Here is a 72,089-nt window from a genome sequence, read left to right on the forward strand (position 1 = left end):
TTTTGATCGTTTCACTGTGTGTTGAGAGTAAAAGTAAAAGTTCTGTGTTATTGTGTGTCCAAAGACGAGATCCACGCAACCCGTTTGTCATCGAATCCTTTCTTTTTTTATACCCTTTCTGTTCTTTACAGTCGCTTGTTGTTCAACAACTACAATAAAAAAACATTTAATTATATTCATGCATAGCACAGACGAGTCCTGTCTCATTAACATGCGCTCATTTACAGAACTGCCGGTTTTGTTAAAGAGACGGTATCGGTTTTAGCACGTGTTCAACCTGGAGTTAAGTGCCTTGTTCAAGGACACAATGGTGGTGACTGTGGGGATCGAACCAGCAACCTTCTGATTACCAGATATGTGCTTTAGCCCACTACGCCACCACCACTCCACTAGTTAAACAATAAACATGTAATAAAAATGATATAAACAAAAACTAAAAATAAGTTGAATGAATATTTTTCCTAATGTACCCCTAGTTAAAAGGTCTCCTGTATAATTAACAGCATTATCCGGGAGATCATTTCTTTCATATGTAAACAAAAGGGATATTACAATTTGAAATGTACCCATATGAATCGATATCGAATATCTGAACAATACCCAGCGTTAAAGTAACTTATGTCTTAACATCACGAACACGCGCATGAGATGAAGACTTCATGTCAGGAGTGGGATTTAACATGTTTAGATCACATGACCAGCTGAAAACTAGACTCTCTCTTATTTGACTCATTTACTTGCACTATAAATCATGACTGACACTCAAATAATGTGCTTGTTTAGTTTGTCTTCTGTATCAAAGTGTTTTGTGTTCCTCTGTCAGGCTCACGAGTCGAGCGTGAAACACTCCTCGGAGGCCATGAAAGCTGAGAAATGGCAGTTTGAGTACAAGAACCTCAACGACAAATATGAGACGCTTCTGCAAGAGAGAGAGGTACAGTACGATCACACACACATGAAGTGACTCACATTTGTTCGGCTGTAAACCCAGTAAAGGCTCATGGTATGGTTCTAACTTGTGCATGTTGCAGAAACTGATATCGGAGCGGGACACGTTGAGAGAGACGACCAATGAACTGAGATGCGCTCAAGTCCAGCAGCAGTGTTTCACAGGCGTGTAGTTGCTGCAAATTCACTCTCGGTTCTCTCTGAATCTGCTCATAGTTGAGTCGTTGATCTGACTGTGTGACGATTGTGTCTCTTGTAGATTCTGTGGCTGGTGAATCTGGGGCAGTTGGCAGCCTGGCATCAGAAATCATGCCAACAGAGTTCAGGTCAGTCACACACAAGCACACACACAAACAAACACACGAGAGGTTAATATGACCAGCTGTGCATATAAACGTGTTTTCTGTGTGTGTCAGAGATACAGTTGTGCGCCTGCAGCAGGAGAATAAGATGTTGTGTGTTCAGGAGGAATCGTACAGGCACAGACTTGAAGAACTGCAGAACCTGCTGGAGGAATCGCAACGCTCCCAGATTGCTCTGGAGACACACAACAGGTGTGTAACGCGTCACAGAACTCCTCAAACATCAGCTTTATATCAGACGCTAATATAAAGGTCTGTTTCTCTGTCAGGTTGAGTCAGCAGCAGATATCAGACTTGCGTTCTCAGGTTGAAGAACTGCAGAGAGCTTTACAAGAACAGGACAGCAAAACTGAAGACGTCAGTATTCACACACACACACACGCAAGCATCCACAATCAAACCTCTGCAACTGATTTGCCTAAACTGATGTTATGGACCGTTAAAATCAGCCAAATGAAGAATAACAGGTTTGCTGCCTGAAGGATCTGCCTTAAGTTGCAGAAGATAAATGCATTGCAAATGTTGTTTCATGTTGCGTTTAAAGTGTATTTTGAAATGCGACAGCACTGATTGAGTGATTTTGTGTTTGTTTGTCATTTTGATGATTTCATAATATCACCTAATGAATGTGTGGAATCATTAACTGCTGAAATTAACGCCGGCTCGTCTGTTTGTTTCCGCCCACCTCACCTAATCGACCAATCATCTGCCTCATCAGGTCATTGTAAGTACGGCCCATCAGCCCGTCTGGTTTCTGATTGGACAGTGATTTTACTGTGTGTTTAATAACTGATGCCGTGTGATTCCAACTTTCACTGTATGTGATGAACACAAAATATTCAGCATCAGGGGTTGAATTTCCATCATTTGTCTCTCAACAGTCGTCGCTGTTAAAGAAAAAACTCGAGGAACATCTGTGAGTTTCGTGAGCTTTCATTCATTCATTTTCACTTGCAATTAAACAGCCTCTTTTTGCTACTGGACCTCTAATACTTGTATATGTAGAATACTGTAGGTGTTTTTGTAAAAGTGGGCGGTCATATGATAATGAGCTCTTAGTTGTGATGTCATAATCATGATCATTTCTGGACGATTTGCTTTTGCCGTTTTTATTTGAAAGTTTCAGTCCTGTTTCCATGAAATGACATTGTTTCGTTCGTCATTACGAGTGTGAGTGTGTTTCTCTGCAGGGAGAAGCTTCATGAAGCTCATTCAGATCTGCAGAAGAAGAGAGAGGTGATTGATGATCTAGAGCCACCTGTGGACAGTAACAGTAAGTCGCACGGGCCGCCGCAGGTCAAAGGTCATTCTGAAGTCACCTGCACCAATCAGCTCACATACGTACATTTTACACCGCATTGAAGCTATTTCAAAACTGTTGTTTTTACACGCTACAAGCTTAAACTGGCGCTAACCTTTCAAATAAGTATTTAACTACATGTTCATTCATTTATTCATTGATTTATTTATTTTTATATCTATTTCATATGCCAAATATGGTCTGGGTCCTATCACACCTGGAGTCGTGATTTCGAATCCAGGGCGTGCTGAGTGACTCCAGGCAGGTCTCCTTAGCAACCAAAATGGCCCAGTTGCTAGGGAGGGTAGAGTCACATGGGGTAACCTCCTCGTGGTCGCTATAATGTGGTTCTTGTTCCCGGTGTGGTGAGTTGTGCGTGGATGCCGCGGATAATAGTATGAGCCTCCACATGCGCTATGTCTCCGCGGTAACTACGAGTCACTACGCCACCACGAGGACTTGGAGCGCTTTGGGAATTGGACATGCCAAATTTGAGGAGAAAATCAAAAGAAAAAAGATACAGTCTGTGTCAGTATTTGCCTCAAAAACAATAAGGATCTCAATCAAACTGTACACATTTGAACTAAATGTATGTAAAAAAAAAAGACTACAGCGCCTGTTTCCCGGGATATTTTGGCTTAATTTTTGTACAGTGGGAGGAAGTGGAGACGCGTCATCCATCTTTACATACAGTCTATGGCTACAAACACAGAGCTCATGACTAGAGATGCTGAAAACTAGTGAAACGTCCTAAAGCTGTGTAGGGGACTCTGCGAACAGAGTGATCACTCAAATTGAAATAAGTCGTATGAATGTATGGATTCGCTGTCAGTTGGTCAATGGACATTTGATTTATTATGCATGTGTCTGTCTGTCTCAGTGGTGAAGAAGATTGATGAACTTCAGGAGATCTTAAAGAAGAAAGATGAAGACATGAGACGCATGGAGGAGAGATACAAGAGATATGTGGAGAAAGCTTGCACGGTCAGATCACACTTACAGATTTAGCACAACATACAGTTACATACAGTTTGAATTTTATTTCTCCATGAAAGCAACTACGTGTCGTGCATCATGAATGCTTGTGTAAATGATCTTTTACTGTGTGTGTGTGTGTTTCAGGTGATAAAGACTCTCGACCCGAAGCAGAAGTCACACACTGTTCCTGCTGAAGTTCAGGCGCTGAAGAACCAGCTGACCGGAGAGGGAGCGAAAGATTCAACATCTAGAGGTCAGACACACTCCAGCTGTGTGTGCAGTTATACGCCTTATGTTTCAGTGATCCTGTTTTATTTGACTTCTGTGTAACTGTGGTAATAATCAACTTTGACGTGTGTGTGTGTGTGTGTAGCATGACTTTGAGAAGACTCGCTCCAGACACGATCAGGAGGAGAAGCTCATCATCTCTGCCTGGTACAACATGGTGAGTGAAAACACACTTTATTTATTTAAAGACATTTTCTATGTTAGTCATTTGTGACCTACTTCGACTCGTCCATCAGTGTGTTTATCAGAAACGCGTTTACAATTGATGTCTATGGGGGTACTGGAAGCTTTAAAAGCAGAAATGTAAAGCTTATGTTCAACACAAGTTCAATTGACGCGATTTGCATGTTGCATGACATCATGTTGATTGCAACAAAACATAACTTCAGAAAAATCACGATTACAGTAAGACACTTACAATGGAAGTGAATGGGGGCCAGTCGATAATCATTAAAATACTCACTGTTTCAAAAGTATAGACACAAGACATAAACAATAAACATGTAAACATGATATTAGTGTGATATAATCACTTATTAGGTTTACTGGCGTTACGTCGTCATGGCAACACAATTGTAATATTGGATAAAACTGTACTCCGATAAGGTTATTAAGTGATTTCGGTTAGTAAATGACTTTTTCTCTGTGTGTCAGGGAATGGCTCTTCATCAGAAGGTTGCTGGTGAGCGGTCTAGTTCCAGTTCTGGTCCTGCTCAGTCTTTCCTGGCCCAACAGAGACAGTCAACACAAGCCCGGAGAGGACTCGCCCGACACAAGCCCAGATAAACACAGACAGGACGTCACTGGAAAACCCTCATGTTTGATTCATCAGACGGGTTTAAAAAGGTCCATCCTGGAGGAACTCATGTATTAGTGGCCTAATCGGGAAACGGGGAATTCGATGTTTATTTCTCTTAAGCCCTTTCTGTCCATCCTGCTGAGAATGTAGAATACAGTGATTTATTGAACATGTATCTCAATATACTAAATGTATTTTATTGTCTTTTAGATGGAGGTTTATTTGATTTTTCTTGTTTGTTTTTTTTTAGTTGACCACGTCAGCATGTCGTGGGGTTTTATTTAGTGTTATTTACTGTCTGAGGGTCTTAATTGGGCTGTAGGAATGAGATGAAGCAGATAGACCTTTGGTTCACCTTTAATCATTAAATGTAAAGGACATTGTGCATGTTTGTCAGGGTGCGGTGCATGTGAATGCACTTTAAACACACTGTGCCTTTCTGAACACTTCAAAAATGACAGCTGTCAATCATCTGTATGACATGTCTCAGTGCATTTGTATGTCACATGAAACTACTGAATGCTGATGGGAACCCTTTAATGCAACGAACAAATGAAGTGCTGATGTTTTAAATATTATTTTAAGTTGAATTATGTCCGCTACACGCTTCATTATGTGTGTAATTAAACATGAGCTGCTGTGTTTTTAGATATGAATGAATTGGTTCTGGAAACAACACTAATCATGGATGAATTACTGGAGGTTAGTTTATACTTGGACGTGCTGTTAAACTCTTGCTGCTTTACCATTTTTATAATGGCTGTTTTTGATGTGACATCACCAGTCAGCTGCTGAAGGATGAATTCTGGGATATTTTAATTGTTTGTGAATCTTAAATGGTCGACGCTACACTGGCCCCAACACTACTGTACGTTCATAAACGCTCGCTTTATTCTTGACCCGTGTCAGTCCAAACTTTAAGGGTAGTTCGGTTCAGAAGTGTTAGTTTTTCCACTGTTTATGGTTTTATGGTGTTGTTTTATTCAGTGAATGTTTTTGTCACGTTACGTTGATGTTCATGAGTTCTGAGAGGTGGATTTGTGTTATTGTTTGTGTGTTTTTCACAAGCGGTTCTCATTGTTTAAATCACATGTTGTTTATGGACTGACACTGATTGGTACTGGATTCATTCATTGTATTGTCACTGTCCTGATCTTTGCACTACAATAAAAACTTAATTGGTACGAAAAATGTGTTTTGTTCAAGGCATTTTTTCCCCAACAATTTTTTTTGTTTTTTAATTCCAAGAAGACGCCACAGAACAACACACACAGAAAAAGCCCAAACTCCAGTCTATTATAATAATACACACATAACACAACTATTGCATCTTGAACTAGTAAATCTGTTACTTTTCAGTACTTTACTCGAGTACTTTTTTAAAAGCGAGCAATAAATATACAAATAATAAAGTTTGCTGACCAATATCGATAAATAGGAGTTATTTAATTACTTAGTAAAGTAAGGGATTACTCTTAATTATTCAGTAATTACAGTTAATTCTGATGTAATTGAGTTTAATACTGTATAGACTATAGAACAATTCTATATAAAACAAATTTAATGTCTAATGTTAAAAATGTATGTTTTCTAATCTAATGCCGCCCCTTTAAATTCTTTGGCTTGTTCATGAATAATTTATTAGAATTTATATGATTTATTTGAAAGAATTAAAAGAACAGTTTCATCTTTCATCTGGTCGAGATTGATCAGGGTTTCAGAAAGTAATTAGATTACTGTACTAATTAATCTGAAAAGTAATTGCATTACTTATTACTAAGTACACTGTTGAATATGTAATCAGTAGTTTGTAACTAATTACATTTTAGAGTAACTTTCCAACACTGATCTAATTACACTGTAGATGTAATCAGTAGTTTGTAACTAATTACATTTTAGAGTAACTTTCCAACACTGATCTAATTACACTGTAGATGTAATCAGTAGTTTGTAACTAATTACATTTTAGAGTAACTTTCTAACACTGATCCAATTACACTGTAGATGCAATCAGTAGTTTGTAACTAATTACATTTTAGAGTAACTTTCTAACACTGATCCAATTACACTGTAGATGCAATCAGTAGTTTGTAACTAATTACATTTTAGAGTAACTTTCTAACACTGATCCAATTACACTGTAGATGCAATCAGTAGTTTGTAACTAATTACATTTTAGAGTAACTTTCTAACACTGATCCAATTACACTGTAGATGCAATCAGTAGTTTGTAACTAATTACATTTTAGAGTAACTTTCTAACACTGATCTAATTACACTGTAGATGTAATCAGCAGTTAGTAACTAATTACATTGTAGAATAACTTTCCATCAGTAATTAGTAATTAATTACTTTTTTAGAGTAACTTCCCAACACTGATCTAATTACACTGTAGATGTAATCAGTAGTTAGTAATTAATTACTTTTTTTAGAGTAATTAACCAAACACCGATAAATATTCAGAGTAAGGACCATTGTGCGGCAAATATGATGATAATAATTGTTCAATTGGACTTAAACTTTTCTATTATTTCTCGGCGGCTGAAAGATTTGAATCGTCCGTTGAGCCACATTCAAATCTCAAAGACACTTTTTGGTCTTAATGGAGGCATTTCAGCACTGAAAACATAATCTTTTAAATCTTTGAATCCCTATGATTACTACATACAAAACACACGGACATCCGCCCCTTTCAGTCTCTATACAATTAGTTTCTAAATGCCTCATCCAGTAACCACAAACGACTGTGATTGGTGTATCATGACCAGCGCTGAGAAAAGTGACAGATATCACGTGACAGCGCCTTCTATGCTTTCACAGCGGTCTGGACGATAAACTACACCCGAATAATCACACTGACAAATTTTAATAGACATTAACCCTTGTGTGTCAATTTAAAAAAGTTACTCAGAGGTCCTTAAGGACAAAAATGTTTGCATTAAAAACTGCCATAATAGTATTAAATGTTTATATTATTTTCCACTTATAATTAGTTTTTTAACTAGCGTCAGATCTGATCATAACTACCAAATATTTGGCAAAATGTATGGCGCTGGCATTAACACAGCCAAAATGATGTCCTGACGGTCGCACAAGGGATAAACGAACCATACACAATAAAGACTAAAATTCGAGATGTTTTATTTATGAAGCCCGGTCCATTTTGTAACACTTTTGCAGTTCTACTCAATTATTTCTATTTTAAAGCCGCTGCAGTTCTTCCTCCGGCCAGCAGGCGGCAGCGGCGCGTCACTCCAACACACGAACTCTCACTGCAGATGAAATTCAACATGGCCTGAGCGTCGTTAAAACAAAACAAACCTTGGCGGAACAAACTCGCAATTGACGAAGATTTTCGGCTGATTTAATCCACAATCCGCCTGATTTGACATTATATTCAAATACGGACTTGCGGCCCGATTAACCGCACTGTCTGTGTGTGTATTCGTGGCAGAGTTTTTGTTTCATCGAGAGACGCCGCGACACTTCATGACGATTATACAACAAAAAACTTTATTTTCATAAATATTCGTTTACATTTATTTAAAATCTCTCTTAAACGTGCTAAAAGACTATTGTCGTTGTACTGCAAAATCTGATTGAATTGCCTCGAATTGATTTGAAAGCATTTATTTAATATTTAATAAAGAATAAAACTCCAAAGATAAAATGGATAAAAAGCAGCATAAATCCGGCAAACAACAGCAGCAGCATCGTCGTCGTCGTCATCATCACCAAACCTCCAGCAGCAGCAGCGGGGAGTCCGGCGGCAGCAGCCCGGCCCACGGTGCGCCCAAGGCGGCCAACGCCTTCGCTAACGACGGCAGCTTCATGGAGATGTTCAAGAAGAAGATGGAGGAGGAGGAGCGGAGGAAGAGAGAGACTGAGGAAGAGGAGAAGTGTCCTGAACAGGCAGGACAGGCGCCTCAGGACAAGAAGCCCTTTAACGTGACCAGCCTTGTAAGAATGGCAGTTGTGGGCCAGTGACAGATCATTAACATTAGTGTAACACTAACACACATACACACAAACACATGAATACACAACAGTAGAAATGTGTGCAGAGGGTCTGTTCGGGTCCTGGCCGCTTCTCAAAGCCCGTGTAACGCTGTGAGTGTGTTCCCTTAACTCAGGTGGGCAAGAGGAGAGGTGGTGCCCGGTTGGCTCTCAAGACCGGAATGGTGGCCAAGAAACAGATACTGGACTCGGAGGTGAGACACCTGTTTATTTACATGTAATCACATAGTAACAAAGTACAAATACGTCATTTGAATACATGTAATCCGACATTACTCAAGTAAATATTTCGACAGCAAGGCTGTGAGGGATAGACTCCAGACAACATGTGATCAAATGAATGAATTGGTCAAATAGATAAATAAATAATAAAAAAATTGGCAGAATGATGCATTTCACGAATCACTAATCTGAACCGAAATCACAAGGGAAGCTCTCCGTGAGCGCGTTTATATGCCGATTACTCCCAAATATCAGCTTATTTATAAAATCAGTCTATGTGCGCGTTTCTGTGCACGTTCATATGATTTTTTATAAGCCGACAACGCATGTGATCATATGAACGCAATAAACGACTCTCCTTTATCAGTGCAAGGTCATAAGTGGCGTAAGAATAAACCGGATGCCTTTTGCCCATTACGCCGATTTCACATTGCATGTCAACACCTTAAACGGTGTTCGTGCCAGTTTATCCATACGTGACAATGCGCATGCCTCTTCACGGTTTGACGTCAAAAACAGAAAATAGCGCGATCATTTCAAATGTCACATAAACGCGATTTCTTGCTTTGTCAGATATTTATTAATACGCTGGTTTAGAGCATAATCAGCACATTGGTGTGCGTGTAAACACGCTCAATGCAAGAAATCAGCATTTACGTGACATTTGAAATTGTTATTCTCTGCTTTTTATGTCAAACCACGAAGAGGCACGCGCTCGACATGTGCGCGCATTGGATAAACTGGTAAGAACGGCAGTTAAGGTGATGACATGCAATATGAAATCGGTGTAATGGGCAAAAACGTACGCAGGTTATATGACCATACACACACGCGCGCGCGCGCGCATTGTTGGCTTATTAAGCATAATTGGTGTAATAACATGCATTGATAGCATTAAACACCTTGAAGTCAAAAGCAGAGAATAGCGCGACCATTTCAAATGTCACGTGAACGTGATTTCTTGCATTGAGCGCATTTACACACACACCAATGTGCTGGTCACGCTCTAAAACCAGCTTATTAAACAATATCTTACAAAGCAAGAAATCAGCGTTTACGTGACATTCGAAATGATCGCGCTATTCTGTACTTTGACGTCAAACCGCGAACATGCGCACGCATTCGGTTAAGGTGATGACATGCAATGCAAAATCGTCTTACGCCATTTAAATGACCACACACTTGTTGTCGGCTTATTAAGAATAATCAGTGTAAGAACGTGCATTGATAGCATTAAACAGCGTAAGAATAAACCGATCGAAATGGGTCATTACATTAACCGCCGTTCTTGTCAGCAATGTCCACGTTGAGCGCGCATGCCTCTTCACGGTTTGACGTCAAAAGCAGAGAATAGCGCGACCATTTCAAATGCTGATTTCTTGCATTGAGCGCATTTACACGCTCACCAATGTGCTGGTCACGCTCTAAATCCCGCTTATTAAACAATATCTGACAAAGCAAGAAATCAGCGTTTACGCGACATTATAAATGGTCACGCTATTCTGTGCTTTTGTCATCAAACCGTGAAGAGGCATGCGCTCAACGTGTGCGCGCATTGGATAAGCCGATAAGAACGGCGGTTAATGTAGTGGGCAAAAATGTACCTCGGTTTATTCTTAACACCGTTTATATGACCACACACATGTTTTCGGCTTATTAAGTGTAATGGGAGTCAGCTGGTAGATAGCTGTGCAGTGTCTAAACCTCACTCTCCTCACCTCAAGAGGTGCACTAGCGACTGACGCTAGAGGCTGTAGCCTTTAGTCTCCTTGTTAGAGCACCCGCCTCCCACGCCGGAGACGTTGGTTTGAGTCCCGTACGGAGCGGGTAGAACAGGAGCGTCGCATAATTCCTGTAAGAACGTGCATTGATGGCATTAAACTGCTTTCCTTGATTGGTGTAAGGTCATAAACAGCGTTAAGAATAAACCGAGGTTCATTTTTGCCCATTACATTAACCGCCGTTCTTACCGGCTTATCCAATGTGCGCACATGTTGAGCGCAAGCCATTATTGAAATAAGCTGATTTTAGGAGTTTTCATCTTAATGCTGTGCATGTAAACACCCTCAGTGTCACGTGTCCTTCACATGTTGTCAGCACACCAACTATATCTGCCCATAAAAGACTCTTTAGCTTTAATTCAGTGTGTGTGTGTGTGTGTGTGTGTGTGTGTGTGTGTGTGTTGATGCAGGTGGAGGCAGGTAAAGGAGATGCCTGGACTAAATATATGGCAGAAGTGAAAAAGTATAAAGCTCATCAGTGTTGTGACGATGACAAAACCCGACCGCTGGTCAAATAGACTGAACCGCTTCCTGAACGCCAGCAGCTCTCCTCACTGCCGCATCTCTCTTCATATTCTTCCTCTCTGTTGTCCTTTTGTTTTCATTTAGAGCCGCTTCAGGGTTGAGTTTTATCTTGTGCACCATATGTGACTGTTTGTGGGATTCGCATTATTTTTAAGTTCATTAAGTTTTAGTTCAAGGCGTTAGCAGGACCTTGTTGATACCTTGTATTCTAGTTGTTTGGTACTTGAATGTCACCTGATCAAGGTAAATGATGAAATTAAACTCTGTACCGCACCATGTGTTTGTCTGATGAGAATTGACTCCAACTGTGTAATGTCTCTCCAAATCCTTGTGATTTTATGTAAACGTGTAAAGTAATGTTATGTGGCCCGTATGTGGCATTGGGGTCAAAAATGGCCCCTTCTGAAAACATGTTTTCCTTCATCTCAGTGGCGTGAGATTTCGTGACTTTCAAAACTGGGCGCAATTCTGGGTGTGTGGAAAAAAGCACCTTTCATGGTGTTTGGGGTCAAATTAGACCTCACATTAGACATGAATGGGAAAGACGATAACACTGTTTAGTTGTCGAATAAAATCGATAAATCAGCCGTAATGGAGAACACACACACACACACACAAGGGGTAAGACTATAACACATCCACAGAGCAGAACACACTGTTGGTTTTATTGACACATTTTATTCATTTCTAATTATTAACTTAATGAATTATTAAATTGGGATGTTTTAAATAAATACGTGTCTCACTCTTAAGTCTTGTTTTTGGAGTACCTTGGCCTGTAATAATTTATGGCATCACTGCAAATACTGACACTTCAAAACACCAAAAAAAAAAAAGAGAGTTAAAGTTTGACAAAAATACTGAGTTCAATGTCTTTAATAATGTCTAAATATACACCGATCAGCCACAACATTAAAACCACCTGCCTAATATTGTGTAGGTGCCCCAAAAACATCACCAACCCAGAAATACTCAAACCAGCCTGTCTGATGCAACAATCATGCCACACTCCAAATCACTGAGATCACATTTTTTCCCCATTCTGATGGTTGATGTGAACATTAACTGAAGCTCCTGACATCTACATGATTTTATTCACTGCACTGCTGCCACATGATTGGTTGATTAGATATTGGCATGGATGATTGTTGGTCCCAGATGGGCTGGTTTGAGTATTTCTGGCATTTTCACACAAAACAGTCTCTATGAGTGTATTCAGAATGGTGCCAAAAACATCCAGTGAGCCGCAGTTCTGCAGTATGGAAACACTTGTTGATGACAGAGGTCAACAGAGAATGATCAGACTGGTTCGAACTGATAAAGTCTACAGTAACTCAGATAACCACTCTGTATAATTGTGCTGAGAAGAATGTCTATTCTGGTGGGTTGGCACTGTTTTGGTGGCATGAGGGGGACCTGCACAATATTAGGCAGGTGGTTTTAATGTTGTGGCTGATCGGTGTACACATGTAGAATATACAACTGCACAACTTGTGATAAGATCCCAAAAAAATAAATTTGTCACAACCAGACGAATGTTTGCTCTGCAGCCACCTGCCGGTTATATGTTGTAATTTCACTTAAAAAAGAAAAAGTAAAATATTTTTTTCTTAGCAGGAGATAGCAGCAATCTGCCCCTAACACATGACATAATCTCCATAAATATAACTGAGCAATGCTGATCTTCACTGAAGTGAATTGAACATACATTTCTTATATGCAAATTAGTGGTGTAGTTTAGTAATTTTGAGGTACATTGTTTTGAAGAAATCGGTATAACTTTTGTTAAAAATAATTATTTTAGTACAATCATACTGTAAGTGTGTGGGGGCAAAACTGACATGACTAAATGTAGAGCACGCGTTCCTCTTTGGGTCCCTTGTGTCACTCTTGTCAGTTCCCTGGTAACATTTGACCATATTTATGAATAAAATTACAATGAAACTATCCAAACACACAGGATTATATAAACATACATTAGAAAAAGAGCAAAACAGTGTGAAGACGGGCAGCAGGTATAGCGAAGGCAGTAAAGCGTGCATATTTCACTTTCAAACATCTCACACGCATGTGGACAGGAGCAAACACACCGCTGAGGACTGTGAATTTGGGGCGTTAAATTAGAAAACTTAAGATTTAACATTTTAGACCTTAAATTTTGATTTTAAATTCATTATTGTTTTATATAGAATTATTCTATAGTCAAAGAGTAATCCCCTACTTTTTTCAATGAAAAAGTAATTTAATTACAATATTACTTAGTAATGCATTACACGCAACACTGGACTAAACAAGGTGGATTTGTGATACCATAATCGATCAAATGTTTGTTGGATGTGCGTCTGCTCAGTCACATTTTCAGGTGTGAATCAGAAGTTCCCAGGAAGAGGACCTTTATTAATGTTTTGGTAGCCAATTTGCCAAAGTGTACATATACGTGATATGACACAGACAGAATCTGCAGATTTTTATTAGGGAAATTCTGAAGAAAATTGTGGAAATGTGTCACACTGAGCGATGTGTAGGCCATTACATTTGTCATTGGTAGCTTGAAGCATCATCAAACTAGCCTCCTAAATGCAAGGAACTGGTTTCATTTCATGAAAGATGTTCTAGTTGCAGAAAAATATTCTATGGACATATTCTGTGAGGACCTGCTCCCCTGAGAGCACACGTGTGTCTCCGAGATGTCGGTTTAACATCTGCTAAACATCTTAAAAAGATCAGATTTACAAACACACTGAATCATAAAGAACGGTCGGCTGTGGCTCAGGTGGTAGAGTAGGTTGGCTGCCAATCGCAGGGTTGGTGGTTCAATCCCCGGCCCACATGACTCCACATGCCGAAGTGTCCTTGGGCAAGACACTGAACCTCAAGTTGCTCCCAATGTCAGGCTAGCACCTTACATAGCAGCTCTGCTGCCATTGGTGTGCGAGTGTGTATGGGTGAATGAGACACAGTGTAAAGCGCTTTGAATACCGCTAAGGTTAAAAAGTACATCTTGAGTGGAAACGTCTTATATATCTTCCAGATGTAAACGCACATCAAATAGACGTCTGGGAGATGTACATGTGCTATCAGGGTCATGAATATGCATCTTTCAACAAGGAAAAATAGACAAAGTTTTGACACCATTTTCACTAAGGCTTCTTAATTTTATTTAATTTGTGTCCTGAAGTGCAAGTAAACAAATCCTGAAAATTCAAGTATATTACAATTTTTAGCCTGCTGCCCCTTTACATTTGGTTCAGTCCATTTTTATTTTAAAGGGGGTGTCTTAATTCTTGAACAGCACCAGAGACGACAATGACCTACACAGGACAGAGGGAGGGATGCATTTGTTCATTCACTCACTCATTCATGGTTATTCAAATTTTCAATGCATTTAAAAAAACTAGCATTTACAGAAGCTGTGCGCTAATAAACATGCAAACACACACACGGCCTCCCTGTCCACAGTGTTTAGGTCAGTCTGTGTAAACATTGATACATATGTACAAACGAAGCATCATAATTAAATCTAATCACATTATCGATGATACTCCGAAAATTCAAATGTGTGTTAAAAACAATGTCTCCTTGGACAGCCAGCAGATCATGCATAAGTGGGCGGAGTCAGTCCCGAATCAGCCAACAGTCACAGTTCAGCTCACTCAAGCTCTATGATGTCATAATGGCTTCCTCTTCAAATCCCCGCCTTGGGTTTGATTGACATCTGCATGGGAAAAAAAAAAGAATTGTAAAAAAACAGAACATCAAATACTCCTGAGAGAAGATGCAGAAGCAGCAAACAGAAGAAGCATGCAGCCAGCGGGGGACATCGGTCAGCGTTTACCTGAGAAAGCCAGCTGCAAGTGTGGCGGCAGAGCAGCCTGAGCCCCTGACATGAGACTCTTTAACAAATCTGAGGAGAGACAGGACAGAGAGACAGACACATACACGCATGAGACAGGGTGGAGAAAATGAGCATGTTACAATGGCAGATGAGAGCAGAAACCAGTTTCATGAGAGGAAAATGTAAAGCAGATTATGAGCAACAAGATGATTGAAATCAATGAAGAACAACAAAAACAAACAAGTAGGAAATACCAGCACACACACACACACACACACACACACACACTAGGGGTGGGCAATAAGCTTGTTTAATCATTTAAAACCAAAAGAAATGTCAACTAGTAAATTTTTTAGTATTGCTTCCAGCACTGTAATTCAAACTGCTACTTTATGGTAGAAAACAGGCATTTAAAATCACTGAACAATCAGAGAGATCCAAAACAAAAAACAGAAAGAAGAGAGTGTCTGAAAAAGCTAAGGCTGCAACGGTACACGTATCCGCGCCGAACGGATACAGGATCTCCGGTACGGTACATGCAGTCACACGAATGATTACACTGCATGCGTGAAACCAATATTAATACGACATATAACGAACAACACAAACCACGTAGAACTAAAATTAAAAAACATTGTGGAGCAACACGGGACCGCACGGAACCAAAACGTAACAGAAGAGCGCCGCACGGTACACTAGAAACTGCATATCAGATAAGTGCATGTGAAGCAGGGCCGCCGCTGGCCACATTGCTGCACAACTAAGAGCTCCAAGATCGTCCATGCAAGCGCACCTAGTGGTGAGGAAGTTCAAGCGCGAGGCGATCGACTGTGTGCAACGGCTGCTTTCGGGTCCTTGAATAATGTATTACAAGCGAGCAAGGGCAGCCGGTGGAGTTTCTGGTGCCCCATGTAGTGACCTGTTTTGGGCTGTATTGATTTTTGTTTCCTTTGTGTCTGAACTCTTGCAGATTGGCAATGAATGGAGTCGTTTGGCTCGTTGATATTGAAGGGACACACAGTTTTATCCCAGTTCTCACTCGCTCCTCGGTTGTAATTAAAAAGTTTTCCGGTTGGAATACATTTTATCTAATCATTTTCCTTTAATAAATCGCTTTTATTTGAACATTTAACAGAAATGTGGGGCTTAACGGCAAATGGGGGCTTGTCCGGGATCTTTGTAGAATTATGAATGATCCCTTTTTTTTGGCATGATTTGTAAATTTAATTTGTTAAGTGCTTTTGTTTGTAGTCATTGGCTATTTGTTGGTGATTTTGTCGGCCAAATGATTACAGACTTTGTTTTCTGCACTACTGCTTTGAACATTTGTATCCACCATTGTTAGGGAAACACGCGGTGGGATTGTTTGGGTAAGAATTTTCTCTCTTTTTTTTCCTGCTCCTAATTAGACATTGTCTAATTAGACAAAAAAAACAGTGTGGGATATATTAAGGTAGCAGTAGCTGCCTTTTTGTTACTGTTTGTGTCCCTGTTAGGCTTAAGTGGCTTGATCCCCTTTTGGGATAAGTTGAGCTCAATGTACATTTTTTTTAGCGGTGAACGTGGGTGGAGCAGTTGTCTCGGGAGCACGTCCGTGGCACTGTAGGGTCGCCAGCTAGCGGATTGCTTTTGTTGTGCCAGCGGGATTTAGTGCATAAATACCCACCACAAGTAACTGCATGAAGACTTGGGTTGAGGTAGTTAGTGTCTTGTGTTTAGATCAGAGTGGGGACTAAATCCCTCCTGTTTTGGCCCTTAGGATCCCACATTTTGCTCTGTTTGATGTGTTTAGTATTTGTAACATGGCAAATTAATCAGAAGAGTTTTTACACTCTCCATCGGAAAATGTGAAGTTTATACTAGCTAGCTCGCTATTTTTCCGAACTGTGATGCAACTAAACTAAAAATATTGACTTAAATAAGCCAGAGAACACCCACCGCTAAGAATAGGAGGAATATTAAAGGAACAATTCTTCAGAGATCCCCCTAAATTACATGCAAATTATAAAAATGTATTAAAATGTATCAAAATCATAATGTCTGCGAAAAAACAAATATTCAAACAAATCTAATTTCACAAATGTACAAACAACCTTTAACCCTAAACAATCAGCCCATATTTATAGAGCGCTCTTGAGGTTTAACAAGGTTTTTAATGCAGGGCATTGACTCACTCTGAGTCAGGTTGAAGCCTGAGCTGCTGGGGTTTGTTGAGCCACTGGTAGCCGTAGTGGACACCACAGACGAGGGAAGGTTCAGCAGGTTTGGAAACTGGAACGGGAGAGAGACAGGAACCAGTCCTCCCAACATCCCAAAACCAAGAGGCAAAGATGGATTTGCTGATCCCAGCAAAGCGTTGGAGGACGATACCTGGAGATAGAAAAACACCATCATCACTGTTGAACTTAAATGTGCAAAGACATGCATGTTCAGCAGGACTAGAAATGATGCATCCCTATGAACCTCTTCAGACATATCACAAAGGTAACTTTCGTAACAGCAACACACTGGCAACTACCAAAAACGATGATTGTTTACTTAAGACTTGTTTTACACATCTAACTAACACTAGCATTATGTTTATGCCATGTAGCCGGAAGGGAACTTGCTTAGTTTTGCTTGGTTTCTACCAAGGTTTTTTTTTTTTTTTTTCACTAACGAACATATTATGAAGATGTTCCTCATCACAATCACATTTGGCTTGCTCACTGGGGGCCTAAACACAAAAATATTAAGGCATGATTTTTAACAATGTTTTCAATACAAATTGCCCAATGGGCATTTTAAGACATTACAAACACAACAGTATGATTTTCTGTAAAGCTGTTTTGAAATGATGTGTATTTCTGAAAGCGCTATACAAATAAAAATGACTTGACATATGCAGTTCCTCGGAGGAAATGCCGTCATTATGCAAAAGTCCTCAGAAGCTGACAAATATTTGCATTGTGCTTCGAGTTAAAAACATTAAACATTTTCGTCAGCGACTCGCCTAGCCGTAAGTCGGAATATGTTCATATGACTGGGCAGAGCTGGTATGATTCAAACCTGTGCAAGCTGAGAAGCTGTTGCCGTGGAAACTGATGTGATTGTCTTCACCCCTTGACTGGCACCTCCCACTTGTCTTTGTCGCTGGTTGTGATTGGCTGTCACTGCCGCAGGTGACGCGGTGGTCGCCGGTTGCTTGGAAACAGTCGAGGTGGTTGTGGTAAGGCCGGAGATGGTGTTTCCCTGAGATGAATTCTTCTGCCCCACAGGGGAGCTATAACTGCCCCCCGAGAATCCCCCCGCGTGGAACCCTGGGCTCTTGGCGGTGTGCTGGTGCATGATGGGTAACGTGGGAGGTCTTGACACAGGGGATGCGGTGGGTGTGAGTTTGATGATGGGCGAGTTGGAGTTGTGGGGTGATTTGGTGATGGTGGCCTGCATGGGCGTGATGAATCCAGGCTGGTGCTGTGTTGGTTTAGGTTGCGAGGGGGATGACGAGTCACGAGGCAGGTTTTTGGCTTGTGACAGTGAGGTCAGATGGAAAGGCTGGACGCCTTTAACGTTTATGATTGAAGGCAAGGAAGAGGTCAGAATCGTGTGCGTCCGCGACTGCGGCGATGAGCTAACTGTATCCACACCGCTCATCCGAACACTGGCGTTATTGCTGGTTTTAATGAGACCCGTTGGCAAGGCCACCACCGTTTTGCCCGCCAAGATCTTCTGAGGGACATGAAGAGGCGACGCCGTCGGTGGTGGCCGTGGTTTTGGGGGAGAGGGCACGGCAGACACACCTGACTTAACACCCGTGATCATGACAGGTCGCTGAGCGGGAATAACCGAAAGTCTTTGTGTTGGCGATAGAACACCCACTCCTTTAACGCCCTCGCTGCGTATGGACGGAGATGCGGAGGACGAGATGATCCTTGGAGGAGGGGGTGTGGAGGTTTTTTTCAGCAGGTGTGGCGACGCATGCATTGATGACGGAGCGGTCGGTTTGGGCGTGTCTGTGGACTGGGGGCTGTTGGACTGAACAAGACCTTTAGCAGCGCTGCTGAGCATCGCCAGAGCCTGAGAGATGGAGTCCAGTGACGGAGGGGTCAGATCCTCATCAAGAGAGTCAGATAGACAGATGGGCTCAGGAGGGGAAGGGACACGCTGTGGGACTGATGTAAGAGGAGGTGTGGCATCAACAGAGACGGCCGTCCGCTGGACCACACCGCTGTCCTGAGGTTTGGGTTTTGCTTTTGGAGTAGGTAACACCCTTTTCTTCACGCTGAAGATGAAATGAAACAAAAAATAAAGCTCGGACACTTCATTACTGCAATTTCAGCTGTTAGACATACTTAGACAGCGAGGACAAAACATGACTGCTGGATTATGTATAATACTTGATGAATTCTCATCATCTATTTCTGCATTGACACCAAACCATTTTCTATGCGACCCCAGTTCAAATAAGCCTTAAAATAGAGCTGAAAATGCCAATTTCATAAAAAGTTGTATTGCTTTTTGTTTGATAGCAATTTTCAAGGTAAAAACAAGCCAAAATTTTATAAAATGTATAACGATTATTGAAAATAACAAGTGTTGAAACACTTTTGAAAAGTGTCAGGTCAATACGATTTCTTCAGGGAGTTAAAACCACCACGATCCAATCAAATATGCCTTTAGAGACAGTGGACTCAAAGCACATAATGGTGGCTCTTCACTCGTTATTAACCCTTTAAAGCCTGACACAATAGTCAGGGAAAAAAATTGTATGTATATTATGCATCAAACAAAAATTTGTAAAACTTTTGTAGCTGGGACTCATGAAGTTATAGTAAGATGACACGATAGCTTGTGATGTAAAATAATGAGCTTTTTAAATTGACGGAGAAGGCTGAATATATTAAAAACAAAAATATTAATTTAAGCTTAAATATATCTTATAAAATGATTTGTACATTTTCAAAGCTCTAGGACGTTTGTGTGTGTGTGTGTGTGTGTGTGTGTGTGTGAGAGTGTGTGTGTGTGTGTGGTGGGCATGAATGGAATGGAGATTGAGAGATATTTGATACATGGATTTCAATGTGCTTTTTCCCAATAAAATAATGTAAATAATTTTAACCAAGCACAAGTTAATTATATTCAGCAAATACTGTCAGTAACAATGTAATCATTACTGTCTCTTTTACTATATCAAAATCAGCTAAGATTTCACAAAAAAAATGTCCACCAGGAGGCAATAGACAGCTAGTACATTGCATCCAACAGGACTTTTGGCAACACTTTGACCGCTAATGCTGCAGAGGCTTTAGAAAAATCGCATATTCAATTTATTCAGTCGGTTTTAGGGTTAAAAACTTGTGTAAGCTTGGAGTGTCCTACTCCAAATATTCTTTGGTTTTGACACGAGCGCTGGCCTTTTTAGTAAACATGCATGCTACGACTGCTACGAATTGGAGTTGTGGTGGTGTAGTGGTCTAAGCACATAACTGGTAATCTGGTGATCAGAAGTACACTGGTTCTCACTTATTATTGCAAATAATTCCAGGCTCATGTGCATTCAGAGTGAGCACCGTTAGAAAAATTGGGCCGTACCCATTCAGTGCTCGAGCACTTTGTCGGTGGCAAAAAGCAGATTCCTAGCGTCTGACCAAAGTACACTTTGGGCTTTATTCTTGTCAACTCAATATAGGTTGAACATTGTGGCAAGTTTTAGGGATCAGAAAGGAGAGGAGAAACTCACGTGTTTCCTGTGAGATAATCATGAGCCATACGACTCTCTTTAAACAACATCCTGTAAAAAAAATAAGACAATTATTTTAAGAAATTACAGCAATATGCCACACTATTGTCTCAAATAAATGTGAACAGTTCCATCATTTTGAGTCACTTTGAACCAGAATATTTTTTGAACATTGTGCACAAAAAGGAGAAAGTCTTACTTTGCAATTCTTCCAAACTGTTGCAGATATAAATTCATACAAATGTCAGCTGAAACTTTCCTTTTTGCTTTACTGCATAAAATTCAAAATATGTTTCTGGGACTAAAAATGATGGAGCAGGCCTTATCTCAAATATATACATACAAATTATCAAATCGGATATTATTGCTGCAGTCATGAGTGTTCATAAATGTAGTGTGATACACACCTGGCCTGCATCCAGCCTTTGGGCCAGAGCGGTTTGACCTCCGTATCCATGAAGACCTTCAGGTAATCTTCAGGTGAGAGTGCACACTGACCTTCTAGCTCATAACAGCCCAGCTTCACACGCACCAGATTACACAGCAGATTCCTGCACACATAAATACTTTTCATTTAGGAGATGCCTAATCCACCCTTTTTCCCATCTATAAAAGCCTCACATTAGTGTCGTATGGTTGTGTGAGTTAATGTCGATCAAACTGCACAACTAAAGTTTCACCTGAGTTTGTCGTCCCACACAAATTTCTTCCTGGGTCCCATCACTCTTCGCCCAGGCTTCTCCTCATCTTCCTCCTCAGAGCCATTTCTCTCGCCATCCTCAGAATGCTGCCTGCACACACACACACACATGCATTTAAACACACTGTGTGCTGCACTTTGGTAATTACACCATTGGCTTTGCTCCCAAATCTGATCCATTTATCAGCATTTATTTGTCCTGGTTTGCAGAATTGAACCGCTATTGATGTATTTTTTTCTAAATCAGCACAGTCATTTTGTCAATGCAGGCATTTGAAACTCTTGCAGCAATAACTCTTAGACTGAAAGACTCTTACTTAGCGACTTTGGCCATGCAGTCCATGTTGTAGCGTGCAATCTGCTCTGGCATGACGCTGCAGACGGCCAGCTTGAGTTTGAGCAGCGGCGTCTTCAGCCTGTCGTCCTGAATGTTCAGACTGAGTTTCTTCAGACGCTTCAGCAGAGCTTCTTTACTACATGGAACAAACGCCTCCAGATGAGCGTAAACAGCAGAACGCACCAACGCCGGCTGCTCCTGCACCTGCAGCTCAATACTGCACAGACAGACATACATTCAAATGGAGACAGACAGACAGAGATTAAGCGAGCTGGCCTTAAATGAGGCTGCGTCCACATAGACATCAAAAGAATTAAAGAACAATTGTCAAATTGTGTTGCTGTTTTGAAATACGTTATTTTATCGTGATCTTGACCACCTGTTTTTGAGATTTATGTGTTCCCCCATTCAAGAGGATAGGACATAGCCTACAGAGAGCGTTCCAAAGATGGACTGACTTGCTAGACATTTTAGTTTTCAAAGTGCTCTTTATCCACACTACCGGTTTCAAGGGTTTTCCAAAAGTTGCTCGTCCACACTAAAACGTATGACAATGCTTAAATCCCCTTACTGCACATGTGTAAAATTCCCATTCCCTGTACAGTCTGAAAAGCAACTGTCCTTTATCTTTAACAACGCTATTAAAGTAAATAGCAGGCGCAAAAACAAGCATCTTGATTATTTTGGGTTGAATGGATCACGTGACTGCATCACATGACAATAAATACATCATCGTTTTCAGATATCTCCATCTTCCCAGTCCACACTACAACACAAAGATGGTATTTTCAAATGCATCCACCCGGGACTGGTTTTGCAAAAGCAGCGTCTCAGTGTGGACGGAAGACCAAGACATAGAGAAAAAGATGCATATTCAAATGAAAGCGCATTAGTGTGGACGGCGCCAAAGAGTGAGTGACTGGAAGTGAAATGCAGAAAATTCAAATGAGGTCGAGCTGGACTTACTCTAGCAGGATGTTGTTCATGTCCAGCGTGAAGAACTTCTTCCTGCCCTCAACATCAAACTGACGAGACGCCTGTAAGAATGATTAACATTTAGAAGACTCTTTAAGAAGTCATCTTACTATTTACTTTAAAAGACACTTAAACTTTACATTTACAAACCAATATGTCAACACGAAATCAAAACTGATCCAATTTACTTTGATACAGGTTTCCTGGTCTTACTGTGAACAAATCATCAGTGTATGTTAACCAAAAGAAGATGGTCTTCTACCTGAAAATGCTAAATTATTTTAAAAACATGTACTGATTTACTGAGACTCAGTGAACTGCTTTTCACAGACTTCTGACTTCCAAATCTACCTCTCCTGTTCTCATGGTATTCTCCCTGTCTTTTCTCTATATCATTCACCCTCTCTTCATCCTACACTTTTCTCTACCTCTCCTGCTGCTGGCTCCCTCTCTCCACTGAAGTCTGCCTGGAAGGAAAAGATAACACACACACTCACTCAGGCATCATGACAATATCTCCAAGCCTGTGTATTGTAGAAACACCTCAAAATATAATTTCACAATCATCCCCACGAGAGTTGAACTGAAGCAGAAAACTGCACTCACCGCCCGCAGGTCCTCAATGCGTTTGAGGACGGGGGCAGGAAGGCTGGTGGGGAGAGGTGGCGGGGGCATAAATCCAGTCTTCTGCACTCTGCCCGTGAATCCTCCTGCTTTTTGAGCCACCGCGGATACGTTCTCGGTCTGTCCAGGACTGGAAGGTTGAGGAGAATCCAGCAGCCCAAAGTCCAGATCACCCATCAACTCCTGCAGCATGTCATTCTCTGTTGCCCCGCCCAGCAGTGACATCACCGCCGGGTCAGAGGTAAGGTCAGCCATGGACAGGTCATTGCCGGGAGTGGCTGTGTTAGTTTGAGTGCGTGAGAGCTTTACGGCGGCGGTCGGGTTCTTCTTCCTCATCTCTTCTTTCTCGCGTGTGAACCGGCGGATCATGGCTGCTAGAGAGAGCGAATCCTTCATCAGCTTCTTCCTCTTCTTCTTTTCTGGACGGTTCAGAGACGAAACTCTAACAGAACAAGAGAGAGCGGCAGAGTGAAACAGAGCCAATAGAAATTAATAGGGATGGGAATCGCTTGGAATTAAAAGTCACTTATTAGGGGGCCTGAGTAGCTCAGCAAATAAAGACGCTGACCATCACCCCTGGAGTCGTGAGTTTGAATTCAAGGCGTGCCGAGTGAATCCAGCCAGGTCTCCTAAGCAACCAAATTGGCCCAGTTGCTAGTGAGGGTAGTGTCACATGGGGTAACCACCTCGTGGTCGCTATAATGTGATTCTCGCTCTTGGTGGGGCATGTGGCGTGTTGTGCGTTGATGCCACGGAGAATAGCGTGAAGCCGCCACACACACTACGTCTCCACGGTAACGCGCTCAACATGCCACGTGATAAGATGCGTGGATTGACGGTCTCAGATGCGGAGGCTGAGAACTCAGATTCATCCTCCGCCACCCAGATTGAGACAAGACACTATGCCACCACGTGGACGTGGAGCACATTGGGAATTGGGCATTTCAAATTGGGGAGAAAATAATAAAAGTAACTTATAAGGTTTATTTCAGTTTGGACTAGGGCTGTGCAATACTAAAAAAAATGCATTTCAGTGCACAAAAAAAAACATTTATTTGCATAAATGATAGATGATGGATTTTTATGCGCCTTTCAGATTGTTTTGTTCTCTCACTGGTACCTTTTTTGTGCACTGCATGAGCTCAATTCAGAGTGGTGATTTGAACATCTTAGCATATTGATGTTTAAACAATCTGAGAAGATATTGTGATTCAGAAATTGCACATGATGATCGAAGTATTATTAGCCCTAGTTAAGCCCAAAGTATACTTCGGTTTTGACATGAATGCTAATGGGACATATATTATCATACATATATTATACTCTAACCTTGTTCAGTCTTTAAAGGAAAAAGCTTGGTAACTTTTATGCACTGCCTGCCACTTGAACCGTATCAACGTGCCCCGTGTTTCATACATGTTCCGTGTCGTGGTGCTTCTCGTCCGGTGTGCAACCACCTTAAGTGTCTACGTACAGTCAAACGCATCAGCCTTTTAAAGTACTGCATACTTAATTTGACTGTGCACACAGACACATCACATGCGACTAACCGAAGTATAATTTGGGCTTTATGATCCTACTGTAGAAAGTATCTGTCTATATAGACAATAGGCAAGAAACAGCTCACATAGCTAGGTATGTGAACATATTTCATGTTAGCATTTCACATATATACATATATGAACATCTGCATGTGCTTGTAAACAAGTAACATACCAATCCAATGTTTGGACACACTAAACTGAATGTCTAAATTAAAAAGCTAAAGCTTAATGTTTGAAATTTGTTTACAAAAACAAATTGTGCCCATGTATGAATTTCCCGACAAAACTAAAATTTATATTTTTAACAAGTGTCCAGCATTCAATCCATGTGAACTCTTTCAATACTGTTGAAAAATATTGATCAGAGTTTGCAGAGCTGAAATCTACTCACAAAAGCTTTTTATACATAAAAGCTTTGATCTTTAAGAAGATTTTTGATGTTTGTGACAGTAAATGAATCCTGTTTTCTGTCTGCACTCACCCCGGCTTTGGTACTTTAAATTTCCTGGGTTTTTTCTCCTCCAGACCTCCATCCTGCTTCTTCTTCCTCCTTTTAATCACTCGCTCCTCTCCATCTTTCTGCAAATCACAGATAAGAAAACCATCAGTCCAATGACTCCAACAGACTGCAACGATAAATCTGAAAAAGATGGCTCAGCCAATCGTGAAAACGTCACCCTTATATGGGTGGAGTCTTTTCGTCCATCTTCTCCCTCTGATTCAGAAGCAGCTCTGAACTGCAGTGTACCGGTGTTGATGTAGAAACCACCCAGTTTAGTGGTCAGTGATGCAGGAACGAGTTCGTCATACTGGAGAGAGACAGAACAGAGTCTTGAATGAGACATAGCACAAACGGTGTGGGACGAGCTACATGCTGAAGTTTAAAACACTTAGTGTTAGGGGCTTGTTCAGATCATTAACCCAAAGAAAGAGCAACAGTAGTAGTGATGCTTGACTTGGAGAACACTACTAAGAGCTGTACGAGAGGCAGGGACGGATTATGAATTGCAAAGGCCCTGGGGCCAATAATCTCCAAGGGCCCCCCTCCATCCAAAGGTTGTTCATTGGTCATGCCCAAAAGGGTTTAAGCGAGGGGACCACCAAACTAGATTGCGTAGCCTTAAAGCCCAGGGCACCCCGGGCATTCAAGGGCCCCCTGGTAGTCACAGGCCCCTGGGCACTGGCCCCATTGGCATGGTCGTTAATCCGTCCCTGATGAGAGGTAATCGACGAGCAATATATTTCTCTTATACTCACAGCCTCTGAGTTGTCAATGAATGGATCAGTTTCATCGTAGCCATAACCGATATCGATGAGATCCTGCACCCTGTCTCTTCTTTTCTTCTTTCCACCATTTCCCTGAGAATAAAACACACAAATCTAACAGCTGACTCCACCAATCGACAACTTGCTATAAAATGTAACATGTGCCAGGATTAAACCTGTACGTGTTTACGGTGCATACTAAAACACTCATGTTTGTGTTGGCACCAAGGGGAGATGCATACATATCAGGGGTGGGCGATACAAGCACACATTTATATAGCAATATTTTTGTAATGTTGGGTTGATAACAATTTATCAACATACACATTTGTAAGGAAAACTGATTCAAAACATAATGGAAGTTTTTTATTTAAAAATAATGCCCAAAGTAATCAGACATTTTACACATTTTAAAAATATAATCTGGCAAGTTAACTAGAGCAGAGTATTGAGTTTGATACATTTTAGGTACTGATCGAATTGCCTCTAAACAATCGAGTACCAAAAATTGTCTTGTCGTTCCGTACCAAATTTCAATACCTAAGTGGTTAATCTCTCAACGTCAGTGATAAGCAGTTAGCATGATAGATGTGCTCAAATCTAAAAGTGCCGGTTATTGGCTGTGTTTAGGCATCAAGGAAAAACACTAGTTTACACCGGTTAAGCCCAGAGACGCGGCTCACATGTGAGGCTGTATTGTGTGCGTCCAAACCCCCATACATGTGAAAGAGGTGGAAAAGATCAAAAGTGTGGCAAAATTTCACACGGCTCGATGCCAACAGCACGTGATGCAATATTTGCGACAAGATAATTGTTGCACCAACAAATCTGATGAAGCACTTGACAGTTCACGGAATAAACTTAAGAGCAGAAAGTTGCTCCGTGTTCGACTGCAAGAACATGTGCATCCTCTCAGCGTTCTCCTGCCACAGAGCTTCCTTCAACATGTCCACCACACGAGTCCTCCAAAACTACTGATGAATGCAGCAGTGCTATGACTGGGACTCCGACAGGTAAGGTAACGTTTAGCAAACAAACCAACAAACAAACAAAATCGGCTAACTTGTAGTGGTACATGCTTGTGTACTTAAATTAACGGTTCTGTGCGCGGTGACATAGTCCTATAAACTGGGACCTATGTAACGTTAGATATTGTTTGGATGTATGGCTATAGATAGCTAGCTAAATCGATGCTAAAAATGCTTTAAGGTTGACAGTAACCGATCAAGTTTAACTCACATTAAACTAGTTATCTTGTTAAACCGTACTTATCCTTAGGGTCGGCTGAATTAACAGTTTAGCTTTCTTGTTTTTTTTTCTTCGTTATTCTTCGTTAACAGTACAAAACATGCATACACACTAAACTGCATAGTCAAAATCCTCAAGTTAAACTGAAATATTACCAATACCATCGTACATACAATCATTCCGACATGACTTGAACGCACCCTAATTATTTGTAGCACATCCTCTGATTGCAATACGTTCTGAACTGTGTCGGCATGTTTCATAACCGTAACATAGATGACTCACATTTTTATCGATTGACACATTTCTACCTGTATATCGCTTAAACCAGCAGCCTATACTTACATATTTGCTCTCAAATTTCTTCGCCAGAGTCTCGACTTCCTGTCTTTCTTTATCTTCATCAGCAAATGGGTCGCTGGGGTCCAGAGCAGGTGTGAGCCCGTGAGGAACTTTCCTTGCCTTTGAGAACAAAATTAAGCAGGTCAGAGAGAGCCAAAAGAGACTCCTGCAAGGTAAATTTTCGTGCAAACTTAATTTACTGCATATAACTTTGAAATCCAAAGATATACTGAGGTGATTCCATATTAGCCGTCTTATATGAAACATAATTGTTTTTCAGGCGTAGAGCTTTGTACATGAGGAAAACATACTGAAAACAAGACTGTTGACTGGTTATCTTCAATAAATTATTCTAGATCCGCCTCACATCTCAGCTACTTCTGTAATTAGAGGTAGACTGATATATCAGCTTTAAGATTAATCTGTGCCAATAGTTGCTTTCTGGAACTATCCGAAAAAAATCTATGCCGATAGTTGTTTCCCCCCTCTATGTTACTCTGTGGCCTCTGCAGGACGATTCTACAGTATAACAGCCGCAAAGGTGAATTAAAACAATCACTGACACCTCGTGGGGATCATTGACAATTTAAAATTTTTATCCTCACTTCAATGCATCTTTAGTTTTTTTATTAGATTATCAAGTGTTTTAAATTGAAGCAAGGGCTTGTAAAGAAAAATGTGAATAGGACTATATGAAAAAGTGCCCGTCAGCACATGCATCGGGTCTCCGACATCATATCTAGTGAACAATAATAAACTACAAATATACATCATTGAACCTAATCTGGTGAAATATATAGGCTATAAAAAGCTTAATTTGGTAAATACTTAAATATAGAGCATGGTAACGGTGCCCAAGTCTCATTCTTTTCAAAATAAGAGTCTCTGGTGTGTTTTGGGCTTGTTTATTATTAAGATAAAAAATATTATTATTATTATGTTATGCACCAAATCTTCATTTTTTTTGCACTCATGCAGCGCGTGCAATTCATTAGTGCGTCGCGAGCCGGCAGCGCTTCATTTTGGTTAATCTTGCGAGTAAATGCACCCGCTTTGCTTTGGTCAGGCTGCGTGGATGACAGCCTACGTTCAGTGTTTCATTGGTTTATTTTTGCATTCAGAACAGCACGTGATGTAATGAGGAGAACACCACTAATTATCCTCAAGATTTCCAAACCTAGCATTCAGGTACACCCTCCTAAAACCATGCTCACACTCAAAATTACATTACATTATTAAAAGTGAAAACATAAACATTGCAAACTGCCATTGGCCAATAAAAAACGGCACTCCATCTCAAAAAGGTTGCTGACCTCACTTCTAGAAATTTTTAAATCTATTGGTCGATTAATTGGTCATCGGCCTTTTCCACCACCTTAATTATCGGTCAACCTCTAACTGTAATTGCTACTAATTAATAATGATACTAAATACTCACTAAACTAAAAATATCTCACAGTACATTTAAAGCAGATTCAGTTGTCTTTAAAGTTAAATGGGATTCAAACCCAAAACCTTTCCATTACAAGTTCAGATCTTTAACCACTACTAACCCACGACTCTGAGTTACTTCTGTAACTACTGTTAATAAGTACTGACTCAACTGATGTTGCAATCTTAACCCTTCAGGATATTTTTGTCTTTTTTATTTTTTCGACTATTTTGGCTGTTAATGCCATTGGCATACATTTTGCCAAAGGTGTGTATTTTGGGGGGAATTTTGATATTTCAACCTCAGTTCCTATAATACATCTATAACACACTGTGTGCACAAAATAGTCACACTCGGGATCTTCAGGACAAAAATGTCCCCATTGAAACCCATTAAAACTGCAATATGTGATCCTAGTGCCGTTATAGCATAAAATCATGAATTCTATATTGTACTTTCATTCAGGTGCTGAAATATAATAATTTTAAAAATGGGCATACAAATATTCTATATTAATATTATTTTCCATTTTCGCTGACTTCAAATTTTTTTAACCAACATCAGTCCTGATCACAACTACAAAATATTCATTCATTTTCAGGATTTGAACCCTTTAAATGTCAGTTTGTTTATATAATGCTACTGTTGTTGTTTTTTTACACACACTTCTCAATACACAAATACAAAACACACTCTGACATTCATACGAACACACACACACAATTTTATCTGCATCATGTATTCAGTTGTCCTGCAGGTCTCTATAATACAGCAAACAGAGAATAGGGGAAAAGCTTGTATTTGCTCCATAGGCTCAACATGAGGAAAATGGCGCCATCTGGTGGAAAATATTAAAAAGTACATTTTATAGCTCCGTAATGAAATCATAATATCATATAAATCATGATATTATGCTTTAATGGCACTGGAATCAAATATTGCAGTTTAAATGGGGCCATTTTTGTCCTGAAGGTCCTGAGTGAAACTATTTTGTGTACACAGTGTGTTATAGATGTGTTATAGGAACGGAGGTTGACATATACAATTCCTCCCAATTGCCGTTGGCAATAACACAAGGGTTAAACATCAAGGCTGTTTTCGAACCTGCAACATTTCAGTTATTTGACCCACTATTCTCTCACCTGCAGGCTGCTGTGGATGAGCTCGCTGTAGTTAAACTCGGCGGATTTCTGTTCGCTGGGTTCGGACAGGCTCAGGTTCAGTCGGACGGTTGGTTTGGGTTCTTCGGGATCCGTCGCTGGTTTCGCGGCACCGAACAGACCAACAGAAGTAGCACCGTTACCGGGGGGGTTCGGCTCATTCTCCTCGTCCTCCCGTCGCCGCTTCTTGGACTCGGGCGCCGGTGTGGTGCTGTATGAGGCAAGTGTGACGAACGGGACTTTTCTCGGGTCCGCCATTGGACTCTCCGGTTCCGCTCGAGCCCGAACACACACACGTGCACGCGCACACTAGCAATGAACGCTTACACTCTAAAAAAACGCTTTAATTCTGACACGAAACGAAATTAACTCCAGAGTATAGAGTTTATAATATGTACTGACAGCATTCGGATCGAACTTGTTTATTTTACTCGGGTGTGAAAGTAGTTTTTGTTTCTCTCAGTGATGTGGCGGCCATTTCCATCAGCAGTAAACACAGGATGGTGCTGCGGGGTCACTGAGCATGCGCAGAACGCGCGGAGCTCCAGGAGGACCAATCAGAAGTCGCAGCGCCTCCCGGGTACCGCCCATTTTATGACGTCAGTCGAGAGAGGGCAGGGCCGCTTCCTGTATCGTGCGCTTTTCGCGGGAACTTCAGAGACGCGCACTTTTATAGTTTTATTTGTCTCATAAGAAAAAAAGTGTTCAATAAAGATCAGCATAACAAAACTAAATGTTTTTTTCCTGTTTATAAATAGACCAAGTCATAATCAATAATAGTTCATTTGTTCTGTGCTTTAAATGTAAAAGTTTAAATATTAATAATATGGCAACTCATAATATGGGTCAGTTCAAAATAAAACGTTTGATACTTTCATAATTGTAAACAATTAAAATGTTTTAAACAGCTTTATTTCACAACAAATCCACAGAAACATATAAAAGTAATACAATAAAGAACCAAGGTATTATACAATCAACTACAAATACATGAAACAACATCCCTAAAGCCACTATATTACAGAGAATTAAATAACAATGTACATCTCCCATTAGAGAGAAACGGTTCATTTTATCAGACCAGCTAAACTGTAATTGATTATAACAAGTCTTAAAATTTATAACATGATGGTGTGACGTTAGCCTGTTGTAAAGGTTAATCTGGCGAGAACAGTAAAATGTGTCAAAATGTCAACTGACATTATCTAAATGTTTTTTATTCAAATTTTGATTTTTCATTATCAAGAATAAATACAGATTATTATGAATAAAACTCTTTTGCTGATGCTGACATTTTCTTATTTTGCAGTTGTCAGTGTTTTTATTGTTTAACCCCCTTGTTATACAATTCATTTCTTTCTTATATTAATCTTTCTGTTACCATTCAATTAAATTACTTCAAGAAGATTTAAGACAGAAATAGAGTTACAGTACCTCTAAAAACAAAAACACAATACGTGCATCATAGAAAAAAACACCCATTAGTGAATGTTTGTTAGCTGTGTAATCATAAACAGCTGTAAACGTTTACTACATTATATTTTAATTATGTCACATTCCTGTCACTCACTCTTCTAGCACTGAATTACTCACATTAATATTTTATTTGGAATATTTGAATGTTGTTTTTCAGTCATTCATTCATTCTTTTGCTGTGACATCATCACTGGACTTTTCATATAATGCAGATTGAGCACGGCCTTGCAGAATGGCACTAAACCAAGGTTATAATAGTTTTACAATTTTGTATTTAGTTTTATTTCTATTTAATTTGCAATTTTTCACTCCAATTTAGTTTAGCTTTTCAGTTCTTTGTTAGTTTTAGTTTAATTTTAGTTTTGTTTATTAGTTCTTTTGAAGTTTTAGTTTTTATTTTAGTTCTAGTTTTTATATAAGTGATAAATGGAGAATGGGGAAAACAGGCATCTGTGTAATTGTGTAATGAGTAATTTATTGAATTTAACCACAAAGTCCTCTTTAATGCACATGAGAAAGTAACTCTTACTGCAACTCTGAAAACTGAACATCAAACAAAACTCTTTACCATTCCCAAATTAAGTGTAAAACAAATCACACATTGACAGGGTAAGACAGAATGAGTGAAAAGACTGTGTGCGTGTGTGTGTGTATGTGTAAGTGAGTGTGTGTTTAAAGTTTATTGATGCAGTAATATCAATTAATAATCAACAAGAAACAGTAACATGAATAGATATGGTAATAGTTAAGCCTATAATACATGAGAGGAGGGTAGAGGTGTGTATGAATGAGTATGTGTGTGTGTGTGTGAGTGTTGTGTGAGTGTGTGTGTGTATGAATGCGTGTGTGTGTGTGTGTGTGTGTGTGTGTGTGTGTGTGTGTGTGTGTGTGTGTGTGTGTGTGTGTGTGTGTGTGTGTGTGTGTGTAAGGATAGAAGGAGTACACAAAATGGCGGACGTGCCTCTCAACGCGAGGTTTCCGGCCAGAGAATGTGACCGTGAATATGGATGGAGTGACCAGTTAATGGCATCTGCCAATTTAACTTGTGTCTCTACACTATCGCCAAGTTATCTACTCTCAATTTAAGATTTTATTATTTACTTTTAAGGGATTACATGGCATGGCTCCTCCCTATATTACGGATCTCCTTCAGCATCACACGCCTTCTAGACTACTAAGGTCTTAGCAGAGTTTATTTTTAACGATCCCCAAGTCCCGTCTTGAGTCAAAGGAAGATCGGCCTTTTCAGTGGCGGCACTACGGCTTTGGAATAGCCTTTCACTACATATCAGGTCTTGTACATCAGCCAATGTTTTTAAATCTTATTTGAAGACTCACTTGCTTTTAACTGTGCTTAATGTGTGTTGCTTATTTTGTTATGTGTCATTGTATTTTCTACATTCTGTATTTTTATGATCTGTTTATGCTATAATGTGAAGCATTTAGTCAACATGAGTTGTTTTAAATGTGTTATAAAAATAAAATTGATTGATTGAAGGGCTAATCAGCCAGGAGGGGGATAAAGATGAGCCGGAGGTGCCTGTTCAAGAGAGAGAGAGAGAGATGCGGCTGCTTTGCATGTGTGTCTCTGTTTGTTTGTTTATGTTTGTTTTATGTAGAATTTTATCATTAAACTTTACATTGACTAGTCAGTAGCCAGTTCACACCTCCTCCTTGGCCATCTTACCCATTATAAACATCCATTAATTCATAACAGATTATTCACAAATTATTTACATGCCTTTATGAGTTGGCGTGCTTTGACAAATACAATGCTTCTCCAGTGGACATGCTCAGTAGCTGAAGCAACAACATGCAGTTCAAATCTGAGCATATTCCTCCAGTCATCATATCTTTAAACTGGCTTCCAGTTACATTTAGAATTGATTTTAAAGTACTTGATTTATAAATCACTAAATGGCCTAGGACCTAAACACATTGCAGATATGGTTGTTGAATATAAACCTAACAGAACTCTCAGATCATTAGTATCAAGTCAGACAGAAATACAGAGGGTTCAGTCAAAACAAGGCGAGACAGTGTTTAGTTATTATGCCAGTCACAGCTGGAACCAGCTTCCAGAAGAGGTTAGATGTACAGCAGCCACATTCAAATCCAGACTGAAAACACATCTGTTTAACTGTGCATTTATTGATGGAAATCTGTGCTGCACTCACTGAATGCACTGTATAATTTTATTACAGATATATATAAATATGTTTTCCTGAACATTAGAGTTGTTTATTTGAGTTATGTGTAACCCACTAGAAAATAACCTACTAATTATGTAATGTTTCCCCTGCACACCGTATTAGTTCAGTAGGTGGCGGTGTGGTGCTGAACAGAGGGAAATAGTTACGCTGATTTCTTTCGGAGAAGAAGACCGGACTCGTGCAGATCGATAGAGCTGAAGCATTGCTTCAATTTTCTTCGCTGAAATAAAAAAGTTAAGGGTAAAAAAATAGGCGACAGTTAAGAGCTAGTTAGAAGGGTTTAACCACCAAACTTACTTCTAATGCAGAGATAACCGAGCAAAGTGTCAAAATTACGACAAAAGTGTCAAAATTACGACAAGGAGGTTACCTATTTTTATGGTTTTTCTCCGGTGAGTGTTTTACACGTGTCAATTGTGTTACTAGCAGACATGGTGATAGATGTAATTAGTGAGTTAAGTGTGGAAAAGTTATCATTGTTTTATTTTTTCTTGACTGTAACTCAGTTTAATGCATTGTGTGAAAATGTATTGATAAGATATGCTAAAAAAAAACAAAAGGAAAAAAACAATCGGAGTTGAACATGAGTTTAATGATCTGAAGTGTTGTTTCATGCTATATTGAAGCCATGTTGCTACGTGATATGTTAGTGCTTGAGTTTCATGTATGTAGTGAATGTATAGTTCGGAAATAAGAATTTAAGCTACTACATTTCATGGATATATGTTATGTTTTCAGAACTAGTAAAGTTTATCGAGAGAATAATTAAATATTGCCCTGCTATGCAGGTTGTTTTTTTTTTGATGCATGATTCGAAAAGGAGTTCCTTTGGATAAATTCATCATCGGACGTGTGAGGCAGAACTGCAGAGGGCGTGACTGATCATCTTGCCTGCACTACAGACTGCTTCCACTCATCATTTCTCCATTGCATCGTACAGATAAGCGCGAGATCTCACCCCACTAAAACAAAATTACTACCCGGGTAGATGGACATTGAGTTGATTTTTGTTTTCATATTTTCCCCACTTGTGAAAATAAAGAACAGAAAAAGTTGAGAACTAAGGGAAATACAAATTTTAACAACTCAAAGGACATTGTATGTAAAAGATTAATAGAGCGATATTGGTTGATATGTATTGTTCAATAAATGCCGGCTTTATGTTCTAAGTAAACTATCTTGGTACTTTAATTTATCTACTCCTCCTGTGAAAAGTTCCTTAGAAAGGCAGCACTTCATGCTACATTATAATAAGTGCCCCTTACATATGTTTATTTAGAGTTTTTGTTGAAGCTGCCTGAGTGAGCTCAGAAAAACACTGAAAGAGTGTACAAAGTGTGAAGAAGGCAGAGAATAAAAGCCTTACATTGACTCATCCTTTCACTTGAACCTCTACACTGGTGCCAAAACCCGGAACATTGAATTACACCCCACGGAGTCCCTCGCCAGTCCCTCGCTGGCCTTCATCAGAGCCACCAACAATCCCTGCTTGAGCTCTGCCAAGACCAGGATCGCCGCTTCTTTGAGATCCTGCAAGCTCAAGCAGAGGACTGGCATGAGATCCGGAGCCTTTTCAGCCAGGAGAGAGCCCCGGCTGTGACCCTGGACAACCGCAGCCCCCTGCCCCCACCCACGCTCCTGAAGATGGGGCAGAAGATGACGTGGAGGATTTTATAGACCCTTTTGAATGGACTGCTGAGGTCTGGAGCTCCTTCCGCTCTTTTCTGGGGGAAGCCCAGCTTGCTGCCAAACAACTGCCGGCGGCTAACCTCCTGGCCTACGACGACCTGAAAAAGGCCATCCTGCAGCTGGTGGGTTGAAGTTTGGAGCAGTACCGACAGCTCTTCCGGTCCTTGAAGCTGGGGTAGTCCGACCACCTGTTTGCCTTTTTCCAACGGCTCCGCGTGCCGGAAATGGCTGCTGGCAGGGAACTGCAACGTCGTGTGAGGTGGTACTGGAGCAGCTTATCCTTCGTCTGCCAAAGGAAATGGCAGAGTGGGCCCAGTGCCACCGCCCGGCATCATTGGAGGAAGCTGTCCAACTCATGGAGGACCATATGGTGGCGTACCCGAGGGCGGAAGTGCCCTCTTCTCTCTCTCTCCCCCTGTGTGTTCCACCCACCCCTCTCACTCTGCTCTCTCTCCAGGGCCCGTTCCTGCCCCACGGATGCGAGGAGCTTCACCACCGTGGCCAGTTCCCAGCACATTGTCCGCCGATGCAGGTGTGAGTGTGGCGTCTGGGCCGGCCCGCTGGAGTTGCGAGTTGGGGATGGTGGTGCGGATCCCCGATGCCCCATAGGCTGCCCCCGACCGAGCCGGAGCATACCATAGGGACCTTCAGATAGCAAGAATAAAATTCAGTACATTCTTGATCGTAGAGCAAAACTACATACCTTGGGGAAACTAAGCTCAAGAACTGCAGAACAAGGGAGCTCGGCTGCGGGAATTTGCACCGGGAGATAAGGTACTCGTATTACTCCGAGTTATTACACTGGGTCATTACTTGTATGACCCGGTGGTCATACAAACCTCATACAACACCATATCGAGACTGAACAGGGAGTGGTCGTACGTAACCGACGCCATCACTTGCCCGAACACAAAAAGAAAATAGTTAAGGAAGAATTGGATGCGAAGCTTGAAATGGGGGTAATAGAGGAATCCCACAGTAATTGGTCCAGCGCGGTTGTTCTAGTTCCCAAGTGCAATGGTTCTGTAAGTTTCTGTGTGGATTATAGAAAAGTCAACAAGGTGTCTAAATTTGATGCATGCCTGATGCCCCGCGTTGATGAGTTGCTCGATCGGTTATGTACTGCTCAATTAACAAAGGGTTATTGGCAGATCCCCTTCCCACACCATTTGGATTGCACCAATTTGTGACTCTTCCGTTCGGTTTGTTTGGGGTCCTGGCTACGTTTCAGCGTCTCATGGGCTGCATCCTCAGACCGCATACAGCTTACACCGCTGCCTATTTAGATGACATCATTTATAGTAATGATTTTTAGCGGCATATGCAGCATCTGAGGGCAATTCTAAGATAGCTGAGGTGGGCGGGGCTCACAGCAAACCCCAGGAAGTGCGCGATTGTGCAGGTGGAGGTACAGTATCTGGGGTTCCATTTGGGTCATGGGCAGGTGCGCTCCCTAATTGACAAGACTGTGGTGATTGGACCTGCCTGAGACCAAAGACCAAAAAGGGGGCCAGACAATTCCTGGGGCTAGCTGACTATTACAGAAGGTTTGTGCCTAGTTATTCTGACGTCACCAGCCCGCTGATAGATCTCACTAAAAATGGGGCTTCTGACATGTCCAGTGGACGGAGCAGTGCCAACAGGCATTCACTCAGATTAAAAGCAGGCCGGATAGAACCACCAACCCTGTTATTAGTGGACAACCCGCTCTACCACCTGATTTTAATTGATAAATCTGCTGTGCCAACGCTAGAGTTTATTAGAGTTTAAAAAAAATTCTGTTTATTAATTTCAAGCCTTTTATCCAAGAAATCTCTTTAAACAATAAGAAAATAAATAAGATAAATAAATATTGGTACACTTGATACAATTAAATTAAATACTTCAATTGATTTTATTAAAACGTATCACCCTGTAGCTCAAGACCATTTTCCCACTGATGCTAAGCAGGGTTGAGCCTGGTCAGTACCTGGATGGGATACCTCCTGGGAAAATCTAATGGTGCATTTAGACCAGAGGCATTGAGAGTGTCAAATCAACCAGAAGTCATTCATTTTCTATGGCAGCCAGTGTCTCTCGGCGGTGAGAAGTGGCACATCCGTGGCCATTGTGGGAATCAGAGGAAAGTTCAAGTGTGGGCAACATTATGGTAATTAGCTTTGACGTGGTTCAGCGGCAACCTATTGGAAAATATAAATGCTCCGCACTAGTGAAGACTAGAGAACTCAACAGTGTAAACTTTGTTTCCCACCAAACAATAGTTCTGAAAACAAAATGGAAGAGAAACTAATTATTGCCGTGGCAGGATTTCCCGTAATATATGATCTCTCCATGTTTGCTTACAGGGATATATGTATTTTCTTTTGTTTATTTTGGTAACGAACAACCATCATTTTAATTACTTTCTGCCATTGATCGATTTCTTACTTTCACATTTAAAAGATTTTATCAGGATATGTGCTACTTGTGATAGGTCGCCAAAAAGATATCGGTCGACATATCTGGTTGTTTTGCGGCCCCTTTAAATATAGTTCACAAAACCAAGCATTCCAAACGAATGTTGCCGCCTATTTCAGCTACGTAAGAGCGTCCAGCAAACTTCGATAATGTTGTTGGCTGGGCAGCCAGAGCGAATTTTGATGCTCTCACCTCCTCTGGTCTGAACGTTCGGCAATGATGCTGCTGGAAGAGATATTAGGGAGGCCAGCAGGTGGTGCTCACCCTGGGACAGGAATTTACAGGGAAATTTAAAAATGTCACTTCATGTCAAAAATGTTGTAGACCCAAGCTGGTTGGCTGGTTTTATCTGGTTTCAGAGGGGGGTTGAACAATTTTTAGCTGGTCAGGCTACAAATCACAGCTTGTGATAGTGATTACATGATAGTCATGGCAGTGATGACAAAATTCCAGCATCTCGATTCTGCCTCTAGATTCATCAGACCATTTTCCAGTCTTCAACCATTCAGTTTTGGTGAGACTATGTCCACTGCAATTTCAGCTTTCTGTTCTTGGCTGACAAGAACTATATATATATTGTATGTTTAGTTCCCTATCTGTCACTCACTCGACATTGTGTCGATGTAGTCAGACCCGCCATCGGGGGGGGTCAAAGTTTACAGATGACCCTGGGCCCAAGGTCCAGGGGGGCCCATGCCTTTGTCTATAGTTGACCCTTAATGGGATCAAGTACAAAAATTAACTTACTGAAAAAAGGCAGTGGGTTGATGCCAATCTTGGACTTACAAGTTCTGAACCAGGCTTTACACAGACTCTCTAGCGAGCGTTCAGCATCAAGATTGATTTAAGGCTGTAGACCTGAAGGACGCGTACTTCCATATCTCGATTCTACCTCAACACAGACCCTTCCTGGTCGGGCATTCTAGAACAAAGTCCTCCCTTTCGGCCAGTCCTTGTACCCTTGCATCTTCATGAAGGTCGCAGAGGCTGCCCTTGCCCCTTTAAGGGAAGTGGGTGTCCGCATTCTCAACTACCTTGATGACTGGCTAATCCTAGCTCACTCTCGGGACGTGTTGTGTGCACACAGGTACCTGGTGCTCTCGCACCTCAGCCGGCTAGTGCTTCGGGTCAGCTGGGAAAAGAGCAAGCTCCTCTCGGTTCAGAGAATCTCTTTTCTCAGTTTGGGGTTGGACTCAGTCTCGATGATGGTGCGCCTCACGAACGAGGACGCCCAGTTGGTGCTGACCTGTCTGAAGGTGTTCAGACAGAAGATCGCGGTCCCACTGAAACTATTTCAGAGATGTATATGAGACTTCTTCAGCACTGGTTCCAGACTCGAGTCCCAAGAAGGGCATGGCACCACGGGAAAAATTGCGTGGCCATCACGCTGATCTGTCGCCACCTTTTCAGCCCTTGGAACGACATTTTTTTCTACGACCAGGGGTTCCCCTAGAACAGGTCTCCAGGCTTGTCGTAATTACAACTGATGCTTACAAGACAGGCGGGGGCGCTGTATGCAACAGGCCCACGGCTACGTTGGCACATCAACTGCCTCAAATTGTTGGCAATACTGCTAACCCTGTAGAGGTTCTGGCCGTTGATCCAAGGCAAGCATGTGTTGGTTCGAACAGACAACACAGCATGGTACCAAGGCGGGTTACGCTTCCCACGCATGTCACAACTCTCCTCCTCTAGAGTCAGCAGCACCTCAAGTCACTGCGAGCCACTCACATTACGGGCAACCTCAACACCACAGCGGACGCGCTGTTATGACAGGTCACCTGCAAAGGAGAGTGGAGTCTCCACCCTCAGGTGGTTCAGCTAATCTGGAGTCGATACGGGCAGGCACAGGGAGGCCTGTTTGTCCTCCCCGGAATCCTCCCATTGCCCACTCTGTTATGCCCTGGCCGAGGCTTCCCTCGGTAAAGATGCTTTGGCACACAGCTGGCCGCCTTGACTACGCAAGTATGCATTCCCCCCAGTGACAGACCCTGTGCAAGGTCAGGGAGGATGAGGAGCAGCTCACCCTAGTGGCTCCCTACTGGGCCACCCAGACTTGGTTCTCGGACCTGGAAAAATTCCATGAGGAAGGACCTTCTTACTCAGGGACGGGGCACCATCTGGCACTCGCGACCAGACCTCTGGAACCTCCATGTCTGGCCACCTGCCAGGGTAGGCAACATCACTCAGGCTAGGGCCCCCTCTACGAGGCACTTGAAGTGGCGTCTGTTTGCTAAGTGGTGTTCTTCCCGACACGAAGACCCCCAAAGATGCGCAGTTGGCTCAGTGCTTTCCTTTCTGCAGGAGAGGTTGGAGGGATGGTTGTCCCTCTCCACCTTGAAGGTGTACGTAGCTTCCAAAGCAGCACGCCAAGACACAGTGGACGGCAAGTCTTTAGGGAAGCACGACTTGATTATCAGGTTCCTGAGAGGTGCTAGGAGGTAGAAATCCCTCTAGACCACTCGTTCCCTCATGGGACCTCTCTGTAGTCCTGGAAGGCCTGCTAGGGGCTCCCTTCGAGCCTTGAGAGTCTGTAGAGCTTAAGGCACTCTCCTTGAAGACTGTCCTCCTGACGGCGCTCACATCCATCAAGAGGATTGGGGAACTGCAAGCGTTCTCTGTCAGCGAAATGTGCCTGGAGTTTGGTCCGGGCTACTCTCACATGATCCTGAGACCCCGACCAGGCTATGTGCCCAAGGTTCCCATGACCCCGTTCAGGGACCAAGTGGTGAACCTGCAAGTGCTGCCCCAGGAGGAGGCAGCCTTAGTGTTGCTGTGTCCGTTGCATGGTTTACGCGTGCAGTGCCTTAAGATCTCTGAGCAGCTCTTTGTCTGCTTTGGTGGACAGCAGAAAGGAAGCACTGTCTCCAAATAGAGGATCACCCACTGGATCATCGACCCCATAGCTGTCACCTACCAGGCTCAGCATGTGCCGCCCCCTGCAGGGCTACAAGCCAGCATTCCACCAGGAGTGTGGTGGCCTCCTTGGCTCTGACCAGTGGCGCCTCTCTAGCTGACATTTTCAGACCAGCGGGCTGAGCTGCACCCAACACCTTGCAAGATTCTACAAGCCGGTCTCCTCCCGTGTCTTAGCAGGAATTAATGGGTAAGTCCTGCTATCCCAGTACTTATGCTAGCTAAACCCTGTACTGGGTCAGGTGCTCCACATGTGTTGGTTCCCCATAGGCAAACATTTGTGACATATATTCCACTGAAAAAAGATTCCCTGCTGGCAAAGTGCGTCTTCCTAGGCTCCATGCTCGTAGAGCCCCCCCCATTGGGCAGGACCTACCATGGGACTTCTCCATATGACATACTTTCAACAAGACTCGGCAAGTCCATGTGATATATTTTCCACTTTTTCTGGGGAGAAATATAGAAAAAATGGAGAAAGAGGCACGACAAGGACAATCCTTTGGGTAGGTCGACACTCATACTGGCATTGTGGCAGGTTGCATTCCGGCCCAGTGCACTGGCTATGCGGCACACAGCAGTCTGCCCATCTCGCACCGCCACTCCACATTACCCAGTTCAGCTAGTTGTGGTGTTTTTGTAGGGTACCCCTAGTGTCATTACATCAACACAACGTCGAGTGAGTGACAAAAAGGGAACGTCCTGGTTACTTCCATAACCTCAGTTCCCTGATGGAGGGAACGATACGTTGTGTCCCGCCTGTCACAACGCTGAACTACCCGCTGAAATGGCCGGGACCTTATTCTCGGCTCCTCAGCAAAAAACCTGAATGAGTATTATGCACAACCACTCCTTTATACCCGTATGTCCAAAAGAATGGGGCATGCAAATACCACTTGGCAATTCCCATTGGCCTTTTATCAAAGATCAGAGGTGTCTCGGGCTCCAAAGAGTGACCCCTAGTGTCACTACATTGACACAACGTCTTGTTCCCTCCATCAGGGAACAGAGGTTATGGAAGTAACCAGGAAGTTTTACTACTACATACTTATAGTCATTCATTCACAATAATTAAAATACAGTTGTAATGTGTATTATTAAAGTTGATGATCTATGACCCTGTGTTGTTCCTACTCTTCACAGTTTACACTGGCCCACATTCCAACTTGATCAAAACGAACAGATTTCAATAAAACTAAATTGGAAACTTTTTACCGGCTGAAGTCAAGGTTGGCGAAAGATATTTTAGTCTTCCAAAATATGTTGTGGCTGATTTGAATAATTATATATGAATTATAATTAATTGTAATAATTTTTTTATTTATTAATTGGTTGTCTATTTACTGAACTTGCAGCATGGTTCTAGAAATAAAGATGTTAAGGGAACGTTTGGGGAACCATCGTTTGCAACCTAGAACAAACCTTCTATATCCGAAAAGAAAACTTTCCTGGAAAACCAAAAACGTGGGACAAAATTGTTAGTTAGGGTAAAAGTCATTGTAGCATTGAACAAAAAAGCATTGTAAAACTTTGATTAAGGGAAACAATTTTAATAAAGAAAAGAAAAGAAAAGAAAGAAATGTCGAACGGGTCGATTTTCTTTATTGTATGTTGAACACAAGACAATCTGACTCCTCACGCTGAACAATGTGCTTCTTTGTACTTAATGCACATCACTGATCACTGCTGGAATATGACCAAGAACGCCACAGAAAACAGTTTTTCTCTTCGTCAAGAGCACACTCACTTTCTATTTTGGCTCCTAAAGTGAAGATGGCGCGTTGTCTCGGTAAGAATCAAATTCGATTTAAAAAAGTGTTTAGCAAATATAAATTCTTCTTCAAATACTTATTTTGATCAAAGCATATTAAAACAGATATTTAATATACTTCACTAATGTACTTTAATGAGCAAGTATTTGTGCATTTGCACTTACAGGTCTGAGAAAACATGAAACAACGATTAAACGCCATTAAAACACACATGAACACAATTCATTGTCAAGATCCGTTTCTGAGGTTGTTGTGTGTTGTTATATTGATCTGTTTGGTATTAAATCATTTCTATTGATTTAGTTTTCACTACTTGTTCAAAAGCGTTGCTTGTCAAAATCAGAAGCACGAATTTCAGATGAATTTAAAACATTTGTCTTCAGTTTTATAACATTATTTTAATAGTGAGTGGGAAATAAATGCTGAAATACTTTAATTATATATATATATATATATATGATGTAAAAGCAATTTAAAAACCTTTAGGGATATTTTGAGTTCAGTGTATGATGCCACATTATTAATCATTGACCAAAATCTCACATTATATGTATATATTATATATATATATATATATGAAATTACTCTCATAGTTTCTCAGTCTCTTGTTTATTTTGTAGTTATCTGCCTGTGCAGAGAAATAAGAACAAAACGTCTTCTAGTGTGCCACCACACAGACACCACTTCCTGCGTCACATTTCCGTATAAAATACCTTTATACAATGTGTTTATAGGGAGAATAAATATTTGTAACACATTTTTGTTTCTGTTTATTTTTGATGTGCACAATATACAAATGTACTTAATAGTTTTGACAAGTAAACAGAAGGTGTTTATAGTTTATGCATAACTTCTGATAATCTTATTCTAAAGAATAAAAGATTACATGGATGACGGGGCAAGTTGTCAAACCATGTCAAATCATGTTCTAGGATGGTTTTAAACACCTTGTTTAAACCCCTTTAAATCAGTCTATTTTTGTGACTTCTGCCCTCTCAGTTTGAACTCATATTTTATTATAGTTCTCGAGTAAATATGAGATTATGCATTCTTAATGTGTTCTTAGAACAAAGTTTTTTTTCCCATAAAAGTTACATTGTCACATTTTTATACAGGCAGGGTGTCACATGTCCCAATTAAATGTCATATCGCACTACGATACTATTAGATCGCATATAGAAAATGCGCACCTGTGTACATGGTTGCTAGATTGCACAAAATAAGTATAAAATTAGGCAGAATATTTCCAACTTGTACGAGTATAAATATAAAATTGGGGGTGTTGTATCTCGTATCTGGCAACCCTGAGCATGTTAAATGCTTGTGGATGTGTGTTGTGTTAGGTCCCAATTCAAGATAACTGAAATATCCAATGAAAAAAAAAAGAAAAATGAGCCGCGGGCCTCATTAAACCATGTTTAATTGCCGTAAATTGCCCATGTCTGTCCATTATAGAAATAGTGTGCAAATTACTGCATAAATGATATATAATAATAATCAGGTATAAAACAATATGAATATGTTTAAGTGACTATAAACACAGTAAACTAAAGTATTTCTCCACATATGGAGAGAATGGTGAATATGCAGCGCTGGAGCTCAAGACACAAAAATCTCTCCTTTTGTGATGTTCAGCAATGCAACTCTGTTCTGATTCATATTCATATTTTATTATATTTCAAACATTGATAAATTCAAGTCGTATAAAATGTTTTAGTTTTTGTTATTGTTGGAATATTATGCGAACAGATAATACAATGATAATTCAATAAATCTTGAACAATTAAGTACATTAACACGATTACAACATAGTCCAATAAAAGTGACATAAGAGAAAACTAAAATAAAGAAATAACATCAAAACATAAATAAAAAGTATCTAAAATCGTACCTAAGTTAAATATTCAGAGGTAATGAATTAACAAATGATGATACATTCAAATGTTCGTCATACAATTGAACAGTTTTAAGATTTCTTTAAATGTTTATTGTTTTTAGTGTCATTATTAGGCAGTTAAAGTCTTGGAGAAAATGAAAACATTTGGGTATTGTGTTAATATTTTGCCAATAAATTAATAATATTCCCTATATATTCTATATTATAATATCAATGAGAAAAATAACAGATTTTATCGCACAATGTTAAGGCAATATCAGATGCAGTTCCCCGTCTGTCGCTCTCTCGACGTTGTGTCGGAGAAGCGACACTAGGGGTCTCTCTTGAACGCCGAATATGCCTCTGATCTATGAAAAAAGGCCAATGAGAAGTTGGCAGATAGTATTTGCATACCCCGCCCCCAAACATATGGGTATAAAGGCAAGGAAATACTATGAGTTCATTCAGAAATTTTCTTTGGAGCTGCGAGTTACACACCCGTTCCTGTTCCTCTGACGCTGCCTGCTGTTGGATTCTACGGCGCATTACAGCGGCTTTCTCCTTCTCTGCACGGCAGTGCAGTTTGCCCCTGGGCGCATCGACAGCACAGTTAAAAGAGTTATTTTCTCTAAAAGAGCAAATACACAGCTTGCATTGAACTTCCTTTTTAAACGCGTCTTTTTTCCGCCTATGTGTAGTTTCTGGATGCGGTTGATTTCTCCCCACCTCTGACGGTCATAAAAGCTGCCTTTCCCGGGTACCGCGAGCGTGAGGCTGGACCGGAAAATCCCCCCACCCCCTCACGGCTACTTGATTGGTTCCGCGGGCATGTGCGCCGCTCACAGCCGCACCCTTTTTAAAAGGACACCTTTTACTGCCCGGAACCGGCTTCCTCACTCCTCCACTCTCACTACCCTCGACGGTGGACCGTTCCAGCCCTGCACGCCATGGCCCTTCTGCAAGTCCACCAGGCCAAGAAATCTGCACGGGCATAGCCCTGATCCCGATGTGCTGCAGGAACTGCGCTCGACCACGAAGGTCACAGTGCAGTCACTCGAGCAGGCGATGGCCACGCTCGTGGTCCAGGAACGTCATCTGTGGTTGAACATGGTCGAGATGCGTGAAACCGACAAAGCTCGCTTCCTCAGCGCCCCTGTCTCCCAGTTCGGCTTCTTCGGCGACACCGTCGAGGACTTTGGCCAGCAGTTCTCCACTGTGAAGAAGCAGACGGAGGCCATATCTCACATCATGCCCCGCCGCAAGCCTGCCGCCATGGGCCATGCCCCGTCTGCTCGCCGAGTGCGTCCCCCTGCAGCTAAGAAACAACCTGCTCCACCTCAATCCCCTTGCGTCTTTACAAAAGTCACAGAGGCAGTTCTTGCCCCGCACCGAGAAGCCGGCATCCGCATACTCAATTACCTCAACGATTGGCTCATCCAGGCCCGCACGCGAAAATTACTATGCGCACACAGAGACCAGGTGCTCAGGCACCTCAGCCGCTTGGGGCTTCAGGTCAACTGGGAAAAGAGCAAGCTCACCCCAGTTCAGAGCATCTCTTTTCTCAGCATGGAGTTAGACTCAGTCTCAATGACAGCACGTCTCACCAACGAGCGTGCGCAGTCAGTGCTGAAATGCCTCGCCTCTTTCAAGCCCGGCACAATGGTCCCTTAAAAACACTTCCAAAAGATCCTGGGGCATATGGCATCCTCCGCGGCGGTCGCACCGCTGGGGTTGATGCATATGAGACCGCTTCAGCACTGGCTTCAGACTCGAGTCCCGAGACGAGCATGGCGCCGCGGCACGCACCGTGTGATGATCAACCCCGCCTGCCGCCAGACTAAAGCGGCCTGTTCGTGAATTGGTGTTCTTCCCGGGCTGAAGACCCACAGAGGTGCGCAGTTAGTTTAGTGCTTTTATTTCTGCAGGAGAGGTTGGAGGGGAGGCTGTTCCCTTCCACCCTAAAGTTGTATGTCGCCGCCATCGCGGCCCACCCTGATGCAGTAGACGGCAAGTCTCTGGGTAAGCACGACTTAATTATCAGGTTCCTAAGAGGCGCCCGGAGTTTAAAGCCCTCCCGGTCAAGCCTGTTCCCCTCCAGAGATCTCTCTTCGAGCCACTAGAATCAGCTGGACTCAGGGCCCTCTCTCTTAAAATGGCCCTGCTGATCGCGCTCGCCTCCATCAAGAGGGTCGGGGACCTGCAAGCGTTCTCTGTCAGCGACACTTGCCTGGAGTTTCTGTCCGGCAGACACATATGGGATCCTAAGACCACGGCCGGGCTACGTGCCCAAGGTTCCTATCATGCCCTTTAGAGACCAGGTAGTGAACCTGCAAGCACTGCCCCGGGATTAGGCAGACCCAGCCCTTTCGTTGCTGTGTCCAGTACGTGCTTTGCGTACCTATTTGGACCACACGCGGAGCTCAAAATGTTCTGAGTAGCTCTTTGTCCACTTCGGGTACAGCGGAAAGGGAACGCTGTCTCCAAATAGAGGCTCGCCCACTGGGTTGTTGATGCCATTTCATTGGCTTATCACGTCCAGGCCGTGCCCCCCCTTGAGGGTCCCAGTGCACTCAACCAGAAGCGTTGCATCCTCGTGGGCACTGGCCAGGGGCACCTCCCTGGCAGACATTGGTAGAGCAGCGGGTTGGGCAACACCTAATACCTTCGCAAGATTTTTCAATCTCCGGGTTGAGTCAGTATCGTCCTGTGTTCTCTCAGGTCCGAGCCCGTAGAACTCGGTACTCACAGGGACCTGGTGCTCAGGCACCTCAGCCCCTTGGGGTCAACTGGGAAAAGAGCAAGCTCGTCATGGTTCAGAGAATCTCTTTTCTCGGTATGGTGTTGGACTCGGTCTCAATGATGGAGCGTCTCACCAGCGAGCGCGCACAGTCAGTGCTGAGCTGTCTGCATATGTTCAGAGGGAACATGCTGGTCCCACTGAAGTCCTTTCAGAGGCTCCTGGGGCATATGGCATCCTCAGCGATGGTCACACCGCTTGGGTTGATGCATATGAGTCCACTCCAGCACTGGCTACAGACCCGAATCGAGAGACGAGCACGGCACCAATGGCACACACTGGCAGGAGTTCTCCTAGGTCAGGTGTTACGACACATGCCCCCCAACGGGGCTGGGGCACCGTATGCAGTGGGCACTCAGTCGCCGGCCCTTGGTCTGGCCTGCGACTGCATTGGCACATCAACTGCCTCGAGTTGCTGGCAGTACTACTTGCTCTGAGGAGGCTTGTGCCGTTGATCCGGGGCAAGCACGTGTTGCTCCGGACGGACAACACAGCCGCGGCGGCGTATATCAACCGCCAAGGCGGTCTGCGCTCTCGCCGCATGTCACAACTCGCCCGCCGTCTCCTCCTTTCGAGTCAGCACTGACTCAAGTCACTGCGAGCCACTCACATCCCAGGCTACCTCAACAGCACAACGGATGTCGTGACAGGTTAGATCCAGGGGAGAGTGGAGAGTGGAAGCTCCACCCCAGGTGGTTCAGCTTAACTGGAGTCGATTCGGCCAAGTGCAGGTAGACCTGTTCGCTTCTCCGGAATCCTCCCAATCTCCCATCTTCCCATTTGACCGAGGCCCCCCTGGGCACAGATGCCTTGGCACACAGCTATGCATTTCCCCCAGTGAGCCTACTTGCACAGACGTTGTGCAAAGTCAGGGAGGACGGGGAGCAGGGTCTCTTAGTGGCCCCTTATTGGCCCTTGCAGATTTAGTTCTCGGACCTCACGCTCCTCGCGACAGCGCCCACCCCACCCCTTTTGAATTCCCCTGAGGAAAGACCTTCTTTCTCAGGGACGGGGCACCATCTGGCACCCGCGACCAGACCTCTGAAATCTCCATGTCTTGCCCTTACGAACTGCGGTAGACTTAATATAAATATGATTACATCATCTCAAGCACTAATTAATCTGGTGATGCTTACTATAAATACTCTAAATATTGTCAAGCAGATCGACTTTGACTTTCAACTTTTGCACAAGTAGGTTGTGTATATTGTGATTATTCTGAATTCTGTATTTTACATTTTAATTCAATTGTATTATTAAAAATGGAGACTTTTATCAAATTATTATTTAAATATTAAAAATATTAATTATTTAAATTTTTCAACATTGTGTTGATATGCAATGAATCAACTGTAATACCTAATGTGACCAGCAGAGGGAACGGTCTAGTGAGAGGACCAGAGGTAGAGCAGAGACGAGCAAGAAGAGCTAGAAGTTAGTTTGGTGTTGATAATGTTGGTTCATATACATTAAAGTTTGAGCACAAGTTCATTGTGAAAAAAAAACAAGTCTGATCTTTACATCACAAGCAACACATGGTACCAGGAGTAAACTATTATTGTTGAGCTTCAGTTTACATCGTAAAATGCATGTTTTAAAGCCACCGGAGGGACTGAAACTGGTGGGCAACGTGGACAGCAATTGGCGGTCTTTTAAGCAACAATTCGAGTTGTATATGGCTGCAATAGGGCTGGACAATAAACCTGACGCCAGGAAGATTGCGTTGCTACTTACGGTAGCGGGTGTTCAAGCCATTGGTGAAGACAAAGAGAAGTACGACACCATACTGGAAAAATTCAGTGCATATTGCTCCCCACTGAAAAAAATTGTGTATGAAAGGTATGTGTTTCGTTCACGGTTGCAACAGCCTGACGAAACTTTTGACTGCTTTGTGACTGATTTGATGCTTAAAGCACAGTCATGTGATTTTGGAGATCTGAAAGATTCTATGATCCGCGATCAAATAGTCTAAGGAATCCAAAATAAGAGGATAAGGGAGAGGCTTTTAAGAGATGCTAAACTAACTCTGAGATCGTGTCATACAAGTGAATTAGCCCAACATCACGCGAAGACGTTTAATGAAGCGAATGCCACAGCAGAACATGACAGTGCCAAGGTAGCTGTAGTCAAAAATACAAATAAAAAGTATACACCACAAAAGAAAAACAGAGAAGATGCAGTAGCATACTCCTGCAAACGTTGTGGTAGCAGACATGAGCCCTGGCAGTGTCCTGCCTATGGCAAAAGATATTCGAATTGCAATGGAATAAATCATTTTGCAAGACAGTGCTTATCAAAGGACAAGGCCAAGTCAGTGAGGTTAACACTTTCTTTGTCGGCATGGTGTCATGCAACAAAGTAAAAAATGATGCCATAGAGGAAAATGCTAGTCATTTAGAAAACGAAGATACATGGATTGTGTCATTGCCAATTAATGGAGCTTTAGTAGCGCTAAGGATTGACACAGGTGCACAAGCAAACTTGATCAGCATGACTGAATTTAAGGCCATGAAAGAAAAGCCTAAAATATTCAAGAAAATAGTGCAACTGAAAGACTACAACGGAAAAGATATAGAAAGCAAAGGTCAGTGCAGACTAAAAGTGACAGTAAAGAACAGAAATCACAATGTAATGTTCTCTGTTGTACCTGAGGGACGGGAGTCACTGCTCGGTGGTGTCTCCTCAAAGAAACTGAACCTGGTGAGGAGAGTCTACCACATCAACTGCTCAGAAGCAGTAAGTGTACACACAGTCACAATTGAGTCCATTGTGCATTGTTACTGTAACGGGCGTGCCTTGTCTTAACTGTTTGTGTTAAATTTAATGCACGTCCATCAACCCTTATTTATTCTGCGTTGTGTTCTTGTAGTGTTGAATGAAGACTCAAACCACGACCAACTGCTGGTTGCCCTTTTAATGAAGGCAGAACAGCGGATTTATCTGTACAAATCAACAAAAAAATACATAAAACTCGTCACATGCAGTCTCCTCCACGCAGTACATTGATTTCAAGCTCCTCCTCTCAGCTAAGGTGGCGCAGACTGAGAGAAGCACATTAAACTAAAATTATAAAATGCTTAATATAAAAGACAACATGAAATTATTTTACATTCTCAATACAACCAATGTAAACACTGTCAAATTAGTTATAATGAACATTATACACATACCTGTACAAATCAACAAAAAAATACATAAAACTCGTCACATGCAGTCTCCTCCACGCAGTACATTGATTTCAAGCTCCTGTTAGTAGACAAACATACAGAAAACCCTGTAGACTAGCACGTGGAAACATGTATACTTTAAAGCTTGCAAAAAGTCTGTTTACAAGGTTTATATTCTATAAACACATTAACTGCATGTTCACAACTTAAAAACTAACATTTAAATATGTATAAAACAAAGTTTACATCGTCCAAAACTAAAATAAATGTTTTAAACTGACACGCAAAATAATACATTACCTCCTCTCAGCTAAGGTGGCGCAGACTGAGAGAAGCACATTAATGACGACCTCTTAAAGTGACAGTACAGGTATTAACAACATAACCTGGAAACAACATCTAGGCATGCATATAAGCAATAAAACACATCTTAAACATCTATAAAACAATGTTCATCAGGATTTGGTGATATTTCAACCATAAAAGTAAAGGTATAATTTCAACCTGGTTACATTCACCCCTCCTGAAATTCACCAACATCCTGATAAAGTGGAGTCTCGGGACTGTAAAGAACACATAGTATGTCTGCTACTGACACAATCTGAACCAAATTAAATAAAAAAAATAGACCTAGTCCACAGTCAACTTAGAAGTCACCTCACATACAAGGTTCAGGGAAGAAAGAGGTTGATCAGGTCTCTGAATCCCCTTAGATCAATCGCGACGCCTGATACGCCACACAAATTTGGCCAAAAACACTTGTCCTACATACATTTTCAAGTATCAATGCTCATAACGCAGTCCAAAAAAAAATAATACATACACATATATATCTATATATATATATATATACTACAATAACATCAACATATATCAAGACTCATATCTGCAAAACTTTATGAACGACTCCCAAACAAAATGTTTGAACCCCTCAAAAATGGTTTCTGAACCATGGACTCTATTAGTCTGTTCACTGATTTCACTACTCTCCCTGCACGTGTTCTAACATGACCATCAGCTGTGGTCTGTGTGTTCGGGTCAATGTGAACCAATGTGTCAGCATGTGGTGAATGTGAAATATCTGATCGTGGTGCAGGTGAAATGGATGGGTAATCAGCAATGGCACCAACAGGACTGTGAAATGGACTAGACTGGTCCAGCTCTTCTGAATCAGCCGACTCAGATTCAAGTTGGACTTGAGGTGACAAAACTGTAAGACTCTCACAATCTCTGGAATTTGACAGGTTCTGTGCCCTGTCATCTTGAAGCAATAACTCAGACACTGAAGATATATCATCACTACAGTCTCCTGAGTAGACTCCTCACTGACAAAAGACTGATCATTTGCATGGTTATCCTGGCTCTCAACCATTCCAGAGATTGGCAAGAAGTTGACCTCCAACAAAAGATTTCTGTGCACAACTCTTGTGTGTCCCTCTGCATCCTGTATTCTATATACATGGATATTGGGATTTGCACCAACAACTGTGTACACTCCATCCTCCCATTTGTCAGCCAACTTCCTCTTACCTCGTTCTCCTTTATTTGCTACCAAAACACGATCTCCCACAGAGAGGTAAGTACCCTTGACTCGTTTGTTATACTGCCGGGCCTGGTGCTGTTGCTCAGTGGAAGAATGTTTCTGAGCGATTTCCATAGCACTTTTGAGGCAAGAAAGCAGGGACTTGGCATATGAGTCATAGTCAACAATCCCTGGGTCGTTCAAAACACTCCTAAACATAATATCCACCGGCAATCTAGGTACACGCCCAAACATCAAGAAGAAGGGAGCGTAACCCGTAGTCTCATGAGCGGTGGCGTTATAGGCAAATGTGAGTGTCTGAATTTGTTGTGGCCACTGATGTTTTTCCTTAAGGGGAAGGGTACGGAGCATGTTCCCTAAAGTACGATTAAATCGCTCTGTTCCCCATTTCCCATTGGGTGGTAGGCTGTCGTATGAGACTTTGCAACACCAACTAGACTAAGGAGTTCTGCAATCAAGTTGCTCTCAAAATTTGTGCCCTGATCAGTATGTATTCTCTCAGGAAACCGTAAACACAGAACACATTGTCCCAGAGCTTCTTAGCAACTTGCTTTGCCGTTTGATTGGCACAAGGGAATGCATGGGCAAGTTTGGTAAAATGGTCGGTGACCACTAGGACATCCACAGAACGCTGCTTACTATCCTCCGCTGACCAAAAATCCATGCACACTAACTCCATCGGGGCAGAACTCTTGATGCTCTCTAGGGGAGCACGAGCAGCAGGTTCTGGCGACTTCCCAAACACACACCTTTGACAGCATCTAACATGTGCCCTCACATCCCTCTCCATATCAGGCCAATAAAATCGCTGCCTTGCTAGTGAGAGAGTACGATCCTGACCTTGATGGCCTGCCAGATCGTGTATGCCCAACAATGTCTTTTCCTTTAGACTCAAAGGCAACACATATTGAGATCTTCTCTGCTTGGACACAGGATCTCTCGACACCCGATACAACATCCCGTCATGGACTTCCAACTTGTCCCACTGCTTGAACAATCTGAGGACAGTCGAATCAGCGCCATGCCTTTCCCGCCTTGATGGTCGCTTCCTTGCTGCAATGAAAGGTAACACCTTAGAAATGCCGGGGTCTTGCTCTTGACTCAGCTGCAGCTCCTGAGCGGAGAACATGGGCGTAACATCCTGACCACTCGACAGCTGTTGGACGTGTTGGGCCAAGTAGAGTGCCCTGGATTCTGCTGCATCAATCCAGTCACAGTGTGCCTGACAAAGAGCTCTGATCTCAGCTGAATCACATGCCACCTTGAATGTTGGATGGTCCCCTGATCTGTAGCGTTGAGACTGGCAGCTGACCCTGAAAGCATCCTGCACAGAATCCTCCTCTATCCCATTAGCTTCCTGAATCAGTGTGGGATATGGTTCTTTCAGCAGCCTCTGACAAATGGGCTTTGTAAAGGGGTCACGACTCAAGGCATCAGCCACCACATTCCTTTTCCGGGCAGGTGTTTGAGATCAAAGGAGTAAGATGCAAGCTTAGAGACCCAGCGGATTTCACATGCGTCAAGCTTTGGCTTTGTTAGAAGGTATGTTAGTGGATTATTATCCGTCCAAACTGTGAAGCTACGGCCTTTCAGCCAGTGGCTGAACTTTTCACAGACACTCCACTTCAAAGCCATGAACTCCAGTCTGTGAGCTGGATATTTCCGTTGTGACGCACTGAGGGTCTTGCTTGCAAAAGCAACTGGTCTAGCCTTAGACTCTCCTTGTGGCACTTGAGAGAGCACTGCTCCAAGTCCGTTCAATGAAGCATCGACTGACAGAATAAATGGCTCATCGAAGTCTGGATGAGCCAGCACAACACATCCCAACAGCATGGTCTTCAACCGATCAAAAGCGATTCCACATTCCGCCGACCAGTCTGCGGGAGTAAGCTTGCGATAGGCCCCTGAAGGCTTCTTATCTCTAGCTGACCGTCCCCGCCTCTTTTGTCCAGCCGTAAGTGCAAACAAGGGCTTTGCAACGGAGGAACAGTTTGGGATGAAATGTTGGTAGTAAAATACCATGCCAAGGAAAGATTTGATTCTTCGGGGAGAAGGCGTGCACTCATCATGCTCCATGAGGTCTTTTACTGTCATCCTGTTGATGACCTCCACTTTGTCAGGATCGACTGCTACACCTTCGCCACTAATGACATGTCCAAGGAATCTGACTTGTTCCCTAAGCAGATGGCACTTCTTTGGAGCTAGTTTCAAGTTATTCTCCCGCAACCTCTGGAACACTGTTTGGAGTCTGGACAGGGCCTCATCCTCTGACGATGCAAAGATGAGAAGATCGTCAAGATAACACAGGAGTTTTGTGAAATTCATGTCCCCAAAAATCCCAATCATCATCCTCATGAAGGATGCTGGACTGTTACACAGTCCCTGTGGCATCCGATTATATTCATGCAGTCCAAGTGGGGTTGTAAAGCTGTGTACTTCTTGTCATCCTCGTGCATTGGGATGTTGAAGAAGCCAGAAGTGAGGTCCATTGTGCTAAAAAGGCAATTGCCACCAAGAGCAGCCAGACAGTCAGACTGATGCGGCAAGGGATGAGGCGTCCTTTAAGGTTCGGGCATTCAGCCACCTGAAATCAGTGCAAATCCGCAACCCACCGTCTTTCTTCCACACCATCACCAGTGGTGAAGCATACTCGCTTGAGGATTTCCTGATAATCCCTTTTCCTCCATATCAGTGAGAACCTGCCTCAAATTCTGATAATGGGCAGGAGGGACTCTCCTGTATGGCAAGCGTAAAAGGGCGATCATCGGTGAGATGAATACGGTGTGTATATCCCTTGACCTCACCACAGTCCAATGAGTGCTTAGAGAAGATGTCTTGATACTCAATTAATAGCTGTGCGAGCCTAGACTTACAGTCTTGACTGACCTGACAAGAATCTATGTCAACATCATTGAGACCCAACTCTGACAGGCTTTTAGCCAACTGATCAGCTAAATGGGCACTGGGCGATGTGTCAAGTTGCCGTTGCGGTATGTCATGTACTTGTTTCTCCGTATGAGATTGCTGTATTACAATGTCAGGCTGTTTGCTGTCAACGTCTGGGTGTTTTTCTGAAGGCACATGTAGACCCTGAGATGCAGCTAGATCCTCGATTGCCAAGCATGGAAACACATCAGCCAATTTGCAATTTCTCTTCAATGTGACAGCTTTGTCTGATGGGTTAACAATTGTCATTGGCACCCATCTATCACCCCATAGAGGTGTAACAAGACGGCCCACTAGAACACCTCGTGGCATGGCTTTGGAGTTGGTTGGTTCTACTACAACAGTGCTTCCAGGTGACATTGGCACGCTATAAGGGAGTCTACCCCAAACCAAGTGTTCATGCCTGGGTAGAAGCATCACTGCTTGGGTGAGCTTGACAGTGCCTATTTTTCCAGGAACCTCACTCCCTCTCCATCGCTCAACATTGGTGAACATCGACAAGAACTGTTCAACATCGGGATCAGACTGATGCTCAGGTCTGTAAGCCATGCGCCAATAGTCATTATCACTTTTCAGAACATGAATCACGTGTTTGATGACATTTGAGCCCAATATGAGATCATCATGCTGACCAGGCACAACCAAGGTAGGTACAATGAAGCAAGTGCCGTAAAGTTGCATCTCTAAGTCATAAAAACCCTCAGGTCGAGTCTGCAGACCACCACAGCCAATCAAAACTATATTTTCTACAGAGTGCTGCTTCTCGGGCAAAACACCACTAGAGCTAAGTTTCTCCACCGCATGTTCACTGATACTACATGCCATAGAGCCAGAGTCCAACATGCCTTTAAGCTGCACACTGTGATTGACAAGGACAGTAGCATAAAACAACTCGCTGAATGTTTCGATTTTCTGTGTGGCTTGAATGACTATTCGGGTCCCCTTAGGTGCTTTGACACAGCAGTCCTCATATAAGCGAGCTGGGTCATGTTCTTCAGAGAGGGATTCATCCACAATACCCACACCGCCCCTCCCAAGATGTGGGTTTTCTAGTTTAACTGCTGATCCAGTCCACCAGCTGTTGGAAGGTTTAGAGCGGCGCTGGTTGGTCTGATCAGGGCAGTCCCTCTTCCAGTGTCCAGGTAATAAGCACTTTAAACACCTGTTCTCTCGCCTGCAGTGAGACAATGTAGAATGACCAGAATCCCTACAAACCCTGCACATTTTTTGAGAAGAGTGAGGCACTGTGGCTTGAAATCTGGGATTAGCCGGCACTGGTGTATGCTGTGTAACCAGTCGGTCTAACAAGTTCACCAAACTCCTCATGCAGACATTGTCAACACCTGCAATCGGAGATGGCACTGACGGAACAGTGGTGTTTGGGACTGGTGTATTGTCAGCCATAGGCAGATGAGACTGGGAAAGGACTTTGTGTTCTGCTGTGCTCAGCTTAAGTGGCTTAACAGTCGCAGCCTGAGTTTTCTGTCCCTGCATGTGCTCATCAAGCCTCTCTTGGATCTCACATGCTGACCATTTCTCTGCAGACTTGAACTTGAAAACACTTGCAAGAGACCTGTCTGGGCAATATTTGATGAACATCATACTGACTTCATGGCCCGGTCATCAATGCTTCGCCCTGCCTTCTCAGATACTCATCCGCTACATCAACTGTTTTATTTAATCGAATCCAATATTCCATAGCATCTTCACCTGGCATGGGCAGTGTATTGTAGAAATCTGCTAAAGGCATGCTTGAGTAAGTCAGTTCAGCTAAAGTGTTGTTTTAGAATATCAAAAATCACATAGGGATTTGCAGCATGATCAATAGATGTGTTGTTACGCAGCTTTATCCTCACCACATCCCCTGCTTTGCCCATAAGCTTTGCCAGGACTTCTTGTGAATGTTCAATCACTGGAATAGCTCTTTTTTTAAATACAGAGTCATAAGATTTTCCCATTCATGAACTGTGAATTTGTCTGAGCTATCACCCCTGAATATAGGAGGCTCTCTTACATCTGACTGCATGACAACCTTAACGTTAGGCAAAGTCATCTCTGAGGGCTGCACAGGAGTACTGGTGTTGTGTGTGCACTTGTCAGATTGTAACTTAGCTGTAATGGACTCACCTAGCTTCTCAGCTAACTGTGTAATGAGTGAGCCTATGTCTGGATTATGCTCAACTTGACTTGGCATAGCACGATCCACATAACGTGTAGAGGTAAACTGTGGGGTGTGTAATGCTGTGACACTAGGCCCTGGTGTTCTGGATTCTAATGGTCTAAAAACAAACCCCTCCCCACACCAAACTGGTCTTCGATAGAGTCACGCTCAGCATTGTCAACTACACCCTCTGCAAAATATGTGTAACCCTCTGCCATATTTCAGTCACTCCATACACAGAAGAGTAAAAAAAACAATAAAATAAAATCTTAATGGTTAAACCAGAAGAGCACAAAGATCAACTCTAGATAAATCACATCTATCAGCAATAAGTGAATATCATTAAAATGCTCTCTTAAATGCTGTTATATTGAAGACGACAAAAAAACAGGTTGCAGTCCAAGTGAATACCTGACCACAGTAAAAGTCAATGCAGCTTCCCACGGCGAACGAGCTGACGTCGATCTCCAGACCAATCCTTGAAAGGTCACGGCACCATTGTAACGGGCGTGCCTTGTCTTAACTGTTTGTGTTAAATTTAATGCACGTCCATCAACCCTTATTTATTCTGCGTTGTGTTCTTGTAGTGTTGAATGAAGACTCAAACCACGACCAACTGCTGGTTGCCCTTTTAATGAAGGCAGAACAGCGGATTTATCTGTACAAATCAACAAAAAAATACATAAAACTCGTCACATGCAGTCTCCTCCACGCAGTACATTGATTTCAAGCTCCTCCTCTCAGCTAAGGTGGCGCAGACTGAGAGAAGCACATTAAACTAAAATTATAAAATGCTTAATATAAAAGACAACATGAAATTATTTTACATTCTCAATACAACCAATGTAAACACTGTCAAATTAGTTATAATGAACATTATACACATACCTGTACAAATCAACAAAAAAATACATAAAACTCGTCACATGCAGTCTCCTCCACGCAGTACATTGATTTCAAGCTCCTGTTAGTAGACAAACATACAGAAAACCCTGTAGACTAGCACGTGGAAACATGTATACTTTAAAGCTTGCAAAAGTCTGTTTACAAGGTTTATATTCTATAAACACATTAACTGCATGTTCACAACTTAAAAACTAACATTTAAATATGTATAAAACAAAGTTTACATCGTCCAAAACTAAAATAAATGTTTTAAACTGACACGCAAAATAATACATTACCTCCTCTCAGCTAAGGTGGCGCAGACTGAGAGAAGCACATTAATGACGACCTCTTAAAGTGACAGTACAGGTATTAACAACATAACCTGGAAACAACATCTAGGCATGCATATAAGCAATAAAACACATCTTAAACATCTATAAAACAATGTTCATCAGGATTTGGTGATATTTCAACCATAAAAGTAAAGGTATAATTTCAACCTGGTTACATTACCAAGACGTTTTTAAAGGACTAGGATGCCTTCCATGCACATACAAAATAAAACTCAAAGAGGATTCGACTCCAGTCTGCACCAAGGAGAGTTCCAGCTCCACTTCGGGAGCGCCTCAAAAAGGAACTGCAAAGGATGTGTCAGTTAAAATTCATCACAAAAGTGGAAGAACCGACAGAGTGAGTAAATTCAATGGTGTGCGTAGACAAAAAGATTGCAAGCAAAGAACTACGAATATGCATGGACCCAGGAGATTTAAACCAAAACATAAAACGTGAGCACTACCAGATACCAAAACGGGAGGAAATCGCAAGTGAGATGGCAGGAGCCAAGTACTTCTCAAAGCTAGATGCGGCACAGGGATTCTGGCAAATCAAGTTGGATGATGAGAGCTCAAGATATTGCACATTCAATACACTTTTTAATACACTATAGCTAATGCCGGATTTACTGATCCTGTCTGTGTTTTCCTCATTGCAGATATCATAGGGCCCTACATGTGGCAGCCGGGTTATAAACCGACTCTGGTTGTTCAATTATTACAAATGAATTCACATCCCGAGGTGTGAAGACCGTATCACCACGCATCCACCTCAGGGTGTGAATACATTTAAACCAATAAATAAATGAACAGTCCGACCATCATCATTGTCTGCAATGTACAACTCAAATGATTTTGTAGTTAACACAACATCAATGTTTGAATGAAAAAAATCATATTTTGAACTATATCACAATACTTGAACTATTTAGACGAGATACCTGTCAGGACTTCCTTCATTATGATCAACCGCAACAAGGACATATATCACACCAGATGCATGCAACGGGCAAAAAATATAATTCAGGACTGTTCCCATCCAGGTCACGGCCTCTTTATTTTGCTGCCATCTGGAAGGCGCTACAGATCCTTCCGGGGTCGCACCTCTAGACTTTTGAACAGTTTTTATCCAAATGCTATAAAATACCTGAACTCATGAGCATTTAGACTGCTCTGCATTTTTAATGACTATATTTTAGCTATTTTTATCATTTTATCTGTTCTTTCTTATAATGTATTTATGTATTGATGTCGTTTTGTCATATTATGTGTTACCACTATGGGAAGGGCAATTTAAATTTCGTTGTTATAGGCAATGACAATAAAGGCAATGAAACAACCGACAGTCACAAAATGATACAAATTTGTGTATTTGGCACCTATCCTGAGTCCAGATCATTGCCATGTTTTTGTACATGTATCACAATTATTGTTAAAAACGTCTAGGTTGCAACGTCTTTGTGAGACCAGCATTGGGCCAGCATGTGTTTTTCTGTAGATTCAAAATAATTCACATTTCGTAATATTAGTATATTCAATATTCTTAGTATTTTAGTAGATCTTGTGATAATTTAAAATGAAAAATACTGCAAAAATTAAAACACCATAGACTTTGATTGGACGCACTGCCTTTCACAACAACTAAAGACATGAGAATTGTGTTATTTTTCCTTTTTAAAGTTGCTAAGCCTAATTATTTGTTTTCCTAACAAGTATAATTACACAGTTAGTTTTCCAGCTGTCTGAGACCTGATCAGAACAAATCTGAGGCCCATTTTTGGGTCACAACCCATCAGTTAAGATCCACTTGCCCACATCTCACTAGAATGACATACAGTTTTAGGAAGTAACAGATTAAATGTAATCTAAATATGTAAACAGATTACAAAAATAAGTAGTAATCAGATTACATCAAAACTCGGAGATGTTGGCGGACGATTTGTAAAACTCAGTGTGAACAGCGCCATAGGAATCCATTGTTCCTATTCAAAAACTCTTTAGGAATGAAAATTCACACCGAAATATCACTTGTCTAGACCAAGCCTGATAAAACTACATACATAGAAGACAGTGAAGTTTCATTCTCATTCCTCCTGAGACTTTCATAGAGACTGTGAGTGAGTGAAAGTGTTTGGGTTGAAATATTACCTGATATATTCTTGACAGGCTTTTGAGATTCATCCAATAATCACCATGTCTTAATGTGCATTCACTTCAGCTGTCCATTTTAACAGCACTGCCATACACACAGTTACACACAGAGCCTGCGGTGATGGATCTTCCACAGGCATTACCATTAAGTCCCAGAAATAGCCACAAAACAAGGATAGAATCAGGGTGTGTCAGTGGCACTTTATTTCTTTGTACTCAAGCAATCCCATAAAGCAATTCAGTTTCCTGTTTGCACCTTTTTGATGCTGGACTGGTTCATCTTGAGAAACTCATAGCAGCTACCAAATATTTTTGACAAAGATAGTATAACATCTCTAAATCATGTTTTTGTGACAACCGCCAAAGGAAGGAACGGAAACAGGTGTCAGCTTAAGGGGTAAGCCTTTTTATTTCTCTATTCAATGTACACAATCTAGGTGTTGTAGGGTTTTTCCTTGGACGGGTTGTCGGGCATGCTCCGTCACTGCTGCCCTTTTATGCCGCTCTCCTCATGTTACTGAAATTAGACACAGGTGTTAGTCATCATTTTAGCTCAGGTGTGAGCGCCCTTACTGCTTTTCTCTCCCGGACGGGCGCTCGACCACGCCCCCGCTGCCACAGTTTTATAGTGATATTTTAGTCATCATGAATTATTCCAAAATCGTTTCAGCGATGCATCATCATTCTTTCTCTAACGATTCTGAATCAGTTCTCAAAACATCCAGAATCTGTTGGAGAAAGACAGAGTGAGATGTTAGAAACATATAAGCCTGTTAGTCGCCTGACATTTATCTCAATTTCCTCCTGTTTGTTTTGTCTCACATGTTGAATCTTCAGACAAAAAAGAAAGATTGGAGCACACGACTACAGCAGAGACAAGAGAGATTGACAGGGTAAGTGCTGTGTACAATGTAATGACAGAACAGAAACAGAAGGTTGAAATGGAAAGACATTTAGATTAAGTATAACTTGACTTGTTTTATAACTTACCGTATCACTTCTGTTTTTTGTACCAACATGCAAAATGAAACATAACTATCTTTTTAGGTTTAATGTTTAAATTGTTAATGTTTGTCACATTAGCTCAGCAATTCAAGTTTGTGAAATATTGTGTATATACAGTGATACATTATATACAGTACTATAGATGACTAAACATAGTACAATAAAACATGTTTGATCATCTAACAAGCATTAAGGTTTCTTGCCAACTGGAAAATAAAAAAAAACACTAAATATTTCCAATATTTATTTAAAATCAGCAAAATAACAAAAGATGCCTGTGCCAAACACCAGTCCAAGCTTCAAATAATATATCCAGAATGTCTAGGTACGTAGTCTCAAAAATGGAATAAGTGTTTTTTTTTTGTTTTTTTTAAATGAGTTTGCACTAAAAATATCTCACATAAATGTAGTAGTTTTTGCAGTAGCAAAAAGTTCTCGGGATTACCCTTCAGTGCTTGATACCTGTAATCAACACATCTGCAGTCATTTTTAGTATTCAGCATTTACAGTAAATATTCTAATACAACAGTCTAAAGTGGTGGTGGCACGTAGTGGGCTAAAGCACATAAATGGTAATCAGAAGGTTGCCGGTTCGATCTCCACAACCACCACCATTGTGTCCTTGAGCAAGACATTTAACTCCAGGTTGCTCCGGGGGGATTGTACCTGTAATAAGTGCACTGTAAGTCACATTGGATAAAAGCATCTGCTAAATGTATAAATGTAAATTTAAAGTCAACATGACATAGTTGTATATATCCAAAATTGCATAGCTTGTAACCATATATCAAATCACTTTTGGATCAAGAATACAGTTTTTTTTAAATCTAAGAAAGATAAAATATGTAAGAAAAGTCAAGAAGAAGCTTTTTAAATCACAGAATTTCAATTTAAAGAAAATTATTTAAAGATCTTTATTAATTCCCAGAGGATCTACATTTCCTCTGCAAAATTATATGTTCTATATTCCCTCCTCTGCTAGGACGCCTAATGAGTTCAATGGCAAGATAGTTTAGATCAGAAACAGAATGATTCGCCTCACTAAAATGACGTGCAATAGAACATTTCTGGTAACTTCATATCGCACTCATGTGTTCAATAATGTGTGTTCTAATCTGTCTATTTGTTTTTCCAACATACTGTTTGTTGCAAAGACATGAGATCAAGTAAACAGCATTTTCTGAACCACATGTAACAAATTATTTATGTGCTCGACCTGTTACTGAACTATCAAAAGAGACAGTTGCATTCTTATATGCAGCACAGCGAAGGTAGGGGTAAAAAAATACCCCTAAATAAACAACCATCCATTGAGTCTTGTGTAGTGAAGGTGTCAGCTTTAACCAAAAAAATCTATTTTTTCTCTATAATGGGAAAAAAGTTGAGGGTAAGAAAACAAAACAGAACCTATATGATCACAAGATGGTAGATGTCAAATGTTTTTATTACATTCTTAATTTCCTGACTGTAAGCCGAATATGTAGACAGAAAAGGTTTAATCTTTCTTAATATATGTGAAAGCTGCGTTACGCACTCTATTAAAAGCATCATCAAGCCACTTCTTCAGAAATCCCCTTAAACTAAATTAATTCTCAAAATAATAATCTAATAATAATCTTCAGATGAAGACATTGTGTATATGGTAACCCCTTTTTCAAAAGCTGCATTTACACTTGGAATTAAAATGTGACCTGTATCTGAGTGTTGTGCACATATGCTTAAAAAGACATTATTATTGATAGTGTTCTGATTAGCTGTTTAATCTAAACACAATCCAGCCATCATATCTGCATTCACAGATCCACATTGCACAATCCCCGCCCACTCTTCTCTCCAAGGGCTAAAGGCACACTAAAGTTTACCTTAATGTGTTTGTCTTGCCTTTAGTGAAATATACTTACCCCTTCTGTCGCTCTCTCCATGTTGTGTCGGAGAAGCGACACTAGGGGTCTCTCTTGAGCACCGAAATATGCCTCTGACTTATGAAAAAAGGCCAATGAGGAGTTGGCAGACAGTATTTGCATACCCCACCCCGGACATCCAGGTATTTAAGCGGGGCAAATACGGGAGTTCATTCAGAAAATTTCTTCGGAGCCGATGGTCATGCATGCAGTCTGCTGCGAGTCACACACCAAGTTCCCGTTATTCCTCTGACACTCTGCATGCTGTTGGATTTGACGGCGCACAACAGCGGCTTTCTCCTTCTTTGCATGGCTGTGCATTGTTGCCCCTGGGTGCTTCGACAGCACAGACAAACGTAAAGAGTTCTATAAAAGTGTGATCAGTGGGCACAGGTGTGCCTTGATCACACGGCATACCCCTCAGCCACCCCACCTTTGAGGGTAGTGAGAGTGGACGAGCCGAAGGATCGTGTTAGGGCATTGAAAGGTGCCCTCCACAACCATGTCAGCTCGTTGTTCACTTCCAGGAAGAAGGGGGGCGTGGCCGGACAGCTGAAGTGGCTTTCTTCCGGAAGAAAGCCATGACCGCAACATTGCCATGATCATGTTCTCGCAGTGAGAACATGAACCATCCACAAACGCTTTCTCAACATGATCCGCACCAGATTTTTTCAGCGTGGACTGCACCAAATTTGTCAGTTCTTGCTATGAGATGTTACCCCACTCTCCACCAAGGCACTTGCAAGTTCACTGACATTTCTGGGGGGAATGGCCCTAGCCCTCACCCTCCAATCCAACAGGTCCCAGACGTGCTCAATGGAATTGAGATCCAGGCTGTTTGCTGGCTATGGCAGAACACTGACATTCCTGTCTGCAGGAAACCATGCACAGAATGAGCAGTATGGCTGGTGGCATTGTCATGCTGGAGGGTCATGTCAGGATGAGCCTACAGAAATGGTACCACATGAAGGAGGAGGATGTCTTCCCTGTAACACACAGCATTGCGAATGACAACAAGCTCAGTCCGATAATGCTGTGACACACCACCCCAGACCATGATGGACCCTCAACCTCCAAATCGATCCCGCACCTGAGTACAGGCCTCTGTGAAATGCTTATTCCTTCGTGGATAAACGTGAGTCCGACCATCACCCCCAAGAAACCGGGAGACCAAAGAGCGTTTGTGCTGTCAGTTTTAGGGATTCAGAGCTCTGGGAAATGTTAAGAGCTCACGCTGAATGCCATTTTTGAACTGCATTTGTCAGTGCTGTCAGGTGCACCAGAGTAGAAAAAACCATGGCTCATGAGTGAAGAGCACTTTTTGCCAGTCCTGTCTGGTCCAGTGAAGGTGGGTGTGTGCCCATAGGCAACGTTGTTGCCATTACCTCAGTCCAGCCTCTCTCAGTCTGACACTGATGGAGAGATTGTGCGTTCCAGGTGTAACTCGGGTAGTTGTTGTTGCCATCCTGTTCCTGTCCCGCAGGTGTGATTTTCAGATGTACCAATCCTGTGCAGGTGTTGTTACATGTGGTCTGCCACTGCAAGAACGATCAGCTGTCCATCCTGTCTCCCTGTAGTGCTGTCTTAGGCACCTCACAGTACAGACATTGCAATTTATTGTCCTGGCCACATCTGCAGTCCTCATGCCTCCATGCAGCATGCCTAAGGCACATTCACGCAGATGAGAAGGGATCCTAAGTATCTTTCTTTTGGTCTTTGTCAGAGTCAGTAGAAAGGTCTCTTTAGTCTCCTAAGTGTTTATAACTGTGACCTTAATTGCCTACCGTCTGTGTCTTAATGACCGTTCCACAGATACATGTTCATTATTTTTTTATGGTTCATTGAACAAGCATGGAAAACATTGTTTAAACCATTTACAATAACGATCTGTAAATTTATTTGAATTATTTTACAAAATTATCTTTAAAATACAGTGTCCTGAAAAAAGGACATTTCTTTTTTCTTAGTTTAGAAAGGTAAATAAGTTGAAAGCAAGTAGACTTGATGGATGTCCGTAAACAGCAGCATGATTCTGTCCTTAGTGACAAAATAGCAAAATATGCTGCAAATAAGAAAAAAACATTCCTCAAATGGCTTGGTATCCTCCTAGATTAACACCTTAACTGAACTTTCTGATCTACATCACAAATATCTTATAACTGAAAGAGAGACAAAAGTCTGGGCAGCTCAAAATTGAACAATGAGAACAACTTAAAGGTGATCAAACAGAACTTGAGAAAATATCTGAGGTGCTTCAGGCTGCAACCTTTGGTTTGGAGCACATCCTGAGAGAGATCGGTCAGATCTATGAGTCATGTTCATCTGTGAAGAAGAACAAGGAATGTCTGCAGTTTCACTTCCCTTCTCTCCCGAGTCTTGCAGCAGAGATGACGATCTCTGGATTTCCTCTGGAGATGATGGATGGAGATGCTGCTCATGTTCCTCTGATCTGGATCTCTGCTGTTCTAGATTAACTCATCAAGAAACCGGGAGACCAAAGAGTGTTTGTGCTGTCAGTTTTAGGGATTCAGAGCTCTGGGAAATCCACCATGTTGAATGCCATGTTTGGACTGTAGTTTGCCGTCAGTGCTGGCAGATGCACCAGAGGAGCTTTCATGCAGCTGGTCAGAGTGTCGGAGGAGATGAAAGTACAGATGAAGCTTGACTATATTCTGGTGGTATATGCTGAGGGTCTCTGTGCTCTAGAACTGACTGGTCACATTTCTGACATTGATCAATAGCTTTGGAGAAAACCCATCTGAGATGCAGGACACTCTTCAGATTGTTGTTCAGGCCTTCCTGAGGATGAAGAAGGTCAGACTGGATCCCAGCTGCATGTTTGTGCATCAGAATGTTTCAGACGTCACAGCTGGAGAGGAAACATGGAGAGAAGTAGACGACTGCTGGAGAAACTGGATGAAATGACAAAACTTGCAGCTAAAGATGAAGTTTTGAATTTGATATTCAGAATGATGTGAAGTATTTTGGTGGTGGTGGCGTAGTGGGCTAAAGCACATAACTGTTAATCAGAAGGTCTTCTGTTTTGATCCGGGGGGATTGTCCCTTTAATAAGTGCACTGTAAGTACCTTTGAATAAAAGCGTCTGCCAAATGCATAACTGCAATCTAACAACAACAATTTAACAATACTGAAGTAATACAGGAGTTCTTGACGTGGCAGAGGCCGGCTTAAACACAATATTCAAACAAACAAACAAACCAGGAGTACTTATTATAATATAACAAGATTTATTATAATCAAACAGTAATGAACACTGCCAATACTAAATGAATATAACACAAAAACATAAGGTGGAAATCCTAACTAAATGGAGTTATATGCTAGTATATGTGTTTGTGTCTCGAGTCGGTAACAAAGACACAAAATGGCGGACTGAACTCCTCGTGTGAGCTAATTCAACATGGAGGGCTAGGCCGGAAAGGGCAGGACCAACGATTATATGAAGGTGTAAGAAAAGCAAGATGGCTAGATCAGATCCAGCACAACAGAGCTAATACCACCTGCGGGTGATAATGAGCAGACACACAAAGGAACTGAACGAAACAGGCGGGAGAATTTAAAAAACACCAGCCTGATTCGTACATAAACTGCTGCTCGCTCCTTGAATTTCAGTGTGTGTGAGAGAGAGCGAACAAACAGGGGCTCATGCAATTTAACAGAGGATACACGCCGGTAACAGAGCGATTGAATCGTTAGTTCAGATCACTCAATAAATTAACATTTCCCCAAAAATGACGATCTCATAACTCCAAACAGCAATCAGCGATTGTAGTTAAATGTACATTTGTAACAAAACATCAAATGTTCAGCGATCAAATATATGATTTAGGTTTATAAGAAAATTCAGTTTCTAAACTAAATCTGCCCAGATATCAAGCCTTACTTGTGAAATCCTGTGTGATTTCAGCAGGGTTGTCTGTTGAATTCCTGTTGCATTGAGCGGTCAGGAGAAAACAATCTGGATTCGGTCCTTTGTCTTATGCTCGTCAGCGAAAAGATGTGTCTCTGCGTTGGTTCTCGGGTCCGGTGATCGCGAGAAATGCAGGAGGTAGTCAACGTTGAGAGAAAACGATTGAGAAGGGAAGCTGATCGCCTTTTCCGTTTCTGAAATAAATTCACTGTTGTCTCACAGTGAAGATGGAATGAACCGGTTAAGTACACTACACGACTGGAACAAAGCTAAGTTAATCTTACTCTACCATGGCCATATGGTGAGGTATAGAAAAACGTGGTCTTTCTTTGTCCAGAAGGAGGGAAATTCCTTGGTGTAGATATGTCTCTTAAGAGCGCAGTCAGGCTGGATGCAGAGAGAGTGCGAACTCAAACGTGAGAGCTAGTTTTGTTAAGAAGATGACATCATCGGTCATAGGCCGCTTTTGACCAATGACGTTTGTGATTGAGTCCATGGGCGGGACTTCCCGTTCGGCTGCAAAGCATTCTGGGAAACTGAGTTCAATGTCTCCCCTTCGATCATAGAACAAAGGGCCATGCTGTCTCTGCTGCCAATTTTATTGGGGCAAGGACCTACAACAATTTAAAACATCACATTTCAATATGACCACATACACAAACACCAGTAATCTAAAATATAAACACTCCAAAACTGTGTCATACATTTCATTTATCAGACTCTAAGGACAGTGTAAAGAGATGAGATTGCAGACGTGACTTAAAAGTCTTCAATGATCTGTCACGGTTGTAGGTGGAGGCAGACACAGGATGAGGATCTAGTTGCAGCGGTGGTTTATTAGACAAAGGGGTAATACAAAACATGAATAAAAGAAAACATCCACGATGGGAAAAAGGTAAATAAAAACTCGGAAGACACACAAGGAGATTACAGCGGCAAAACCAAGGATTGAAAACATGGGAAGAAGGCATCTACATACAACAAAGACCGACAGGGGAAAGGAGAAACAAACGGGGTTAAATACACAAACACAATGAAGACTAAACGAGACACAGGTGAGAACAATGAAGAGTGCAGGCAGTGAGAGAGGCCAGGAATTGTGGGAATTGTAGTTTACACACGGACAGTGAGACTCAGGGCGGACAACAGGGAAAACGTGACATGGAACGGGATCGGTGGCGGGTGAAGCGGAAAACACGGAGCAGACAAGGAAACATGACATAAGCGTGATGGGTGAAACAGAGAACATAGGGCAGACAACACAGGAGCGTGACATAGCCCCCTCAAAAGAACCGGATTCCAGACGGTCCTAAGAAGAAACAGAATAGAAAAAATAAACAAATTTTCAAGGAGAGGGGGGCTAGACAGGGGGGAAAACAGACAGACCAAAGGGGCCACAAGGGACACAAAGATAGACTAAGGAGGTACAAGGAACAATTAGGCAGTCCATGGGGGCAAAAGGGGCAATTAGGCAGTCCACGGGGGCACAAAGGGCAGACAGGCAGACCTGGGAGGCCAAAAGGGCAGACTGGCAGACCAGGGAGGCCGAGAGGGCAGAAGCAGTCTCTGGGGGTGTGTGAAGGGAACCGGGTCAGGTGGCCTGGGGGGCGTCCACCGGGTAGGGACAGGTTTAGGAGGCCTGGGAGGCGGCCACCGGACAGGGACGGGTCCAGGAGGCCTGGGAGGTGGCCTCAGGACAGGGACAGGTCCCGGAGGCGAAACTGAGAGGGGCTCTGGAGACGAAGCTGAGGGAGGCTCAGGAGGCGGAGCTGAGAGAGGCTCTGAGGCCTCAAGAGGCGGAGCTGAGGGAGGCTCTGGAAGCTCAGGAAGCGGAGCTGAGGGAGGCTCTGGGGCCTCAGGAGGCGGAGCTGAGGGAGGCTCTGGAAGCTCAGGAGGTGGAGCTGAGGGAGGCTCTTGAGGCTCAGGCGGCAGAGCTGAGGAAGGCGGAGCCGAGGATGGCTCGGGAGGCGGAGCCGAGAGAGACCCAGGAGGTGGAGCCAAGGGAGGCGGAACCACGGCAAGCTCTGGGGACTCAGGAGGCGGAGTCGAGGGGGGCTCACGAGATGGAGCTGAGGGCGGTGGTGCAGTGGGAGGTTTCAGAGGTGACGACCTGGTAGGCTCTGGAGTCTCTGGGGGTAGAGCCGTAGGAGGCTCGGGAGGCGGAGCCGTAGGAGATTCGGGAGGCGGAGCCGTAGGAGGCTCAGGAGGCGGAGCTCTAGAAGGCTCTAGATGCGGAGCTCTAGAAGGTTCTGGAGTCTCTGGGAGCAGAGCCGTATGAGGCTCTGGAGGCGGAGCCGTAGGAGGCTCTGGGAGCGGAGCCGTAGGAGGCCCGGGAGGCAGAGCCGTAGGAGGCTCAGGAGGCGGAGCCGGAGGAGGCTCTAGAGGAGGGGCCCTAGAAAGCCGTAGGAGGCCCGGGAGGCGGAGCCGTAGGAGGCTCAGGAGGCGGAGCCGTAGGAGGCTCGGGGAGGCGGAGCTCTAGAAGGCTCTAGATGCGGAGCTCTAGAGTGTTCTGGAGTCTCTGGGAGCAGAGCCGTATGAGGCTCTGGAGGCGGAGCCGTAGGAGGCTCTGGGAGCGGAGCCGTAGGAGGCCCGGGAGGCAGAGCCGTAGGAGGCTCAGGAGGCGGAGCCAGAGGAGGCTCTAGAGGAGGGGCCCTAGAAAGCCGTAGGAGGCCCGGGAGGCAGAGCCGTTGGAGGCTCAGGAGGCGGAGCCGTAGGAGGCTCGGGGAGAAGGGCCGTGGAAGACTCGAGAGGCTCTGGAGGCGGAGCCCTGGAAGGCTCGAGAGGGTTGAGGGGCGGAGCCCTAGGAGGCTCGAGAGGCTTGAGAGGCGGAGCCCTGGGAGGCTCGAGAGGCGGAGCCCTGGGAGGCTCGAGAGACTTGAGGGGCGGAGCCCTAGAATGCTCGAGAGGCTTGAGGGGCAGAGCCCTAGAATGCTCGAGAGGCTTGAGGGACGGAGCCCTAGAATGCTTGAGAGGCGGAGCCCTGGAAGGCTCAAGAGGCTTGAGAGGCGGAGCCCTGGAAGGCTCGAGAGACTTGAGGGGCGGAGCCCTAGAATGCTCTAGAGGCTTGAGAGGTGGAGCCCTGGAAGGCTCGAGAGGCTTAAGAGGCGGAGCCCTGGGAGGCTCGAGAGACTTGAGAGGCGGAGCCCTGGGAGGCTCGGGAGGAGGAGCCCTGGAAGACTTGAGAGACTTGAGAGACGGAGCCCTGGGAGGCTCGGGAGGAGGAGCCCTGGAAGACTCGAGAGACTGGAGAGGCGGAGCCCTAGGAGGCTCGGGAGGAGGAGCCCTGGAAGATTCAAGAGACTTGAGAGACGGAGCCCTGGGAGGCTCGGGAGGAGGAGCCCTGGAAGACTCGAGAGACTTGAGAGGCGGAGCCATGGGAGGCTCGAGAGACTTGAGGGGCGGAGCCCTGACATTCTCAGGGGGCAGAGCCCTAGAAGGCTCGAGGGGCGCTGGCTCTTGGACGGTCCTAGCTTCTGGCGCTGGCTCAGGGGCGGTCGAGGCTACAGGCGCTGGCTCAGGGACGGTCGAGGCTACAGGCGCTGGCTCAGGGACGGTCGAGGCTACAGGCGCTGGCTCTGGGACGGTCGAGGCTGGCAACGCTGGCTTGCTGACCATGGCAGGCGTGGGCGCTGGCTCGCTGACCGTGGCAGGCGTGGGCGCTGGCTCGCTGACCGTGGCAGGTGTGGGCGCTGGCTCGCTGACCGTGGCAGGCGTAAGCCGGAGAGCGGAGGCTTTCCTTCTCCTCCTCCTCCTCCGGGCGGAAGAAGTTGGCAGCGCTGGCTCATCGATCCGGGTAGGCAAGGGCTCAGGCTCGACAGCCGGAATCACGAGGGTGGTTCCTTGGTAGCGAGTTTCCTCAAAGCGAGACTCACGTACTCCCTCCACGGGTGGTCTCGGGTTCGGCGCTCTCCCGCCGGGATGATGGTAACCCGACCCAGTAGATGGTCTTCAAGGCGTCGTCGTCGAACCCGGTGTGGATGGCGACCGTGGAGAAGAGTCGTGAGTACTCGCGGATGGGAAAATTTGCCCTGGCCAGTTCGAGGAAAACCGCTGCTAGATCCATTAGAGGTCGGTCTTTCTGTCACGGTTGTAGGTGGAGGCAGACACAGGATGAGGATCTAGTTGCAGCGGTGGTTTATTAGTGGTTTATATAAAGGGGTAATACAAAACATGAATAAAAGAAAACATCCACTATGGGAAAAAGGTAAATAAAAACTCGGAAGACACACAAGGAGATTACAGCGGCAAAACCAAGGATGGAAAACATGGGAAGAAGGAATCTACATACAACAAAGACCGACAGGGGAAAGGAGAAACAAACGGGGTTAAATACACAAACACAATGAAGACTAAACGAGACACAGGTGAGAACAATGAAGAGTGCAGGCAGTGAGAGAGGCCAGGAATTGTGGGAATTGTAGTTTTACACACGACAGTGAGACTCAGGGCGGACAACAGGGAAAACGTG

General features: G+C 42.8%; 3 protein-coding genes across 4 annotated transcripts in view; 2 read left to right on the forward strand and 1 right to left on the reverse strand.

The window, feature by feature from the left end:
• LOC127648293 (protein Hook homolog 2-like) overlaps positions 1-5,858 on the forward strand; it is a 13,208-nt gene extending 7,350 nt beyond the window's left edge. Inside the window, 12 exon segments of the mRNA XM_052132884.1 lie at positions 824-934; positions 1,032-1,113; positions 1,208-1,274; positions 1,365-1,502; positions 1,580-1,667; positions 2,192-2,226; positions 2,501-2,583; positions 3,491-3,594; positions 3,733-3,810; positions 3,812-3,841; positions 3,962-4,033; positions 4,531-5,858. Of these exon segments, the coding sequence (XP_051988844.1) occupies positions 824-934; positions 1,032-1,113; positions 1,208-1,274; positions 1,365-1,502; positions 1,580-1,667; positions 2,192-2,226; positions 2,501-2,583; positions 3,491-3,594; positions 3,733-3,810; positions 3,812-3,841; positions 3,962-4,033; positions 4,531-4,662 (1,020 nt within the window). The 3' untranslated portion in view covers positions 4,663-5,858.
• Positions 5,859-7,954: 2,096 nt separating this feature from the next.
• LOC127648354 (telomerase RNA component interacting RNase-like) lies at positions 7,955-11,955 on the forward strand. Its single transcript, XM_052133015.1, has 3 exons — positions 7,955-8,636; positions 8,810-8,887; positions 11,107-11,955. The coding sequence occupies exons 1-3, from the start codon at positions 8,346-8,348 to the stop codon at positions 11,212-11,214; spliced, it is 477 nt and encodes a 158-aa protein (XP_051988975.1). The 5' UTR covers positions 7,955-8,345; the 3' UTR covers positions 11,215-11,955.
• Positions 11,956-14,363: 2,408 nt separating this feature from the next.
• LOC127648284 (ubinuclein-2-like) lies at positions 14,364-30,886 on the reverse strand. Of its 2 annotated transcripts, XM_052132874.1 has the most exons (15): positions 30,386-30,886; positions 27,815-27,931; positions 26,213-26,314; positions 25,633-25,764; positions 25,437-25,534; positions 23,394-23,853; positions 22,779-22,849; positions 21,793-22,029; positions 21,456-21,566; positions 21,183-21,326; positions 20,776-20,826; positions 18,105-19,317; positions 17,231-17,426; positions 15,057-15,125; positions 14,364-14,936 (listed from the first exon to the last, which is right to left on the reverse strand). In XM_052132874.1, exons 1-15 carry the CDS (start codon positions 30,659-30,661, stop codon positions 14,890-14,892), a joined length of 3,324 nt encoding a protein of 1,107 aa, XP_051988834.1. In that variant the 5' UTR covers positions 30,662-30,886; the 3' UTR covers positions 14,364-14,889. The 2 variants fall into 2 exon arrangements, with proteins under 2 accessions (XP_051988834.1, XP_051988835.1); XM_052132875.1 differs by lacking the exon at positions 15,057-15,125.
• Positions 30,887-72,089: the final 41,203 nt, after the last annotated feature.

Source organism: Xyrauchen texanus, chromosome 8 (genome assembly GCF_025860055.1).
Source record: "Xyrauchen texanus isolate HMW12.3.18 chromosome 8, RBS_HiC_50CHRs, whole genome shotgun sequence".
Lineage (NCBI taxonomy): Eukaryota > Metazoa > Chordata > Actinopteri > Cypriniformes > Catostomidae > Xyrauchen > Xyrauchen texanus.

What these genes read in the sequence shown, in the direction of transcription:
- LOC127648284 (XM_052132874.1), bottom strand. Translation starts at nt 30,661, where the DNA reads ATGGCGGACCCGAGAAAAGTCCCGTTCGTCACACTTGCCTCATACAGC. An exon ending in GCATTGAGGACCTGCGGGCG is followed by an intron (nt 22,850 to 23,393) that starts GTGAGTGCAGTT and finishes TCATTCTTACAG; the next exon opens with GCGTCTCGTCAGTTTGATGT. An exon ending in CTTGCAGCTGGCTTTCTCAG is followed by an intron (nt 14,937 to 15,056) that starts GTAAACGCTGAC and finishes TTTCCCATGCAG; the next exon opens with ATGTCAATCAAACCCAAGGC.
- LOC127648354 (XM_052133015.1), top strand. Translation starts at nt 8,346, where the DNA reads ATGGATAAAAAGCAGCATAAATCCGGCAAACAACAGCAGCAGCATCGT. An exon ending in CCTTTAACGTGACCAGCCTT is followed by an intron (nt 8,637 to 8,809) that starts GTAAGAATGGCA and finishes CCCTTAACTCAG; the next exon opens with GTGGGCAAGAGGAGAGGTGG. An exon ending in AACAGATACTGGACTCGGAG is followed by an intron (nt 8,888 to 11,106) that starts GTGAGACACCTG and finishes GTGTTGATGCAG; the next exon opens with GTGGAGGCAGGTAAAGGAGA.